The sequence below is a fragment of the Pseudophryne corroboree genome, chromosome 6 (genome assembly GCF_028390025.1).
Source record: "Pseudophryne corroboree isolate aPseCor3 chromosome 6, aPseCor3.hap2, whole genome shotgun sequence".
NCBI lineage: Eukaryota > Metazoa > Chordata > Amphibia > Anura > Myobatrachidae > Pseudophryne > Pseudophryne corroboree.
The window spans coordinates 752,587,897-752,642,158 of record NC_086449.1 but is presented as its reverse complement, the minus strand read 5'-3'; the positions used below and the strand labels follow the sequence as shown (position 1 = coordinate 752,642,158).

General features: G+C 45.2%; 1 protein-coding gene across 1 annotated transcript; it reads left to right on the top strand.

Moving 5' to 3' along the window:
* Window positions 1-15,117: 15,117 nt before the first annotated feature.
* On the top strand, window positions 15,118-47,210 carry LOC134935661 (transmembrane O-methyltransferase homolog). The gene is made up of 4 exons (XM_063930576.1): window positions 15,118-15,320; window positions 16,457-16,722; window positions 44,778-44,974; window positions 45,863-47,210. The coding sequence occupies exons 1-4, from the start codon at window positions 15,211-15,213 to the stop codon at window positions 46,166-46,168; spliced, it is 879 nt and encodes a 292-aa protein (XP_063786646.1). The 5' UTR covers window positions 15,118-15,210; the 3' UTR covers window positions 46,169-47,210.
* The last annotated feature ends 7,052 nt before the right edge of the window (window positions 47,211-54,262 follow it).

The following is a 54,262-nucleotide window of genomic DNA, read 5'->3' as shown; positions in this document are numbered from 1 at the left end:
CAAACAGGTAGTGGACAGGAAGCTGTGGACAGGAAGCTCAGGCCAGCCCCTTTGGATGTCTTCAAGGCTGAACCTGATTAGCATATACAAAGAGACTAGTGACTCATCATGAATGAGTAAGTTCCCTCCCACAGAAACTAGATAATACATTGCTGATCACACAGGAGGTCAGTTCCTGTTCTGTCTCAGACGATGATGGAGTTCCAGCATGATTTTACAGAAAGAGAGAGAGTGATATGGAGAGACTTTTATACGAGAAAGATATGGTGATGTATTTGCTGTAACTGGCCTGTAACTGTATGTATTAACTGCTTACTGTATGAGTTGTAACTATAGGTATACTGTACATTGTAATATATTGAATCCATATCCCTTTTAATAACAAATATATACATCAATGAGCTTTGGAACTCAGATAATGTGTGGGTGTATTGTTTTCTCTTATGGGATGCAGTGTTTTGCGATGTACAGCACACTTTTATCGTATATAGTAATAAGATGCGCCTAGCGTCTGCAATATATATTAGAGCGGGCATTTTAAATATTTGTGAGAAAGTAATTTGGCATTCACAGATGAGGGCTCTTACGGGATAACAGGGTCTTAATGATGCACTGTACATTACAAACGCGGCTGTAATCGACCGGCTCCGATGGACGCATCGCGACGCTGATGAATAACATCCACGTGTATTGTTGTGTTATCAGTAAGCCAATGATATGAAATTTCAAGGGACATTGCGTTTCTCATAATATTTAAGATGCTAAAATGTATTTTTATTGTTGCAAAACAAAGTTCAAATAAGTCATATTGTGTTTGATTCAGATTGGATATATTATCTGTTAAGTAGCTAAAAGTACATTTAAAAGTTGCTGCATAGCCTTGATATAGTTTTTTTTTTTTTTAACTCAGGCCTAAAATAACTTCTGGTGCTTGTATAATGTGTGATTTCTTTGTGACAAAGGAAGCCGCATGGTCTGTCCTCCATTTTGGACTAACCACATGGCCTGTCCACCATTTTGTGTAAACCTCATGGATGTGGTAGGGGGAGGAGCAGTGGCCATTTTAGGAAGGTCATTTTCTAAATAGCTGATTTTCAGTCTGCTCAGAATAATTAGTTTCCTTGGTCACATCAAACACCATTTATGAGTTACCAATGCATTTATTTAACCCATGCCATAGTCAATTACAAATAGTTTCAGTTGGGCCTAGTGAGAGTAAATGGTGAGATAAGTTTTTTTTTTTCCTGTCCTCCTTGTCTTGGGGTAATTACTTTACATCAAGTGAGGAAATTGCACACAGATAGAAAAAGGAAGGAAAGGGTTCAGGGTTTTTTTTTTTTCCTCTCTTTTTCCTTCCAAGACTTGTAGAATCTGCTTACTAGGGAAGATAGCCATTGAAATGCAAATTAACCTGTGTAACTGCTTTTTCTTAGCAGTGGAAAAGCAAATAGCTTTAATATGCAAATAAGAGGTAAGGTGTCTCATAGGAGACCAGTGAATGATACATATATGTAATATTATTGTGGTTATGTGTGTATTTGTATCAGTGTATGTTCTGCAGGATGGATGTCCAGTCTGAATCATATTTAAATTATTGATTATAGATCTGTGTGAAATAGGATACATTTGTTGCTATATAGGTAAATATAGGTAAATTTGAAATAACAGTATTTTAAGGAAGTAAGCGTAAAGACACAAACAAAGGTCTGCATAAAAGTTCATACAGAACAAGTTGTGTCTAGTGGGCAATAGTAATTAGTATTGTTCACATTTATAGAGCTGTGTGATTTGTTTTATTGCGGACGCAGGGTTTTGTACACATGTCTCGGACAGAGTAAAGGACTGCACACGCAGCGTAAGAGACACGCACGGTCGCGTGTTTACGCAAAGTGCGTAAGAGTGCGGGCGCTAAGTACAAATTACACAATAGTGTCATTTAGTTCAAAGGTGGGATAGTAGACCTTTAATACAATAGCACAAAACTACCCGGTTTCCAAAGCAGATTAGTATAAAACTTTTGTTTAAACTGTATTGCCTCTGGGGTAAAGCTGCCTATCTGAATGAATTGAAATTTTCTGTACAGAAAAACCAAAGTGTATTTGAGTGAGCGAACGTAGGAGTGAGTGGATATTGAACCCAGGGGATTCGGGATCCCGTAGTGTGGTACATCAAGTAAGTGGAGGCTTGGTGGCGTGAGGTGGCTGACTCACGTTAGTATAAGGTTTAATACGCAAATCGTGAGTAGATTTGCAGAGGAGCGTAATAGGGAATTGTGCATTGTGTAGTATTAAAGTATAAAGGTTTTTTGTTACGCTTCGAGCTGAGGGTCACAGTTTGTACATTGACCCGTAGTTGTACAGCAGAAAGGTAACAAGTACCTATACGCTGCGCGATTGGACCGCGCATTTGTGGGCGCGATAGATAGCACAACTTGATATCCCTTTTACGAGCTTTTGCGTAAAATCGCGGTATCATTAGCGCTGTATAGAGCATACGCAAGCGTGATTTGTGTATAAAAAGTGTATAGGGAGTTTTCGCTGGTATCTCTCAGGAAAATCACCAGCGGCAGATATTTACTGGAAAAGGTAAGTCACTCCTAACACTTCCAGTAAATAGAAACTAGATAGGGCCTCACTGGGTACGCAGTGTTCACTATTGGAGTGAGTCGTGGTACTCAGTGGAGAAGGAGCGAGTGAAAGCGCTAGGTGTCTTTCACCGTCTATCTGCGGTGTGCATTGGGGATTGTGTTTATTGGCAAAAAGTCCGCCATGGGATCCAATTGCACAAGCAGTGGGCGTTTGGCAGCTAGGGTTCAAGCTGAAGAAGAGTTAGGGCCGAGTGGTCAGACTCGGGACCGAGAAGGTCAGAATTGCGACCGAGAGGGTCAGCAAGGTTTATTATATGTGAAAAGTATGGTTCACACACGGAGGCTTTTTGCAATTAATGGTTAGGTATGACTGACAAAGATAGGGTACCATTCCCTAAGGTGGGAAGCTTTGAACCAGAGGTATTGCATAACTTAAGGATAAGAATATGTCTGATAAAATCCCGAAAACAAAGGGTCAGACATACAAATTGTTTAAACCTGTGGCAGCAAGAGGGGTTGGTGAGTTTGATCCTAAGGTATTGCAGGTGGTATGTCTAACCAAAGTCATATAAGACAAGAATGGAAATATAAGAACTGTTTGAACTTGTAGCAACAATAAACAAGTAGGAAGAAAAAAACAGAATGCAAGTACACCGCCATATGTAGATGTGGAAGCAGTTACAGCCAGCATACAAACTATAGAAAATAAAAAAATATGAAAAATATGACTAACCTATATATGTACTAATGAATGTTGAAGTTTTATTTAGGAGGAGAAGGTGACCTGATCGTTTTCAGCCATTTCTCATGCACCCAGAGGAGTATCCAACCGGTAAAATAAGAGCAGTAGCCTGTGGGGGAAGTGGCTGAGACCAGTGGAACAGGTAAGTATGGTATAATTCGTGTACATATATAGTAAAACCCAAAAATAAAACAAAAAAATCAAGAAAGTAACGTCAGAAATGGAGAAAAACCTGTCCGCACATTAGTATTTGCCAGTAGGAAAGCGGACAGTGACAAGGTAACCCCCGGGTATTTCTTTCAGTTACCATATAAGAAGTATTCATTCCTAGTAATGCCCCTAGTAAAGATGAGCTCGGAAATGTTTGTTGGACCATGTACAGACCCTTAATACGGGATGAGAAGGATTGAATTAATACTTTGCATGACCTAGAAGCTTGTTAAACTTTTTTTGTTGTTGATTTTGTCTCTTGCAGTAATAGAAAACTCTCCATCTGGATAAGATCACTGGTAAACACTAATTCGGCAAATGGGAGGTGGCTGTCTCTGTGCAAATGGACGGGCTCAATAAGGCATTGAGTGTCAGGGTGCAAACTTCTTTGCAAAATTGGAAAGGGGTCACAGTAGCTAATCTTAGATAGTGTGCTATTGAACATCACAAGAATAGTGCTAGAGGAAGAGAACAACAGGTGGAGAGGTTGAGGACGGCAAGTATACTGGCACATACAGGAAAGACCCATCAGTCCAAACCCCAGATCCCAAATGGTCAATTATATGTTACACTTGTAGGAAGGAAGGGCATTTTGCCAGAGATTGTAGGAGTAGTAGGACACATAGTCAATATAGATCCCCTAGACAGAAAACACAAGCCACATTATTAAACACATAGACGGGACCAAGGGACATATAGTAAGGAATCATAAGCCATATAGAAAACACAGATTCGGCTAATGGGAAGAACAAAATAAATGCAACATTACCCTTTGACAAAACTTGCTGGGGTTAAGATGGGGCCTCTAAACTTTTGCTTCTTTTTCCTAGCAGGAATGGCCCCTGATTAACTTAATTTTGTTAGATATGATATACATATACTATGCTACCGCTCAGGAAGTACAAAGTATGTTAGACACCCACGAAGACTAATGTCGCATTCTACTGTTCTAGATGCATGTTCATCACAGGTAGAGGAAATTATCTCACAGATACCGGGTTCCCTATGAACTTAGGATGGACAGGACACTGGATTGATGGCTAGGATAGTCCCAATAGCGATACGACAAACACAGAATTTTTTTGTAAGGGGAGTAGACCAAGTAGAGAATCACTTCCCTGTAGTGCCCAATCCAGTTGTCAAATTTTTATAAAATCTTCACCTCTACAAACTCATCTGTCACCAACCTCTATTCTGTTTCTCTACAGTTTCCTCTTCATCTGTTGCGTTCACACAGGGTGGTACAATACATGGAACCAATTACAGTTCAAACTCCACATGCCTAGGTCCTTCAGAGTTCTGCCCAAACCCAGTATATCTCAACAGCACGATGACACCAGAATTACTGCAGAGTGCCTTGTCATGCACAAAGGGTGGAGAATGGGAATACTGGTGAAGGGAAATTTTGTATAGACACTGATATGCCTGTTGGTGAATGGCAAACCTGACATTTTCTTTTTCATTTTCTTCTTCTTTCTCTCCTCTAGAGATGTTTCAAGGTACTCTACATTGCAAACACACGATAGTAAATTAAAATGAAAAAAATTGTGTTCCCTACAGGAAAAGGCAGTCTGGAGGACAAAGGGGTATCCAGGAGTCCTCAGGACTGTGGACACGGTAAGCCAGTATCCCCCAGAGCATACCTTCCAAGTCTAGCTGAGATGGCACATGGTCTGACTCATCTAGGCAAAGAGGGTAGGTGCAGGCTGATGAGAGCCTACTGGTGTGCGCCAGGATTCTATTCTCATGCAGGTAAGAGAGCAATGACCTGTCTTGCTTGCTTGAGGAAGAATGTTGGTAAAGCAATACCAACAGAGCCATCCCATATCCCTCCTGCAGACGGATCTTTTCAGGAAATACAAATCGACTTCGTACAGTTAACACCCTTTAGGAATTATTGTTATGTATTGGTGTGCACTGATGTTTTCTTAAACTGGGTAGAGGCATTTCCTGCCGCCACGGATGCTGCTGTGTTTACTGCAAAGAAAAATTGCGCAGAAATTTGTGTGTAGATCATGGTATCCCTAGAATTAGGAGCAAAGCTTGAAATTGTACTATTGTGATCATAGATACTGCCACTAGTATTATGTAGCTTCGGAACCACTCCCAAATCTTCACTCAACGAATCACCGTCTTCGAAATTTGTTTTTGTTTTGGTATTTGTGTTTTTTGGGTTGTTTTTGGAAGACAACCTCATGTCATGATTGACCCGCATAATGATCAGAGATGCACCAATGAGGTGACAGTACAGTACCTTATTGAGATGAGCCAGCATTTGAGAACTTGACAAAAGAACTTAAAACTGTAGATTGCTGTTATGCCAAATACTAACTGTCTTGATTGTGAACCAAGAGACTGTGTGATTGTTCTTACGCTCAGGTTGCCTAATAGACAGGTGGGAAGGACCATACCAAGTTTTGTTGACAGCACTATCCCAGTGAAAGTAGCCGAGAGAGAGACTTTGGTCCACGATTCCCATTGCAGGAAAGTCGGTAGTCCGGAAGGAACTCGTAAATGGAGTGAGATCGCAAAAGTATCACCAGAGACTCTGTTCCGTGAAGACTGAGAGGCGGCACTGTTGAACACTACCTGAGCGTACTAAAGGATTGCAGAAAGACCAGTCATTGTAATTGATTTGTTATGAACAAGAGTTGTTTTGTTCTATTTCTCTTTTCTCTCTTTCCCGCTGACAAACATTTTCTTTCAGGATATTCTATTTTTGCAAGGTTTTTTTTTATGAGGAGTCAAGTGTGGGACTGGAACTGGTTCTGGAGGAAGGAGTGATTTCCTTATAGGATACCAGGATTAGCCGATCAGTTTGTTAAAGTCAGAGAAAAATCAAAGGTCTAGTAGTTATGGAGTTCAGAGGTGATTAGGAACAATCAGACAATGGCTATTCACACATTGCAGATAGAGTTCATTAATATATGTGGAAGAAAGGTTTATGAGTGGCTCTCCCCGAACTCCGAAGGTTTATGTTATTTAGGAAGGACACTACTTATAACCCTAGTTCAATGATTAAACAGACCTAGCATACGTTCCAGAAATGGAAACAATGTTCAGAAAATGATAGGAATATGTAGATCATGAAAATTTTATGTCATTATTTGATTGTGTCTTCTTCATCTACCCAGCAGAACCTCAAGCGAACCCAAACATCAGTGTACAAAGACGTAGGTACATGTATGTGTGAAATGTTCGTCGCAAATCAGACATTATAGGCCAAAGCACTGTCCCAGCATACTCTATAGGTTGAATGTTGTCCCACACTCAACCAGTGGTCCCGTGACCGCCGAGTGCATATAGAGGATGTCTCGTCCTCCTCCCTGTCTTCCCCAAATATAGACAAGTGTCTGATTTGCAAAATTAATACATACTTGTGTCTAGGTCACCGATTATTGTATGAAATATTTTTTTTTCTTATGTTAATAATTGATGGCAGTTATTGTTTGCTGCCAAAGGGTGGACTGTCGAAGTCAAAAATATTACATAAAAAGAACATACAAACTACACACATATGAGTCGCTATACTTGTAAATACGCGCAGCGAGCACAGCAATATATGGTAACACACGCATTTACATGGACATGCCACAGAGATGGATTCGACACTTATTTCATACAGTAAGTAACTATAATAATATCAAGCGCCAGACATCATGAGGATTTAAAATTATATCATGAAGTAATGTCATGTATGTGTATTATTTGAACGAAGCAAGATAGACCTGTCATATTTACTATTAAAGCAACCAGATTAATGTGTAGATTCATTTGATACTTGTTATAAAGTTGTAGGACATTGCAACAAATAATTATGATTAAATGTATGTAAGCTAAAATCACTTTTATTAGAACAATAGATATTCCAAACAGGTAGTGGACAGGAAGCTCAGGCCAGCCCCTTTGGATGTCTTCAAGGCTGAACCTGATTAGCATATACAAATAGACTAGTGACTCATCATGAATTAGTAAGTTCCCTCCCCCATAAACTAGATAACACATTGCTGATCACACAGGAGGTCAGTTCCTGTTCTGTCTCAGACGATGATGGAGTTCCAGCATGATTTTACAGAAAGAGAGAGAGTGATATGGAGAGACTTTTATACGACAAAGATATGAAAGACTTTTATACGACAAAGATATGGTGATGTATTTGCTGTAACTGGCCTGTAACTGTATGTAACTGTATGTATTAACTGCTTACTGTATGAGTTGTAACTATAGGTATACTGTACATTGTATTATATTGAATCCATATCCCTTTTAATAACAAATATATACATCAATGAGCTTTGAAACTCAGATAATGTGTGGGTGTATTGTTCTCTCTTATGGGATGCAGTGTTTTGCGATGTACAGCGCACTTTTATCGTATATCGTAATAAGATGCGCCTAGCGTCTGCAATATATATTAGAGCGGGCATTTTAAATATTTGTGAGAAAGCAATTTGGCATTCACAACATCCCGATGTTATTCCCTGTGGAACCCAGTATACCCCGCTGCAGAAAACGAGATTTATGGTAAGATCTTACCGTTGTTAAATCTCTTTCTGCGAGGTACACTGGGTTCCACAGGGCACCCACTCTGATGCACTTAGCTTGTTTGGGTTTGTATGGCATTAGCCGCTGATATACCACATTCTCACGACAGGAGAAGGTATGTGGCTACTAACGGTTGTCGCCTCTTTTACCTGCTACTGCAGGCCTGGCCAACCTGTGGCTCTCCAGCTGTTGTAAAACTACAAGTCCCATCATGCTTTTCCACAGTTTTGCTATTGGGGAATGCTAAAACTGTGTCAGGGCATGCTGGGATGTGTAGTTTCACAACATCTGGAGAGCCACAGGTTGGCCAGGCCTGTGCTACTGCATTGGACTGGTTAACAAAACTGAGCTACTGTGCACGGAGGCGGGGTTATAGAGGAGGCGGCGCTATGTATCCTGGGAACAGTCAAAGCTTTAAGCCTGTTGGTGCCTCGGATCAAGATCCTACTCTACACCCCAATGTTATTCCCTGTGGAACCCAGTGTACCTCGCAGAAAGATTTAACAACGGTAAGTTGTTACCATAGATCTCGTTTTTTTAATATTTGTGAAAATAATCATTTTCCACCCAAACATTGGAACATCGGATCATCACCATCTGGTACATCGCGACATTGATTTTTTCCAGCAGCTGCTCATCTGAGCAGCCCCCAGGTCAGCCTCCAGGTACACAATGGTGGGGGGAGGGTACATTTACACTTCCCAAGCAGCTGCTAATGTCCAACCACCAGTGGGGGGTCCTGCTGTGCTGACCGGTCAGCAATGATCGGCAGATGCTGGGGGAGGGTGCAGGGAAGCAGAGGGACATGAGGGTCCCTCTGAGAGCAGTAGCTGCGGGAATATTCTCTTCCTGCAGCCGCCCACGCTGAGTATATGACTGGTTGTGTCGTGTGCGACCAGATCAGATAATGTAGTGCCTGGGGTGATTGCAAACAATGCGCCTATGCCAGGCAAGTGGTTAAAGAAATTACTGACAGCATTGCTCTAATTACAAATGTATAATAATATGGCATGAGATGAAATTACCATTTACATTGTCCTTTTAGTATAATTACTTGGAAAGGTGATGCGTAAGCTTAATGACAAAATTATTTCTGTTGCTGCATCTCCACATGAATTGCTGTAGTCAGCATATCTGTTGGTACTGTATGCTAATATGAGAGGGGTCTCCACTCCAAGCATGCCAATTAGTGAGATTACATGAACATAATGGGTCTTATTCAGCGTTAGAAGTAAGAGCAGAAGAAGGAGCAATTTGCCTCTGGAATAACGTGTTGCAATTAGAGATGAGCGGGTTTTGGATTTACTCGGTTCTTAACGCCAGAATTATTGCAAGTTCTTTTTTTCTTGATTTTTCTTATTGGCTAACCAAAACATATGACGTCCGTGAGCCAATAAGGAGATTTGGATAAATCCGAGTAAAACTGAACCCGCTCATCTCTAATTGCAATGCAAGTGGTACACATGTATTTCTTTTTTGCATGCAGCCAGCAAGTACTAGGCAGCTTTGTTTTTACACTCAGGGCGCATATACGGCTAAACGACTGGCAATCTTGCCGATGGTCGGGAGGAATTCCCTTTGTACCGCCCAATCCGAGATTGCCGGAGCACACTGTTCAATATAACGAATGACAGAACGATATCTTGTTCCGTCTGTGCACAGCGCCGCATATGGGCCCTCATTCCGAGTTGTTCGCTTGCAAGGCGATTTTAGCAGAGTTACACACGCTAAGCCGCCGCCTACTGGGAGTGAATCTTAGCTTCTTAAAATTGCGAACGATGTATTCGCAATATTGCGATTACAAACTACTTAGCAGTTTCTGAGTAGCTTCAACCTTACTCGGCATCTGCGATCAGTTCAGTGCTTGTCGTTCCTGGTTTGACGTCGCAAACACACCCAGCGTTCGCCCAGACACTCCTCCGTTTCTCCAGCCACTCCCGCGTTTTTTCCGGAAACGGTAGCGTTTTTATCCACACGCCCATAAAACGCCGTGTTTCCACCCAGTAACACCCATTTCCTGTCAATCACACTAGGATCGCCGGAGCGAAGAAAAAGCCGTGAGTAAAAATACTATCTTCATAGCAAAATTACTTGGCGCAGTCGCAGTGCGAACATTGCGCATGCGTACTAAGCAGAAAAACGCTGCGATGCGAAGAAAAATACAGAGCGAACGACTCGGAATGAGGGCCATGATATCTATTGATTGACTGTGCAGCACTGTCAACCATCTCATATGTGACACACACTAAACGATACACATTTAGGGGGGTTCCCAGCCTTAGAATTATGCTAGAATACGCCGCTCTCACTATAAATACATTTCTCTGCACATTCTAAATCTACCCTCCTGCAGTGCAACATGGTTTTACCAAGGTGCAAATTGCTCCTTTTTTTTGTTTTCTGGGGTTTTTTGCTCTTACTCCTAACTCTGAATAAGGTCCTAAGAGCCTGAGTCAGAGTTGTATACAAACAAGATGTTTTTGCAGTTGAGCGATTATCAGCTGATTAAGTCGCACTGCGAATGTACCGCGATGGTCTTATTTATTCTATAAGCGAGTGACAGTTGGGAGCTGTTTGGGGGAGGTTACAGGGAGTGGCAGCAAAAATACATATGGGTCGTGAAAGTGTTTGGGCCTGCGACTGCAATCCCATACGTAGCTATGGTTCCGGCGCTTCACTTCCTGAGGTCACACTGTGCAACCATAATCTACTGTTCTGCAGCCGATGATGTGTCTGTGTATGCAACCGCTGGGATTCCATACCCTCCAACTGTACCTGTTTGGCCAGTACAGTACTGATGTTTTATGGTCTGTACCGGCCAAAAGGGGCCTTGTACCGATTTCCAGCATCTCCCTGTCCTATACATTCCTATGTCAGCGTTGTGTGGCCACGCCCCCTTTACCCATGGCCACACCCCTTTCCGGGCTTGAACCAATTTCTGGTATAAGGATGTTGGAGGGCGGGAGATTCTCAAACCGCTGATGGGAATCGCAAAACAAGTCCTTGCGGCTGTGCCATTAACATTTTCACAGTCTCAGATATGCTGGCAGTTGTGGCGGCTTTCATGCCCATCACTGAATCAGGCCCTAAACATGGCTGAGCAATTTTCATCTATCACCTTTTTTTTTTATCTCAAGGTAAATTTGCAGCCAGTGATAGCGGCACCACCTGTAGAGGCATCACAGACATCTATGGAATGACCGCAGTGGTGTATCTATAATGGGTGCAGTGCACACGGGCCCCTGGGTCCAGAGGGGGCCCACACCGAACACACTGCACCCATTTCTTCTATACTCACCTTTCCCGCGTCCATCGGTGACCATTTGTGTGCCCCTTCCTAGTCCGTAGCCAGCACCGCCACTGCTGGCGCACTGAGCACTAGAGACACGCGTGGTGGCCATTTTTTTGGAGTCCTGCACATGCGCTGTAGACTCTGGCACTGTGCCAGAGTCTCAGTGCTCAGAGCGGTAACAGCAGCACTGCCGGCTGCGAGAGAGGAGGGGGCCCATACATGGAGACAGCACATGGGTCCCCTCCTCTATAGATACGCCTCTGAATGACCGGCACTTATATCTATTACGCGTTTTGTTCAGTTTAGCGGAAAGAGCACCTCTGAAATAAAGGTGCCATATATCCAAATAATAATATTTTAATAAGGAGATTGTATATGCAGGGCCGAAACTAGGATTTTCGGCACCCGGGGCAAGGCAGTCATTTAGCGCCCCCACCTTCCCACCCCCCAAAAAAAAACAAAAAAAAAAAAAACAAAACAAAGAGAAACATTACATTAAAAATTAAGAAATGAAATGAGAGACAATCCAACCTACGGCGCACAGTATTGCATCATTATTCACATTAGATAGTAGTACCCCTCATTAACATTATACAGTATATATATATATATATATATATATATATAGGGGATGCAGTTATGTGACTGGCAGTCGGGAGGCCACCAGTCACTATACCAACGCCGGGACCCCAAACAGTGAACAGCCCGCCCCTCGGCATGCCAACCAACAGGCACTATTCCACAAAACCCATAGAGTGGGAATAGTATCCGGCAAGGAGCTTTTTGTGCTCGCGCTCCGCCAGCCATCTAATAACCGGGTTCTCGGCGTCTGTATGGTGACCGGCGGTCTTCCAACCACCGGTCACATGAACCCAACCCATACAATATATTTCAGCAAACGAGATACGGCACTCACGGGTCCTAATGTAAGCCGTGCGCAGCAGGTTTTCCTGGCTTGTCAACGTTTCATTAATTCAAATAAACAAAATTTATATGAATAAATGAAACATTGACAAGCCAGGAAAACCTGCTGCGCACAGCTAACATTAGAACCCGTGAGTGCCGCATTTCGTTTGCTGGACATTTTACTTGATTGCACCCGGGCACACTTCCACACTTGTGCCGGCTCTCCATGTACAGATATTATATATATATATATATATATATATATATATATATATATATATACAGGTTGAGTATCCCTTATCCAAAATGCTTGGGACCAGAGGTATTTTGGATAACGGATTTTTCCGTATTTTGGAATAATTAGATACCATAATGAGATATCATGGTGATGGGACCTAAATCTAAGCACAGAATGCATTTATGTTTCATATACACCTTATACACACAGCCTGAAGGTAATTTTTGCCAATATTTTTTATAACTTTGTGCATTAAACAAAGTGTGTGTACATACACACAATTCATTTATGTTTCATATACACCTTGTATACACAGCCTGAAGGTCATTTAATACAATATTATTAATAACTTTGTGTATTAAACAAAGTTTGTGTAAACTGAGCCATCAAAAAACAAAGATTTCACTATCTCACTCAAAAAAGTCCGTATTTCGGAATATTCCGTATTTCGGAATATATGGATATGGGATACTCAACCTGTATATATATATAGAATTCCTTAAAGAACGGCACTGGAGACTTTCAGCAAATGACGAAATTTGTATTAAAGGTAGACGTTTCAGAGCTTACACTGCGTCCTCAGTACCAAACACAGCCCGTTCTTTAAGGAATTTTATGTTTGATTATACTCTGGCACGGAGAGGCGCTGCGCTATTTGTAGAGGAGTGCCGGCTGCCATGGACTGTAATATATATATATATAATCTTACACACAGTATAAACTCACAGTATGTATACACATATATATGCACATTATACATAAACACAGTATAATAGTATATATATATATATATATATATATATATATAGAATGGCTGGTGTTTGGCACTCCTAGTTCAAACGTTAAGCTGCAGCCGGTGCCTTCATAAATGGATAAATACACAGGACAAGGATGCGGCACTCTAGGCTTAATGAATCCACAGCAAGATTTGTAGTTTGCAACGTTTCAGTAGACCAACCTACTGTCGTCATTAAAGCCTGACGACAGTAGGTTGGTCTACTGAAACGTTGCAAACTACAAATCTTGCTGTGGATTCATTAAGCCTAGAGTGCCGCATCCTTGTCCTGTATATATATATATATATATATATAAAAACACATATGCTGCATTTACTTAAAATGCTGCTTCTCCTGCCTGTTCTCCCCCTCACATTGCCCACTTGCCTGAAGAATTGCCTGAAGAAGAAGGCGACAAGCCTGCTGTCTTCAAAACCTCCGGATGCCCGCCTTCTGTATGGGAGGCTCTGGCATCCGGGGCTGTTTGTAGGAGGCGCGTATAGGCGGTTGGGCAGAGGGGCGCGCGGACGGTCGGAGCCTTGCAGCAGCAGCGGGAGTCCCGCCGGGACCCTAACATAACACGGCGGCTAAGGTGGGAGGAGATTGCGGCAGCAGGAGATCGCGGCGGGGGGCCAGAGAGTAGTTAGCCGAGGGGATCGCGGCGGGGGGGCGGGAGAGTAGCTAGCCAAGGGAGCCGTCCGGCGTCAGCGTTGTCAGCGCCCTATGAAATCCGGCGCAAGGGGCACGTGACCCCTTAGCCCCCCCTAGTTACGGCCGTGGTATATGTACATTTCATGCAAGACAGATCAGTAAAACATCTACATTTCCATCAGATCTAGTATTCACCTATCAAAGACATCTGACTGACTAATTCAGACCTGATCGCAGCAGCAAATTGTTTTTCTAATGGGCAAAGCCATGTGCACTGCAGGGGGGGCAGGTATAACATGTGCAGAGAGAGTTAGATTTGGGTGTGGTGTGTTCAAGCTGAAATCTAAATTGCACTGTAAAAATAAAGCAGTCAGTATTTACCCTGCACAGAAACAAAATAACCCACCCAAATCTAACTCTCTCTGCAAATGTTATATCTGCCACACCTGCAGTCACATGGGGGGTCATTCCGAGTTGTTCGCTCGGTAAATTTTTTCGCATCGCAGCGATTTTCCGCTTAATGCGCATGCGCAATGTCCGCACTGCGACTGCGCCAAGTAAATTTGCTATGCAGTTAGGTATTTTACTCACGGCATTACGAGGTATTTTCTTCGTTCTGGTGATCGTAATGTGATTGACAGGAAGTGGGTGTTTCAGGGAGGAAACTGGCCGTTTTATGGGTGTGTGCGAAAAAACGCTACCGTTTCTGGGAAAAACGCGGGAGTGGCTGGAGAAACGGAGGAGTGTCTGGGCGAACGCTGGGTGTGTTTGTGACGTCAAACCAGGAACGACAAGCACTGAACTGATCGCAGATGCCGAGTAAGTCTGGAGCTACTCAGAAACTGCTAAGAGGTGTGTAATCGCAATTTTGAGAATCTTTCGTTCGCAATTTTGATAAGCTAAGATTCACTCCCAGTAGGCGGTGGCTTAGCGTGTGCAAAGCTGCTAAAAGCAGCTTGCGAGCGAACAACTCGGAATGAGGGCCATGGTTTTGCCCATTAGAGAACAATTTTGCTGCTGCGATCAGGTCTGAATTAGGTACTTAGTTACACAGGTAAGGAAATATGAGCACAGGTATTTATTTAGCAGTCCTCCCTCACTGTCTCTGTGATACAGAACTTGTGCACCTACACCATATAGAGGGTAATCCTTATCTCCCGGAATGTCCTCTGTAGGCTGCACTCTGTAAATAATAAACAGCAGCTCTCGGATACTTGCTGGGCGTGTGTGACAGTACTGCTGTATATATCACAGGCATGATCTATGTACACTTCCTGGTTATGGGATACTGAGGTTACAGGGAGCATTCTCTGCATGGGAAGGCGGCAGGACAATTACTTTACACTATTGAACAGCTCAGGATTTGAGCAGAGGTTTGTTACCTACAGAATGATCAAGCTTAAACGTTGTATTTGTTTAGTCCTTTTTAAAAGATGAATAGTCTTCATCAGGCTGCAAATCAGACACTGCATCAATCCCACGCCTGTTTTCCCCTAGTAGAGGTGTATTTGTATAGTATATGTGAATATGGGCTTAATTCGGACCTAATCACTGCTGTGTTTTTGCACAGCGGGAGATCGGGTCTGAACTGCGCATGCGTATGCACCGTAATATGAAGGCGCGTTGGTCCGCAGCGACGGGGAGCCCCGGACAGCGAGGGGATGGTGCGAACAAAGTGATCGCATGGGCGATCGAAAGGTGACTGACAGGAAGAGGCCGTTTGTGGGTGGCAACTGACTGTTTTAGAGGAGTGTCCAGAAAACACAGGAGGATCCAGGTGTTTGGAAGGAAGGTTTCTGACGTCAACTCTGGCCCCAATCATCGCAGCGGCTGAGTAAGTCCTGGGCTGTGCAGAGACTGCACTAACTTTTGTTTGTGCAGCTCTCCTGCACATGTGATTGCACACACCCCATACCCTCCCCCTGTAGGCGGCGACTACCTGATCGCAGGGATGCAAAAAACGCACCCTAGCGATCAGGTCTGAATTACCCCCTATGTCACTGCGCTGTCCTGGCCAGGCAGTAGCATTCTTACCTTCACTGAAATGAACACAAATTTGAAATGTATTTATTTTTTATATTTTCTGAGTAGATAAATCAGTTTACTAACTGTACTCTTTCTCTGGGGCAGATGTACTAAGCCTTGGTATGTGATAAAGTGGAGAGAGATAAAGTACCAACCAATCAGCTCCTGTCGTTTTTCAAACTTAGGAGGAGGTGTACTAAGCAGTGAAAAGAGTGCAGGGAGCTAGTGGAGAAGTTGCCTATGGCAACCAATCAGCTGCTCTGTATAATTTTATAATATACAAATTATAAATGTTACTTCAATACTGATTGGTTGCCAATGGGCAGGTTGGCACAGATGTAACTTCTGTCAGTATGTAATATATCTGTCATGTTATATCATGTTATTTTGGGTCATTTTTGTTGTACTATAATTCCTTGTGCTATATATATAATGCTTGGTGCTTTATAAATAAGGGATAATAATGATCTGCAATCAATTCCAGCTCCCTACCGCACATGGCATCAAGTTACTCCGTCCTCGTTACTGGCGCATTGGCTCCGCTGTGTGTGGCAGTGGCATGGGCACTGTACAGATACCGCTCTCAGCCAGAGCTCATATGGAGCGTGGATGTGAAGACCCAGATGGCCCTCCGTCGATATGTTTTATTTGAATCTACCCATGGAAAACCAGACAGCGTTCTGCAGACATTTAAGGAATACGCCAGACGGGACATCTTGGTGAAAGAGTTGCTGTTTACTCTAGAACAGGGTATGTATGGAGCACTCTATCACAGAGGTGCCAGGATACCTACAATCCACAAAAAAAGTGCTGTCACCCATAGCAACAAATCAGATATTTGCTTTCGTTTTATGTACTGCATTTGATAAATGACAAGTAATATGATTGGCTGATAGGACATCAGCATTTTATCATGGTAATGACATTTACTAGTCCACCTTAAACTTATAGCCCTTTTCCACTAGCTTTTAAAACACGGCTAAATGTGCGGGGGCGCGCATTTACCCGTGTTTTTTCCTAGTGGATAAGAGTCCCCCTGCAAATTCCTGGATCAAGTGATCTGGGAATCCTACCCGGGTAGCTTGCCGGGTTGAACACATGTTCAACCCAGTAAGCTGTGTAGTGTGAACGGGAGGCGTGTCGAAGCGATACGGCTCTCGTTCACAGTGTATGAGAGGGCGGCGCTGGGAGATCATGTGTTCTCCCAGCGCCGCCCCTGCAGCGTCACCAACCCGGCAATATGCCGGGTTGGGGAGCGCTGTGTGAAAGGGGGCTGTCGCACGGTTCGCAGCCAAGTCAGGTGACACAGCTGCGACCCATGCTACAGTGGAAAAGGGGTATAACAGAGCTGATGCATAGTAATAGTTACTGAATGTGCCTCATGCCTCGGTGAGGTCAATCCCTTTGTGACTAGTTATTTTATAAATCTAAAATGATTGAGTCTACAAAATGGCTGTCTCCATGGTCAGCAGGTATCTGGTTCACTTCAACTGCTAATTAGTGGTAATTGGTGTTTATTAACTTCTGGATAGATTAAAAGGACACTAAACTATAACACAAGTTTCTATATAAAGGGGGGTACACTCGGAGAGATGTATGCTTAATTTCAAAGCAACCTGACTAAGGGCCTAATTCAGAGTTGACCGCAGCAGCAAATTTGTTAGCAGTTGGGCAAAACCATGTGCACTGCAGGGGGGACAGATATAACATGTGCAGAGAGAGTTAAATTTAGGTGGGGCGTGTTTAAACTAAAATCTAAATTACAGTGTAAAAATAAAGCAGCCAGTATTTACCCTGCACAGAAAAAAATAACCCACCCAAATCTAACTCTCTCTGCACCTGTTATATCTGCCCCACCTGCAGTGCACATGGTTTTGCCCAACTGCTAACAAATATGCTGCTGCGATCAACTCTGAATTACCCCCTAGATTCCTTAGAAATTAAGCACGGATCTCTCCGTGTGTATGCCCCATAGCAATAGCGATGTGCGGCCGCACGCGTCCCTATCGTCGGGACAAGATTGGCCTGTACATCGCTCATTTCAACACTGTGTGAAGTGAGCGTGTGTCCCTCCCCCCGTCCCCTTCCTTCCCGCTCAGCCCACATCGCGCTGTGTGTACCCCCTTAAGGCCTACTTGGAGCTGGAGTCTTCACAAATACATGTAATTGTTATAATAAGTTCTTGCTGCTGACTATTGTTCTCTCTGGGATGCATACATCCAGGATATGGACACTCAGACTGAAGTCATTTTTGTGTCGACATTCTAAATGTTGACTTATACTACACCCCACCAGTAGCGGTACTGGGGTTGGTGACACCAGGTGTCCATAAATAAGAATTTACTTACCGATAATTCTATTTCTCGTAGTCCGTAGTGGATGCTGGGAACTCCGTAAGGACCATGGGGATAAGCGGCTCCGCAGGAGACTGGGCACATCTAAAGAAAGCTTTAGGACTATCTGGTGTGCACTGGCTCCTCCCCCCATGACCCTCCTCCAAGCCTCAGTTAGGATACTGTGCCCGGACGAGCGTACACAATAAGGAAGGATTTTGAATCCCGGGTAAGACTCATACCAGCCACACCAATCACACCGTATAACTTGTGATCTGAACCCAGTTAACAGCATGATAACAGAGGAGCCTCTGAAAAGATGGCTCACAACAACAATAACCCGATTTTTGTAACAATAACTATGTACAAGTATTGCAGACAATCCGCACTTGGGATGGGCGCCCAGCATCCACTACGGACTACGAGAAATAGAATTATCGGTAAGTAAATTCTTATTTTCTCTGACGTCCTAGTGGATGCTGGGAACTCCGTAAGGACCATGGGGATTATACCAAAGCTCCCAAAACGGGCGGGAGAGTGCGGATGACTCTGCACCACCGAATGAGAGAACTCCAGGTCCTCCTCAGCCAGGGTATTAAATTTGTAGAAATTAGCAAACGTGTTTGCCCCTGACCAAGTAGCTGCTCGGCAAAGTTGTAAAGCCGAGACCCCTCGGGCAGCCGCCCAAGATGAGCCCACCTTCCTTGTGGAATGGGCTTTTACAGATTTTGGTTGTGGCAGGCCTGCCACAGAATGTGCAAGCTGAATTGTATTACAAATCCAACGAGCAATAGTCTGCTTAAAAGCAGGAGCACCCAGCTTGTTTGGTGCATACATGATAAACAGCGAGTCAGATTTTCTGACTCCAGCCGTCCTGGAACATATATTTTCAGGGCCCTGACTACGTCCAGCAACTTGGAGTGCTCCAAGTCCCTAGCAGCCGCAGGTACCACAATAGGGTGGTTCACATGAAAACTGCTACCACCTTAGGAAGGAATTGGGAACGAGTCCTCAATTCCGCCTATCCATATAAAATACAGATAAGAGCTTTTGACAAAGCCGCCAATTCTGATACACGCCTGGCCGACGCCCATGCTCACAGCATGAACACTTTCCACGTGAGGTATTATAGCTCCACGGATTTAAGTGGCTCAACTCAATGCGACTTCAGGAAATCCAACACTACGTTGAGATCCCACGGTGCCACTGGAGGCACACACGGGGGCTGACTATGCAGCACTCCCTTAACAAAAATCTGAACTTCAGGCAGTGAAGCCAGTTCTATTTTGGAAGAAAATTGATAGAGCCGAAATCAGGACCTTAATGGAACCCAATTTTAGGCCCATAGTCACCTCTGACTTGTAGGAAGTGCAGAAATTGACCTAGCTGAAATTCCTCCTTTTGGGGCCGTACTGGCCTCACAGCACGCAACATATTTTCGCCATATGCGGTGATAATGGTTTGCGTTCACTTCTGTCCCAGCTTTAAATAGCGTAGGGATAACTTCCTCCGGAATGCCTTTTCCTTCAGGATCCGGCGTTCAACCGCCATGCCGTCAAATGCAGCCTGCGGTAAGTCTTGGAACAGACAGGACCCCTGCTTCAGCAGGTCCTGTCTGAGCTGCAGAGGCCATGGGTCCTCTGAGATCATTTCTTGGAGTTCTGGGTACCAAGCTCTTCTTGGCCCCCCGGAACAATGAGTATAATTCTTGTTCCTCTCCTTCTTATTATTCTCATTACCCTGGGTATGAGAGGCAGAGAAGGGAACACATACACCGACTGGTACACCCACGGTGTTACCAGAGCGTCCACAGCTATCGCCTGAGGGTCCCTTGACCTGGCGCAATATCTTTGTAGCTTTTTGTTGAGGCGGGACGCCCTCCTGTCCACCTGTGGCCTTTCCCCACGGTGTACAATCATTTGGAAAACTTCTGGATGAAGTCCCCACTCTCCCGGGTGGAGGTTATATATGCTGAGAAAGTCTGCTTCTCAGTTGCCCACTCCAGGAATGAACACTGCTGACAGTGCTAACACATGATTTTCCGCCCATCGGCGAATCCTTGTGGCTTCTGTCATCGCCATCCTGCTTCTTGTGCCGCCCTGTCGGTTTACATGAGCGACCGCCGTGATGTTGTCTGACTGGATCAGCACCGGCCGGTGTTGAAGCAGGGGTCTAGCCTGACTTAGGGCATTGTAAATGGCCCATAGTTTCAGAACATTTATGTGTAGGGAAGTCTCCTGACTTTTCCATAGGCCTTGGAAGTTTCTTCCCTGTGTGACTGCCCCTGAGCACTCTGTAGTCACCACCACAGCGACACCCTGGTCCTTGGAGACAGGGTTATCCGCCGATGCATCTGAGGATGCGACCCGGACTACTTGTCCAACAGATCCCTTGCATGGGAATTGACGAATGGAAATTCTTCGTAAGAAGCTACCATCTTTTCCAAGGGTCGCGTGCATTGATGCACCGATACCTGTATTTGTATTAGGAGGTCTCCGTCTAGAGACGCCAACTTCTTGGACTTCTCCTCCAGGAGAAACCCATTTTAATCTGTTCTGTGTCCAGAACCATATCCAGGAACAGTAGACGCGTCGCAGGAACCAGCTGCGACTTTGGAATATTCAGAATCCAGCCGTGCTGTTGTAGCACTTCCCGAGATAGTGCTACTCCGACGAACAACTGCTCCCTGGACCTCGCCTTTATAAGGAGATCGTCCAAGTACTGAATAAGTACTTCGGCCATTACCTTGGTAAATACCCTCAGTGCCGGGGACAGACCAACGGCAACGTCTGGAATTGGTAATGACAATCCTGTACCACAATTTTGAGGTACACCTGGTGAAGAGGGTAAATAGGGACATGCAGGTAAGTATCCTTGATGTCCAGTGATACCCTGAAATTTTCCAGGCTTGCAATAATCGCCCTAAGCGATTCCATTTTGAACTTGAACCTTCGTATATAAGTGTTCAAAGATTTCAATTTTAGAATGGGTCTCACCGAACCGTCTGGTTTCGGTACCACAACATTTTGGAATAGTAACCCCGGCCTTGTTTAAGGAGGGGTACCTTGATTTCACCTGCTGGAAGTACAGCTTGTGAATTCCCGCCAGTACTACCTTTCCGAGGGCAGCAGGCAAGGCTGATGTGAAGGCAACGGCGAGGGGGAGTCGTCTCGAACTCCAGCCTGTATCCCTGTGATACTACTTGCAGAACCTAGGGATCCACCTGTGGGCAAGCCCACTGGTCCCTGCAGTTCCCGAGACGCGCCCCCACCGCACCTGTCTCCACCTGTGGAGCCCCAGCGTCATGCGGTGGACTCAGAGGAAGCGAGGGAAGAGATTTGATCCTGGGAACTGGCTGACTGGTGCAGCTTTTTCCTTCTTCCCTTGTCTCTGTGTCGAAAGGAAGCGCCTTTGACCCGCTTGCTTTTCTGAAGCCGAAAGGACTGTACCTGAAAATACCGTGCTTTCTAAGGCTTTTGTGAGGAAACTTGAGGTAAAAAAATGTTTTTATTCCCAGCTGTTCCTGTGGATACGAGGTCCCAGAGACCATCCCCAAACAATTCCTCACCCTTATAAAGCAGAATCTCATGTGCCTTTTAAATGCAGCATCCCCTGTCCACTGCCAGGTTTCTAATACCTTCCTGGCAGAATGGACATTGCATTAATTCTGGATGCCAGCCGGCAAATATCCCTCTGTGCATCCTTTATATATATGACAACTTCTTAAATATGCTCAATGTTAACAAACATTATCCCTGTCTTAGCTATTATCTGACAGGGTATCAGACCACGCTGCAGCAGCACTATTTATGCTGAGGTAATAGCAGGCTTCAGTGTATAACCTGAGTGTGTAATTACAGACTTCAGGATCGCCTCCTGCTTTTTATCAGCAGGTTCCTTCAAGGTGACCGTATCCTAAGACGGTAGTGTCACCTTTTGACAAACGTGTGAGCGCCTCATCCACCCCAAGGGATATCTCCCCACGTGACCTATCCTCTGGCGGGAAAGGATATAATGCCAATAACATTTTAGCAATTATCAGTTGTTATCGGGGGAAAACCACGCATCATCACACACCTCATTTAATTTCTCAGATTCAGGAAAACTACAGGTAGTTTTTCCTCACCGAACATAATACCCCTTTTTGGTGGTACTCGTATTATCAGAAATGTGTAAAACATTTTTCATTGCCTCAATCATGTAACGTGTGGCCCTACTGGAAGTCACATTTGTCTCTTCACCGTCGACACTGGAGTCAGTATCCGTGTCGGCGTCTATATCTGCCATCTGAGGTAACGGGCGCTTTAGAGCCCCTGACAGCCTATGAGACGTCTGAACAGGCACAAGCTGAGTAGCCGGCTGTCTCATGTCAACCACTGTCTTTTATACAGAGCTGACACTGTCACGTAATTCCTTCCAACAGTTCATCCACTCAGGTGTCGACCCCCTAGGGGGTGACATCACTATTACAGGCAATCTGCTCCGTCTCCACATCATTTTTCTCCTCATACATGTCGACACAAACGTACCGACACACAGCACACACACAGGGAATGCTCTGATAGAGGACAGGACCCCACTAGCCCTTTGGGGAGACAGAGGGAGAGTTTGCCAGCACACACCAGAGCGCTATATATATATACAGGGATAACCTTATATAAGTGTTTTTCCCCTTATAGCTACTGTTTTATTAATACTGCGCCTAATTAGTGCCCCCCTCTCTTTTTTCAACCCTTTCTGTAGTGTAGTGACTGCAGGGGAGAGCCAGGGAGCTTCCCTCCAACGGAGCTGTGAGGGAAAATGGCGCCAGTGTGCTGAGGAGATAGGCTCCGCCCCCTTCTCGGCGGCCTTATCTCCCGTTTTTCTGTGTATTCTGGCAGGGGTTAAATGCATCCATATAGCCCAGGAGCTATATGTGATGCATTTTTTGCCATCCAAGGTGTTTTTATTGCGTCTCAGGGCGCCCCCCCCCAGCGCCCTGCACCCTCAGTGACCGGAGTGTGAAGTGTGCTGAGAGCAATGGCGCACAGCTGCAGTGCTGTGCGCTACCTTGTTGAAGACAGGACGTCTTCTGCCGCCGATTTTCCGGACCTCTTCAGTCTTCTGGCTCTGTAAGGGGGCCGGCGGCGCGGCTCTGGGACCCATCCATGGCTGGGCCTGTGATCGTCCCTCTGGAGCTAATGTCCAGTAGCCTAAGAAGCCCAATCCACTCTGCACGCAGGTGAGTTCGCTTCTTCTCCCCTTAGTCCCTCGATGCAGTGAGCCTGTTGCCAGCAGGTCTCACTGAAAATAAAAAACCTAAAACTAAACTTTTCACTAAGAAGCTCAGGAGAGCCCCTAGTGTGCACCCTTCTCGTTCGGGCACAAAAATCTAACTGAGGCTTGGAGGAGGGTCATGGGGGGAGGAGCCAGTGCACACTAGAGATGAGCGCCGGAAATTTTTCGGGTTTTGGTTTTGGGTTCGGTTCCGCGGCCGTGTTTTGGGTTCGACCGCGTTTTGGCAAAACCTCACCGAATTTTTTTTGTCGGATTCGGGTGTGTTTTGGATTCGGGTGTTTTTTTCAAAAAACCCTAAAAAACAGCTTAAATCATAGAATTTGGGGGTCATTTTGATCCCACAGTATTATTAACCTCAAAAACCATAATTTCCACTCATTTTCAGTCTATTCTGAATACCTCACACCTCACAATATTATTTTTAGTCCTAAAATTTGCACCGAGGTAGCTGTGTGAGTAAGATAAGCGACCCTAGTGGCCGACACAAACACCGGGCCCATCTAGGAGTGGCACTGCAGTGTCACGCAGGATGTCCCTTCCAAAAAACCCTCCCCAAACAGCACATGACGCAAAGAAAAAAAGAGGCGCAATGAGGTAGCTGACTGTGTGAGTAAGATAAGCGACCCTAGTGGCCGACACAAACACCGGGCCCATCTAGGAGTGGCACTGCAGTGTCACGCAGGATGTCCCTTCCAAAAAACCCTCCCCAAACAGCACATGACGCAAAGAAAAAAAGAGGCGCAATGAGGTAGCTGTGTGAGTAAGATAAGCGACCCTAGTGGCCGACACAAACACCGGGCCCATCTAGGAGTGGCACTGCAGTGTCACGCAGGATGGCCCTTCCAAAAAACCCTCCCCAAACAGCACATGACGCAAAGAAAAATAAAAGAAAAAAGAGGTGCAAGATGGAATTGTCCTTGGGCCCTCCCACCCAACCTTATGTTGTATAAACAAAACAGGACATGCACACTTTAACCAACCCATCATTTCAGTGACAGGGTCTGCCACACGACTGTGACTGATATGACGGGTTGGTTTGGACCCCCCCCAAAAAAGAAGCAATTAATCTCTCCTTGCACAAACTGGCTCTACAGAGGCAAGATGTCCACCTCATCATCATCCTCCGATATATCACCGTGTACATCCCCCTCCTCACAGATTATCAATTCGTCCCCACTGGAATCCACCATCTCAGCTCCCTGTGTACTTTGTGGAGGCAATTGCTGCTGGTCAATGTCTCCGCGGAGGAATTGATTATAATTCATTTTAATGAACATCATCTTCTCCACATTTTCTGGATGTAACCTCGTACGCCGATTGCTGACAAGGTGAGCGGCGGCACTAAACACTCTTTCGGAGTACACACTTGTGGGAGGGCAACTTAGGTAGAATAAAGCCAGTTTGTGCAAGGGCCTCCAAATTGCCTCTTTTTCCTGCCAGTATAAGTACGGACTGTGTGACGTGCCTACTTGGATGCGGTCACTCATATAATCCTCCACCATTCTTTCAATGTTGAGAGAATCATATGCAGTGACAGTAGACGACATGTCCGTAATCGTTGTCAGGTCCTTCAGTCCGGACCAGATGTCAGCTTCAGCAGTTGCTCCAGACTGCCCTGCATCACCGCCAGCGGGTGGGCTCGGAATTCTGAGCCTTTTCCTCGCACCCCCAGTTGCGGGAGAATGTGAAGGAGGAGATGTTGACAGGTCGCGTTCCGCTTGACTTGACAATTTTCTCACCAGCAGGTCTTTCAACCCCAGCAGACTTGTGTCTGCCGGAAAGAGAGATCCAAGGTAGGCTTTAAATCTAGGATCGAGCATGGTGGCCAAAATGTAGTGCTCTGATTTCAACAGATTGACCACCCGTGAATCCTTGTTAAGCGAATTAAGGGCTCCATCCACAAGTCCCACATGCCTAGCGGAATCGCTCCGTGTTAGCTCCTCCTTCAATGTCTCCAGCTTCTTCTGCAAAAGCCTGATGAGGGGAATGACCTGACTCAGGCTGGCAGTGTCTGAACTGACTTCACGTGTGGCAAGTTCAAAGGGCATCAGAACCTTGCACAACGTTGAAATCATTCTCCACTGCGCTTGAGACAGGTGCATTCCACCTCCTATATCGTGCTCAATTGTATAGGCTTGAATGGCCTTTTGCTGCTCCTCCAACCTCTGAAGCATATAGAGGGTTGAATTCCACCTCGTTACCACTTCTTGCTTCAGATGATGGCAGGGCAGGTTCAGTAGTTTTTGGTGGTGCTCCAGTCTTCTGTACGTGGTGCCTGTACGCCGAAAGTGTCCCGCAATTCTTCTGGCCACCGACAGCATCTCTTGCACGCCCCTGTCGTTTTTTAAAAAATTCTGCACCACCAAATTCAAGGTATGTGCAAAACATGGGACGTGCTGGAATTTGCCCATATTTAATGCACACACAATATTGCTGGCGTTGTCCGATGCCACAAATCCACAGGAGAGTCCAATTGGGGTAAGCCATTCCGCGATGATCTTCCTCAGTTGCCGTAAGAGGTTTTCAGCTGTGTGCGTATTCTGGAAAGCGGTGATACAAAGCGTAGCCTGCCTAGGAAAGAGTTGGCGTTTGCGAGATGCTGCTACTGGTGCCGCCGCTGCTGTTCTTGCGGCGGGAGTCCATACATCTACCCAGTGGGCTGTCACAGTCATATAGTCCTGACCCTGCCCTGCTCCACTTGTCCACATGTCCGTGGTTAAGTGGACATTGGGTACAGCTGCATTTTTTAGGACACTGGTGACTCTTTTTCTGAGGTCTGTGTACATTTTCGGTATCGCCTGCCTAGAGAAATGGAACCTAGATGGTATTTGGTACCGGGGACACAGTACCTCCAACAAGTCTCTAGTTGGCTCTGCAGTAATGATGGATACCGGAACCACGTTTCTCACCACCCAGGATGCCAAGGCCTCAGTTATCCGCTTTGCAGCAGGATGACTGCTGTGATATTTCATCTTCCTCGCAAAGGACTGTTGGACAGTCAATTGCTTGGTGGAAGTAGTAAAAGTGGTCTTACGACTTCCCCTCTGGGATGACCATCGACTCCCAGCAGCAACAACAGCAGCGCCAGCAGCAGTAGGCGTTACACGCAAGGATGCATCGGAGGAATCCCAGGCAGGAGAGGAATCGTCAGAATTGCCAGTGACATGGCCTGCAGGACTATTGGCATTCCTGGGGAAGGAGGAAATTGACACTGAGGGAGTTGGTGGGGTGGTTTGCGTGAGCTTGGTTACAAGAGGAAGGGATTTACTGGTCAGTGGACTGCTTCCGCTGTCGGCCAAAGTTTTTGAACTTGTCACTGACTTATTATGAATGCGCTGCAGGTGACGTATAAGGGAGGATGTTCCGAGGTGGTTAACGTCCTTACCCCTACTTATTACAGCTTGACAAAGGGAACACACGGCTTGACAAATGTTGTCCGCATTTCTGGTGAAATACTTCCACACCGAAGAGCTGATTTTTTTGGTATTTTCACCAGGCATGTCAACGGCCATATTCCTCCCACGGACAACAGGTGTCTCCCCGGGTGCCTGACTTAAACAAACCACCTCACCATCAGAATCCTCCTGGTCAATTTCCTCCCCAGCGCCAGCAACACCCATATCCTCCTCATCCTGGTGTACTTCAACACTGACATCTTCAATCTGACTATCAGGAACTGGACTGCGGGTGCTCCTTCCAGCACTTGCAGGGGGCGTGCAAATGGTGGAAGGCGCATGCTCTTCACGTCCAGTGTTGGGAAGGTCAGGCATCGCAACCGACACAATTGGACTCTCCTTGTGGATTTGGGATTTCGAAGAACGCACAGTTCTTTGCTGTGCTTTTTCCAGCTTGAGTCTTTTCATTTTTCTAGCGAGAGGCTGAGTGCTTCCATCCTCATGTGAAGCTGAACCACTAGCCATGAACATAGGCCAGGGCCTCAGCCGTTCCTTGCCACTCCGTGTGGTAAATGGCATATTGGCAAGTTTACGCTTCTCCTCCGACAATTTTATTTTAGGTTTTGGAGTCCTTTTTTTACTGATATTTGGTGTTTTGGATTTTACATGCTCTGTACTATGACATTGGGCATCGGCCTTGGCAAACGACGTTGCTGGCATTTCATCGTCTCGGCCATGACTAGTGGCAGCAGCTTCAGCACGAGGTGGAAGTGGATCTTGATCTTTCCCTAATTTTGGAACCTCAACATTTTTGTTCTCCATATTTTAATAGGCACAACTAAAAGGCACCTCAGGTAAACAATGGAGATGGATGGATACTAGTATACAATTATGGATGGACTGCCGAGTGCCGACACAGAGGTAGCTACAGCCGTGGACTACCGTACTGTACTGTGTCTGCTGCTAATATAGACTGGATGATAATGAGATGTAGTATGTATAAAGTAGAAAAAAAAACCACGGGTAGGTGGTATACAATTATGGACGGACTGCCGAGTGCCGACACAGAGGTAGCTACAGCCGTGGACTACCGTACTGTGTCTGCTGCTAATATAGACTGGTTGATAAAGAGATGTAGTATGTATGTATAAAGAAGAAAGAAAAAAAAACCACGGGTAGGTGGTATACAATTATGGATGGACTGCCGAGTGCCGACACAGAGGTAGCTACAGCCGTGGACTACCGTACTGTACTGTGTCTGCTGCTAATATAGACTGGATGATAATGAGATGTAGTATGTATGTATAAAGAAGAAAGAAAAAAAAACCACGGGTAGGTGGTATACAATTATGGACGGACTGCCGAGTGCCGACACAGAGGTAGCTACAGCCGTGGACTACCGTACTGTGTCTGCTGCTAATATAGACTGGTTGATAAAGAGATGTAGTATGTATGTATAAAGAAGAAAGAAAAAAAAACCACGGGTAGGTGGTATACAATTATGGATGGACTGCCGAGTGCCGACACAGAGGTAGCTACAGCCGTGGACTACCGTACTGTACTGTGTCTGCTGCTAATATAGACTGGATGATAATGAGATGTAGTATGTATAAAGAAGAAAAAAAAAACCACGGGTAGGTGGTATACAATTATGGATGGACTGCCGAGTGCCGACACAGAGGTAGCTACAGCCGTGGACTACCGTACTGTACTGTGTCTGCTGCTAATATAGACTGGATGATAATGAGATGCAGTATGTATAAAGAAGAAAGAAAAAAAAAACACGGGTAGGTGGTATACAATTATGGACGGACTGCCGAGTGCCAACACAAAGGTAGCTACAGCCGTGGACTACCGTACTGTACTGTGTCTGCTGCTAATATAGACTGGATGATAATGAGATGTAGTATGTATAAAGAAGAAAGAAAAAAAAACCACGGGTAGGTGGTATACAATTATGGACGGACTGCCGAGTGCCGACACAGAGGTAGCTACAGCCGTGGACTACCGTACTGTACTGTGTCTGCTGCTAATATAGACTGGTTGATAATGAGATGTAGTATGTATAAAGAAGAAAGAAAAAAAAACCACGGGTAGGTGGTATACAATTGTGGATGGACTGCCGAGTGCCGACACAGAGGTAGCTACAGCCGTGGACTACCGTACTTTACTGTGTCTGCTGCTAATATAGACTGGATGATAATGAGATGTAGTATGTATAAAGAAGAAAAAAAAAACACGGGTAGGTGGTATACAATTATGGATGGACTGCCGAGTGCCGACACAGAGGTAGCTACAGCCGTGGACTACCGTACTGTACTGTGTCTGCTGCTAATATAGACTGGATGATAATGAGATGTAGTATGTATAAAGAAGAAAGAAAAAAAAAACCACGGGTAGGTGGTATACAATTATGGATGGACTGCCGAGTGCCGACACAGAGGTAGCTACAGCCGTGAACTACCGTACTGTGTCTGCTGCGACTGGATGATAAATAATGATATAAAAAATATATATATATCACTACTGCAGCCGGACAGGTATATATTATATAATGACGGACCTGCTGGACACTGTCTGTCAGCAGAATGAGTTTTTTATAGAATAAAAAAACACCACACAAGTCACACGACGAGTGTTTAACTTTTTCAGGCAATCACAATATAGTATACTATACTGGTGGTCAGTGTGGTCAGGTCACTGGTCAGTCACACTGGCAGTGGCACTCCTGCAGCAAAAGTGTGCACTGTTTAATTTTAATAATATGTACTCCTGGCTCCTGCTATAACCTATAACTGCTCCCCAGTCTCCCCCACAATTAAGCTGTGTGAGCACAGTCAGATATTATACATAGATGATGCAGCACACTGGGCTGAGCACAGATATGGTATGTGACTGAGTCACTGTGTATCGTTTTTTTTCAGGCAGAGAACGGATTATATTAAATAAAACTGCACTGGTGGTCACTGGTCAGTGGTCAGTCACTAGTAAACTCTGCACTCTCTAGTACTCCTAAGCTCCAGTAAATCAAGTGTCTCTGTCTCAATCTCACTCTCTCTCTTCTAATCTAAATGGAGAGGACGCCAGCCACGTCCTCTCCCTATCAATCTCAATGCACGTGTGAAAATGGCGGCGACGCGCGGCTCCTTATATAGAATCCGAGTCTCGCGATAGAATCCGAGCCTCGCGAGAATCCGACAGCGTCATGATGACGTTCGGGCGCGCTCGGGTTAACCGAGCAAGACGGGAAGATCCGAGTCGCTCGGATCCGTGTAAAAAAAGCTGAAGTTCGGGCGGGTTCGGATTCCGAGGAACCGAACCCGCTCATCTCTAGTGCACACCAGATAGTCCTAAAGCTTTCTTTAGATGTGCCCAGTCTCCTGCGGAGCCGCTTATCCCCATGGTCCTTACGGAGTTCCCAGCATCCACTAGGACGTCAGAGAAAAGGGATGTGGATTTGTGTAAAGGGAAGTCAGTAATGATGTCACTACAGAGGTGTGTGGCATCACGGGAAGCCCCAAATTCTTCACTCTGGGGGTGTGCTCAGCATTCCCGGAGATGCTGGACTGCCCCTGGAGACTTGTGCTTGCACTGCCGGCTCCTAAGTTCTCAGTGACAAGAGCCAGTTTCTGCAGGATGACATCAGCCGGCATTTTGACATCATCCCCTGGAAGGGTGACACCAGGGTGTGGCCCGCACCCCCTTGTGATGCCTGTGTACCCTTTCATACCTACCAACTCTTCCCAGAGGCAAGAGGAGTGTGTACATCAAGGGAAATTCTATGCCCGTGAGCCACGCCCCCATTTTTCATCACTGGGGGGGGTACGCCGAGCGCTCCAAGAGCTGCTGGCCATGACCCCAGTCCCTCTTTCCTGTGAATAGATCTATGCACCGCAGAGCAGTGAGTTACAGGGGGTCTCTGCAACTCCCAACACGGGACATTGCGGCCCACAGGTGGGACAGCCAGACAGTGCCCAAAAAACAGGACTGTCCCACCAAAATCAGGACGGTTGGAAGGTATGTCGCTCTAGGAGATAAAGATGGGGATGGAAAAGGTGGGAAGTGCCCTGGATCAGGGAACTGCATCATCATGTTTCCTGTTGTGCAATGCCACAAATTGCGTCATCAAGCTCCAGAAGCCTGGTCTGCTACATCGGGAGTCCGAGAGAGCAAGAAAATATAGGAACTCTATAGAGAAACTCTGAGCCTCTTATAGATTAGGGATACTGAGCATGTGTGACGGGTAGTAGGGGTAATGGTTCAATAGTGACTCACATTGGCCGCACTCTGATGCCCAGGAAAGTAACCGTCTGCTGCTGTCGCACACAAATATACAGAGTGTATTACACATATATTACAGGTTGAGTCTCCCTTATCCAAAATGCCTGGGACCAGAGGTATTTTGGATATCGGATTTTTCCGTATTTTGGAATAATTGCATACCATAATGAGATATCATGGCGATGGGACCTAAGTCTAAGCACAGAATGCATCTATGTTCAATATACACCCTATACACACAGCCTGAAGGTAATTCTAGCCCATATTTTTTTATAACTTTGTGCAGTAAACAAAGTGTGTGTACATTCACACAATTCATTTATGTTTCATATACACCTTATACACAGCCTGAAGGTCATTTAATACAATATTTTTAATAACTTTGTGTATTAAACAAAGTTTGTGTACATTGAGCCATCAGAAAACAAAGGTTTCACTATTTCACTCTCACTCAAAAAAGTCTGTATTTCGGAATATTCCGTATTTCGGAATATTTGGATATGGGATACTCAACCTGTACCATATATCCAAGAACTGCACAATGCAAATATAGAAAGACCCTGTAATGACCTTGGTGCGGTCTACAGCATGAATCCATCCATCACGGGTTAAATAAACAAAGTAACAGGATTTACTAAGCCCAAAACACTCATTTATTATGTGATGTTGAGTTAGGGCAACTCTGAGCAGCTGGAAACAGGTAATAAATCTCTGTGTATTTGTGTGCAGTAGAAACCCTGAGAGTGCTTTCATTGTTTATGTAACCCAAAGGACTACACAAATGTATGTGAGGGGGATACTGACCTTGTACTGGGACAGGTTAGTGTGTGGAAGTTCTACTGCACAGTTTTATTTTAATCTACTTTTCGCTGACGTCCTAGTGGATGCTGGGAACTCCGTAAGGACCATGGGGAATAGCGGGCTCCGAAGGAGACTGGGCACTCTAAGAAAGAATTAGGACTACCTGGTGTGCACTGGCTCCTCCCTCTATGCCCCTCCTCCAGACCTCAGTTAGAATCTGTGCCCGGCTCGAGCTGGATGCACACTAGGGGCTCTCCTGAGTTTCTAGAAAAGAAAGTATATTTAGGTTTTTTATTTTCAGTGAGATCTGCTGGCAACAGACTCACTGCTACGAGGGACTTAGGGGAGAGAAGCGAACCTACCTGCTTGCAGCTAGCTTGGGCTTCTAGGCTACTGGACACCATTAGCTCCAGAGGGATCGAACACAGGCCCAGCCTCGGTCGTCCGGTCCCGGAGCCGCGCCGCCGTCCCCCTTGCAGAGCCAGAAGCAAGAAGAACGTCCAGGAAATCGGTGGCTGAAGACTCCGGTCTTTCTTAAGGTAGCGCACAGCACTGCAGCTGTGCGCCATTGCTCCCCATGCACACCTCACACTCCGGTCACTGATGGGTGCAGGGCGCTGGGGGGGGGGGGGGGGGGCGGGCGCCCTGGGCTGCAATAAGATTACCTTACATTGGCAAAAAAATACACATAATATAGTCATTAAGACTATATATGTGTAGAATCCCCTGCCATATATCCATAAAAAAAAAAAAGCGGGAGAAATCCGCCGTGAAGGGGGTGGGGCTATCTCCCTCAACACACTGGCGCCATTTCCTCTCACAGCTCCGCTGGAAGGACGCTCCCCAGGCTCTCCCCTGCAGTTTCCAGGCTCAATAGGGTAAAAAAGAGAGGGGGGGGGCACTAAATTTAGGCGCAAATACTATATATATAGCTGCTATAGGGTAAAATCACTCATTATAGTGTACATCCCTGTGATTTATAGCGCTGTGGTGTGTGCTGGCATACTCTCTCTCTGTCTCCCCAAAGGACTTTGTGGGGTCCTGTCCTCAGTCAGAGCATTCCCTGTGTGTGTGCGGAGTGTCGGTACAGCTGTGTCGACATGTTTGATGAGGAGGCTTATGTGGAGGCGGAGCAGGTGCCGATAAATGTGATGTCACCCCCTGCGGGGTCGACACCTGTGTGGATGGATATGTGGAAGGAATTACGTGACAGTGTCAACTCCTTACATAAGAGGTTTAATGACATAGCAGATGTGGGACAGCCGGCTTCTCAGTCCGTGCCTGCCCAGGCGTCTCAAAAGCCATCAGGGGCTCAAAAACGCCCGCTACCTCAGATGGTAGACACAGATGTCGACACGAATACTGACTCCAGTGTCGACGACGATGAGACTAGTGTACATTCCAATAGGGCCATCCGTTACATGTTTACGGCAATGAAAAATGTGTTGCACATTTCTGACATTAACCCTGGTACCACAAAAAAGGGTATTATGTTTGGGGAGAAAAAGCAACCTGTGGTTTTTCCCCCTTCTGAAGAGTTAAATGAAGTGTGTGATGAAGCGTGGGTTTCCCCCGATAAGAAAATGGTAATTTCCAAAAAGTTACTAAGGGCGTACCCTTTCCCGCCAGAGGATAGGATACGTTGGGAGACATCCCCTAGGGTGGATAAAGCGCTCACACGCTTGTCAAAGAAGGTGGCACTACCGTCTCCAGATACGGGCGCCCTAAAGGAGCCTGCGGATAGAAAGCAGGAGGCTATCCTGAAGTCTGTATATACACACTCAGGTATTATACTGAGACCGGCTATTGCTTCAGCATGGATGTGCAGTGCTGCAGCTGCGTGGTCAGATTCCCTGTCTGATAACATTGATACCCTTGACAGGGACACTATATTGCTAACTGTAGAGCATATTAAAGACGTAGTCTTATACATGAGAGATGCACAGAGGGATATTTGCCAACTGGCATCTAGAATAAATGCAATGTCCATTTCTGCCAGGAGAGTATTATGGACTCGGCAGTGGACAGGTGATGCGGATTCTAAAAGGCACATGGAGGTTTTGCCTTACAAGGGTGAGGAATTGTTTGGGGATGGTCTCTCGGACCTCATTTCCACAGCGACGGCTGGGAAGTCGACATTTTTACCCCATGTTCCCTCACAGCCAAAGAAAGCACCGTATTATCAGGTACAGTCCTTTCGGCCCCAGAAAGGCAAGCGGGTTAAAGGCGCGTCCTTTCTGCCCAGAGGCAGAGGTAGGGGGAAAAAGCTGCACCAAACAGCAAGTTCCCAGGAACAAAAGTCCTCTCCCGCTTCCTCTAAGTCCACCGCATGACGCTGGGGCTCCACAGGTGGAGCCAGGTGCGGTGGGGGCCCGTCTCCGGAACTTCAGCGACCAGTGGGTTCGCTCACGGGTGGATCCCTGGATTCTACAAGTGGTATCTCAGGGGTACAAGCTGGAATTCGAGACGTCTCTCCCTCGCCGTTTCCCCAAATCAGCCTTGCCAACTACTCCCCCAGACAGGGAGGCGGTGCTGGAGGCAATTCACAAGCTGTACTCCCAGCAGGTGATAACCAAAGTACCCCTCCTTCAACAGGGACGGGGTTACTATTCCACAATGTTTGTGGTACCGAAACCGGACGGTTCGGTGAGACCCATTTTAAATTTGAAATCCTTGAACACTTATATAAGAAGGTTCAAGTTCAAAATGGAATCGCTCAGGGCGGTTATTGCAAGCCTGGACGAAGGGGATTACATGGTATCACTGGACATCAAGGATGCTTACCTGCATGTCCCCATTTACCCTCCTCACCAGGAGTACCTCAGATTTGTGGTACAGGACTGTCATTACCAATTCCAGACGTTGCCGTTTGGTCTGTCCACGGCACCGAGGGTATTTACCAAGGTAATGGCCGAAATGATGATACTCCTTCGAAAAAAGGGAGTTATAATTATCCCGTACTTGGACGATCTCCTTATAAAGGCGAGGTCCAGGGAACAGTTGTTGATCGGAGTAGCACTAGCTCGGGAAGTGCTACAACAGCACGGCTGGATCCTGAATATTCCAAAGTCGCAGCTGGTTCCTACAACGCGTCTACTGTTCCTGGGGATGGTTCTGGACACAGAACAGAAAAAGGTGTTTCTCCCGGAGGAGAAGGCCAAGGAATTGTCATCTCTAGTCAGAGACCTCCTAAAACCAAAACAGGTGTCGGTGCACCACTGCACGCAAGTCCTGGGAAAGATGGTAGCTTCTTACGAAGCAATTCCATTCGGAAGGTTCCATGCAAGGATCTTTCAGTGGGATCTGTTGGACAAGTGGTCCGGATCGCATCTTCAGATGCATCGGCTGATAACCCTGTTTCCAAGGTCCAGGGTGTCGCTGTTGTGGTGGCTGCAGAGTGCTCATCTTCTAGAGGGCCGCAGATTCGGCATACAGGACTGGGTCCTGGTGACCACGGATGCCAGCCTTCGAGGTTGGGGGGCAGTCACACAGGGAAGAAACTTCCAAGGACTATGGACGAGTCAGGAGACTTCCCTACACATAAATATTCTGGAACTAAGGGCCATTTACAATGCCCTAAGTCAGGCAAGACCCCTGCTTCAACACCAGCCGGTGCTGATCCAGTCAGACAACATCACGGCGGTCGCCCATGTAAACCGTCAGGGCGGCACAAGAAGCAGGATGGCGATTGCAGAAGCCACAAGGATTCTCCGATGGGCGGAAAATCATGTGTTAGCACTGTCAGCAGTGTTCATTCCGGGAGTGGACAACTGGGAAGCAGACTTCCTCAGCAGGCACGACCTCCACCCGGGAGAGTGGGGACTTCATCCAGAAGTCTTCCAAATGATTGTACACCGTTGGGAAAGGCCACAGGTGGACATGATGGCGTCCCGCCACAACAAAAAGCTAAAAAGATATTGCGCCAGGTCAAGGGACCCTCAGGTGATAGCTGTGGACGCTCTAGTGACACCGTGGGTGTACCAGTCGGTTTATGTGTTCCCTCCTCTGCCTCTCATACCCAAGGTACTGAGAATAATAAGAAGGAGAGGAGTAAGAACTATACTTGTGGTTCCGGATTGGCCAAGAAGAGCTTGGTACCCAGAACTTCAAGAAATGATCTCAGAGGACCCATGGCCTCTGCCGCTCAGACAGGACCTGCTGCAGCAGGGGCCCTGTCTGTTCCAAGACTTACCGCGGCTGCATTTGATGGCATGGCGGTTGAACACCGGATCCTAAAAGAAAAGGGCATTCCGGAGGAAGTCATTCCTACGCTGATTAAAGCTAGGAAAGATGTGACCGTAAGACATTATCACCGCATATGGCAAAAATATGTTGCTTGGTGTGAGGCCAGGAGGGCCCCAACGGAGGAATTTCAGCTCGGTCGATTTCTGCACTTCCTACAGTCAGGAGTGACTATGGGCCTAAAATTGGGTTCCATTAAGGTCCAGATCTCGGCTCTGTCGATTTTCTTCCAAAAAGAACTGGCTTCACTTCCTGAAGTTCAGACTTTTGTTAAAGGAGTGCTGCATATTCAGCCCCCTTTTGTGCCTCCAGTGGCACCGTGGGATCTCAACGTGGTGTTGGATTTCCTAAAGTCGCATTGGTTTGAGCCACTTAAAACCGTGGAGCTAAAATACCTCACGTGGAAAGTGGTCATGCTGTTGGCCTTGGCGTCGGCCAGGCGTGTATCAGAATTGGCGGCTTTGTCTTGTAAAAGCCCTTATCTGATTTTTCATATGGATAGGGCGGAATTGAGGACTCGTTCCCAATTCCTTCCTAAGGTGGTTTCAGCTTTTCATGTGAACCAACCTATTGTGGTGCCTGCAGCTACTCGGGACTTGGAGGATTCCAAGTTACTGGACGTAGTCAGGGCCCTGAAAATATATGTTTCCAGGACGGCTGGAGTCAGGAAAACTGACTCGCTATTTATCCTGTATGCACCCAACAAGCTGGGTGCTCCTGCTTCTAAGCAGACTATTGCTCGCTGGATCTGTAGCACGATTCAACTTGCACATTCTGCGGCTGGACTGCCGCATCCTAAATCTGAAAAAGCCCATTCCACGAGGAAAGTGGGCTCTTCTTGGGCGGCTGCCCGAGGGGTCTCGGCTTTACAACTTTGCCGAGCTGCTACTTGGTCGGGTTCAAACACATTTGCAAAATTCTACAAGTTTGATACCCTGGCTGAGGAGGACCTTGAGTTTGCTCATTCGGTGCTGCAGAGTCATCCGCACTCTCCCGCCCGTTTGGGAGCTTTGGTATAATCCCCATGGTCCTTACGGAGTTCCCAGCATCCACTAGGACGTCAGAGAAAATAAGAATTTACTCACCGGTAATTCTATTTCTCGTAGTCCGTAGTGGATGCTGGGCGCCCGTCCCAAGTGCGGATTGTCTGCAATACTTGTATATAGTTATTGCCTAACTAAAGGGTTATTGTTATGAGCCATCTGTTCGTGAGGCTCAGTTGTTGTTCATACTGTTAACTGGATATAGTATCACGAGTTGTACGGTGTGATTGGTGTGGCTGGTATGAGTCTTACCCGGGATTCCAAATCCCTTCCTTATTGTGTCAGCTCTTCCGGGCACAGTTTCCTTAACTGAGGTCTGGAGGAGGGGCATAGAGGGAGGAGCCAGTGCACACCAGGTAGTCCTAATTCTTTCTTAGAGTGCCCAGTCTCCTTCGGAGCCCGCTATTCCCCATGGAGGAGAACCAGATGGTTTCCCTCCATCGATGGAACAGCATAACAAAAAAATGTTATCCCCCAAGGTGCCAGGACAGAGCATAGCTCCACTCCCCAACACCTAAGAAGCCCCTTCATCGATGGAACAGCATACCCAGAAGCCCCTCCATTGATGGAACAGCATAACAAAAAAAAAAGTTTGTCCCAAGGTGCCGGGACAGAGCATAGCTCCGCTCCCCAACACCCAAGAAGCCCCACCCTCAGGTTCTGATTGGCCCATGGGCCAGTCAAAGAAAAGCCATAACCATCAGTTGGTGAAACCATTGATGGTCATTCATTGCATAGTAGACTGCCATATTGCCATCAATGAGTTTGCTCTTGGTGGCTCTGGTTATGTGTACATTGTAGGACCACAAATGAATATGCAGATATTGGTAATGGACCTAGGCCCTCTGTCTTTTGAGAATACGACAGGACCTCTATTTCCCACAGTGTTGCCATAACTTTTGCTTGCAATATGTATAACAGTCCTACATTTTGTGGTAAGAGAGGACAATAGTTTGCACATGGCTTGCTAAAGAGATGATGTACAAAGTGAAACTTCTTACACCGGCCACATATGTACTAATATCAGAAAGTCAGCCCATTATCAGAACAACCTTGAATGATATGCCCATCAGTGACGTGCGGTGGGGTGAGGCAGAGCCTTTCCTGTCATATTAACGTTTGTGCCAGAGTTTTGACTATATAAAGTATATGAAAAATAAAAAAAAATAAGAATTTACTTACCGATAATTCTATTTCTCGTAGTCCGTAGTGGATGCTGGGAACTCCGTAAGGACCATGGGGATAAGCGGCTCTGCAGGAGACTGGGCACATCTAAAGAAAGCTTTAGGACTATCTGGTGTGCACTGGCTCCTCCCCCTATGACCCTCCTCCAAGCCTCAGTTAGGATACTGTGCCCGGACGAGCGTACACAATAAGGAAGGATTTTCAATCCCGGGTAAGACTCATACCAGCCACACCAATCACACCGTATAACTTGTGATCTGAACCCAGTTAACAGCATGATAACAGAGGAGCCTCTGAAAAGATGGCTCACAACAACAATAACCCGATTTTTGTAACAATAACTATGTACAAGTATTGCAGACAATCCGCACTTGGGATGGGCGCCCAGCATCCACTACGGACTACGAGAAATAGAATTATCGGTAAGTAAATTCTTATTTTCTCTGACGTCCTAGTGGATGCTGGGAACTCCGTAAGGACCATGGGGATTATACCAAAGCTCCCAAAACGGGCGGGAGAGTGCGGATGACTCTGCAGCACCGAATGAGAGAACTCCAGGTCCTCCTCAGCCAGGGTATTAAATTTGTAGAAATTAGCAAACGTGTTTGCCCCTGACCAAGTAGCTGCTCGGCAAAGTTGTAAAGCCGAGACCCCTCGGGCAGCCGCCCAAGATGAGCCCACCTTCCTTGTGGAATGGGCTTTTACAGATTTTGGTTGTGGCAGGCCTGCCACAGAATGTGCAAGCTGAATTGTATTACAAATCCAACGAGCAATAGTCTGCTTAAAAGCAGGAGCACCCAGCTTGTTTGGTGCATACATGATAAACAGCGAGTCAGATTTTCTGACTCCAGCCGTCCTGGAACATATATTTTCAGGGCCCTGACTACGTCCAGCAACTTGGAGTGCTCCAAGTCCCTAGCAGCCGCATGTACCACAATAGGGTGGTTCACATGAAAACTGCTACCACCTTAGGAAGGAATTGGGAACGAGTCCTCAATTCCGCCTATCCATATAAAATACAGATAAGAGCTTTTGACAAAGCCGCCAATTCTGATACACGCCTGGCCGACGCCCAGGCTCACAGCATGAACACTTTCCACGTGAGGTATTATAGCTCCACGGATTTAAGTGGCTCAACTCAATGCGACTTCAGGAAATCCAACACTACGTTGAGATCCCACGGTGCCACTGGAGGCACACACGGGGGCTGACTATGCAGCACTCCCTTAACAAAAATCTGAACTTCAGGCAGTGAAGCCAGTTCTATTTTGAAAGAAAATTGATAGAGCCGAAATCAGGACCTTAATGGAACCCAATTTTAGGCCCATAGTCACCTCTGACTTGTAGGAAGTGCAGAAATTGACCTAGCTGAAATTCCTCCTTTTGGGGCCGTACTGGCCTCACAGCACGCAACATATTTTCGCCATATGCGGTGATAATGGTTTGCGTTCACTTCTGTCCCAGCTTTAAATAGCGTAGGGATAACTTCCTCCGGAATGCCTTTTCCTTCAGGATCCGGCGTTCAACCGCCATGCCGTCAAATGCAGCCTGCGGTAAGTCTTGGAACAGACAGGACCCCTGCTTCAGCAAGTCCTGTCTGAGCTGCAGAGGCCATGGGTCCTCTGAGATCATTTCTTGGAGTTCTGGGTACCAAGCTCTTCTTGGCCCCCCCGGAACAATGAGTATAATTCTTGTTCCTCTCCTTCTTATTATTCTCATTACCCTGGGTATGAGAGGCAGAGAAGGGAACACATACACCGACTGGTACACCCACCGTGTTACCAGAGCGTCCACAGCTATCGCCTGAGGGTCCCTTGACCTGGCGCAATATCTTTGTAGCTTTTTGTTGAGGCGGGACGCCCTCCTGTCCACCTGTGGCCTTTCCCCACGGTGTACAATCATTTGGAAAACTTCTGGATGAAGTCCCCACTCTCCCGGGTGGAGGTTATATCTGCTGAGAAAGTCTGCTTCTCAGTTGCCCACTCCAGGAATGAACACTGCTGACAGTGCTAACACATGATTTTCCGCCCATCGGCGAATCCTTGTGGCTTCTGTCATCGCCATCCTGCTTCTTGTGCCGCCCTGTCGGTTTACATGAGCGACCGCCGTGATGTTGTCTGACTGGATCAGCACCGGCCGGTGTTGAAGCAGGGGTCTAGCCTGACTTAGGGCATTGTAAATGGCCCATAGTTTCAGAACATTTATGTGTAGGGAAGTCTCCTGACTTTTCCATAGGCCTTGGAAGTTTCTTCCCTGTGTGACTGCCCCTGAGCACTCTGTAGTCACCACCACAGCGACACCCTGGTCCTTGGAGACAGGGTTATCCGCCGATGCATCTGAGGATGCGACCCGGACTACTTGTCCAACAGATCCCTTGCATGGGAATTGACGAATGGAAATTCTTCGTAAGAAGCTACCATCTTTTCCAAGGCTCGCGTGCATTGATGCACCGATACCTGTATTTGTATTAGGAGGTCTCCGTCTAGAGACGCCAACTCCTTGGACTTCTCCTCCAGGAGAAACCCATTTTAATCTGTTCTGTGTCCAGAACCATATCCAGGAACAGTAGACGCGTCGCAGGAACCAGCTGCGACTTTGGAATATTCAGAATCCAGCCGTGCTGTTGTAGCACTTCCCGAGATAGTGCTACTCCGACGAACAACTGCTCCCTGGACCTCGCCTTTATAAGGAGATCGTCCAAGTACTGAATAAGTACTTTGGCCATTACCTTGGTAAATACCCTCAGTGCCGGGGACAGACCAACGGCAACGTCTGGAATTGGTAATGACAATCCTGTACCACAATTTTGAGGTACACCTGGTGAAGAGGGTAAATAGGGACATGCAGGTAAGTATCCTTGATGTCCAGTGATACCCTGAAATTTTCCAGGCTTGCAATAATCGCCCTGAGCGATTCCATTTTGAACTTGAACCTTCGTATATAAGTGTTCAAAGATTTCAATTTTAGAATGGGTCTCACCGAACCGTCTGGTTTCGGTACCACAACATTTTGGAATAGTAACCCCGGCCTTGTTTAAGGAGGGGTACCTTGATTTCACCTGCTGGAAGTACAGCTTGTGAATTCCCGCCAGTACTACCTTTCCGAGGGCAGCAGGCAAGGCTGATGTGAAGGCAACGGCGAGGGGGAGTCGTCTCGAACTCCAGCCTGTATCCCTGTGATACTACTTGCAGAACCTAGGGATCCACCTGTGGGCAAGCCCACTGGTCCCTGCAGTTCCCGAGACGCGCCCCCACCGCACCTGTCTCCACCTGTGGAGCCCCAGCGTCATGCGGTGGACTCAGAGGAAGCGAGGGAAGAGATTTGATTCTGGGAACTGGCTGACTGGTGCAGCTTTTTCCTTCTTCCCTTGTCTCTGTGTCGAAAGGAAGCGCCTTTGACCCGCTTGCTTTTCTGAAGCCGAAAGGACTGTACCTGAAAATACGGTGCTTTCTTAGGCTTTTGTGAGGAAACTTGAGGTAAAAAAATTTTTTATTCCCAGCTGTTGCTGTGGATACGAGGTCCCAGAGACCATCCCCAAACAATTCCTCACCCTTATAAGGCAGAATCTCATGTGCCTTTTAAATGCAGCATCACCTGTCCACTGCCAGGTTTCTAATACCTTCCTGGCAGAATGGACATTGCATTAATTCTGGATGCCAGCCGGCAAATATCCCTCTGTGCATCCTTTATATATATATGACAACGTCTTAAATATGCTCAATGTTAGCAAACATTATCCCTGTCTTAGCTATTATCTGACAGGGTATCAGACCACGCTGCAGCAGCACTATTTATGCTGAGGTAATAGCAGGCTTCAGTGTATAACCTGAGTGTGTAATTACAGACTTCAGGATCGCCTCCTGCTTTTTATCAGCAGGTTCCTTCAAGGTGACCGTATCCTAAGACGGTAGTGTCACCTTTTGACAAACGTGTGAGCGCCTCATCCACCCCAAGGGATATCTCCCCACGTGACCTATCCTCTGGCGGGAAAGGATATAATGCCAATAACATTTTAGCAATTATCAGTTGTTATCGGGGGAAAACCACGCATCATCACACACCTCATTTAATTTCTCAGATTCAGGAAAACTACAGGTAGTTTTTCCTCACCGAACATAATACCCCTTTTTGGTGGTACTCGTATTATCAGAAATGTGTAAAACATTTTTCATTGCCTCAATCATGTAACGTGTGGCCCTACTGGAAGTCACATTTGTCTCTTCACCGTCGACACTGGAGTCAGTATCCGTGTCGGCGTCTATATCTGCCATCTGAGGTAACGGGCGCTTTAGAGCCCCTGACGGCCTATGAGACGTCTGAACAGGCACAAGCTGAGTAGCCGGCTGTCTCATGTCAACCACTGTCTTTTATACAGAGCTGACACTGTCACGTAATTCCTTCCAACAGTTCATCCACTCAGGTGTCGACCCCCTAGGGGGTGACATCACTATTACAGGCAATCTGCTCCGTCTCCACATCATTTTTCTCCTCATACATGTCGACACAAACGTACCGACACACAGCACACACACAGGGAATGCTCTGATAGAGGACAGGACCCCACTAGCCCTTTGGGGAGACAGAGGGAGAGTTTGCCAGCACACACCAGAGCGCTATATATATACAGGGATAACCTTATATAAGTGTTTTTCCCCTTATAGCTGCTGTTTTATTAATACTGCGCCTAATTAGTGCCCCCCTCTCTTTTTTCAACCCTTTCTGTAGTGTAGTGACTGCAGGGGAGAGCCAGGGAGCTTCCCTCCAACGGAGCTGTGAGGGAAAATGGCGCCAGTGTGCTGAGGAGATAGGCTCCGCCCCCTTCTCGGCGGCCTTATCTCCCGTTTTTCTGTGTATTCTGGCAGGGGTTAAATGCATCCATATAGCCCAGGAGCTATATGTGATGCATTTTTTGCCATCCAAGGTGTTTTTATTGCGTCTCAGGGCGCCCCCCCCCCAGCGCCCTGCACCCTCAGTGACCGGAGTGTGAAGTGTGCTGAGAGCAATGGCGCACAGCTGCAGTGCTGTGCGCTACCTTGTTGAAGACAGGACGTCTTCTGCCGCCGATTTTCCGGACCTCTTCAGTCTTCTGGCTCTGTAAGGGGGCCGGCGGCGCGGCTCTGGGACCCATCCATGGCTGGGCCTGTGATCGTCCCTCTGGAGCTAATGTCCAGTAGCCTAAGAAGCCCAATCCACTCTGCACGCAGGTGAGTTCGCTTCTTCTCCCCTTAGTCCCTCGATGCAGTGAGCCTGTTGCCAGCAGGTCTCACTGAAAATAAAAAACCTAAAACTAAACTTTTCACTAAGAAGCTCAGGAGAGCCCCTAGTGTGCACCCTTCTCGTTCGGGCACAAAAATCTAACTGAGGCTTGGAGGAGGGTCATAGGGGGAGGAGCCAGTGCACACCAGATAGTCCTAAAGCTTTCTTTAGATGTGCCCAGTCTCCTGCGGAGCCGCTTATCCCCATGGTCCTTACGGAGTTCCCAGCATCCACTAGGACGTCAGAGAAATATGTTTGAAACATCTTCTTTGCATTATTCTAATAATTTTTATAGCCAAAACTCTGGAGTAAAAAGTCTATGGCAGGTGAGGCAGTGCCTCACCTGGGTAACTTTTCCGCACATCTCTGATCAAAACTCACCAAATTTTTCCAGGAGATTATAATGCTGCACCTTTGTATAATGCCCAGATGTACATTTTGGCTCATATATTGCATGTAAATCTGGCTCTGGTGCTAGTCAGTGCCTCCTGATCTATTTAGCTCACCGCACGTCCCTGATGAGTACCACTACCAGCCTGGGTGGGTCTAACAGGCATTTCCGATGCCAAACATCTAGATCTGTTCCATTTGCCCACATACATGTATGGATGCTTATTCTGCCAATACTACGGACATGTGGCAGGAACAGCCTATGTGTGAGCAGCATTTTATGAATGTTCTATGTTGCTATTTCATATTTAATAAACTTGGGTTTTAGTCTCTTCTGTGTATTTACTCAGACCACCATTGCGAAGCACCAAATAATTCATACTGTAAAGTAGTGGTGCCCAAACTCGGTCTTCAAGGCACCCTAACAATACAGGTATTTAGGGTATTCATGTTTAGACTAGCTGACTTAATTAGTGCCTCAGTCAGTCAGGCCAGTGAAAACATAAACATTGTTTGTCTTATATATAGTTACTATTTTTTACCATGTGATAAGCCTCTTAATGTTTGGTTAATGTAACTTTAAATTTTTGTCTTTTTTGTAGATATTTTTCTAGCTAATGCGGTGACACAATCTTTACCGCTAACGACGCTCGTATTGGGCACACAATGTGGATATTCTGTCATAAAACTGCTGTCGCTTTTGCCTCAGGAAGGGAAGGTGTATGCAGTGGAGGATGAGGACAACATGGCCGATTCGGCCGAGGAGATGATTCTTGTCGCCGGTTTTAAAAACAACCAGGTAACATAAAGGCTTCCTAAGTGACTAATGACACCCCCAGGATGCCTATGTACCGCTGTATGGGTGCCGCATGGCAAATACAGAATTCCCCTTTCTCTGGATAAAAATAGGGTTATTAATTGTAATCATATCTTTTGAGTCTCTGTGATACGTGTAAATGTTTCCCATTTTTTGTAGCTTCACTGAAACGAATGGTTCATTTAGGAAATGTTTTACATATATCTGAAAAGTATTGCAGTGTAATGGTTTTAGGGCCTAATTCAGAGTTGATCGTAGCAGCAAATTTGTTAGCAGTTGGGCAAAACCATGTGCACTGCAGGGAGGGAGATATAACATGTGCACAGAGAATTAGATTTGGGTGTGGTGTGTTCAATCTGCAATCTAAATTGCAGTGTAAAAATAAAGCAGCCAGTATTTACCCTGCACAGAAACAAAATAACCCACCCAAATCTAACTCTCTCTGCAAATGTTATATCTGCCTCCCCTGCTGTGCACATGGTTTTGCCCAACTGCTAACAAAAATCCTGCTGCGATCAACTCAGAATTACCCCCTTAGTGAGTTTGTCTTGTGTTCCTGAGCCCCAGAAAGGGTGAATAGTCGGCTTGTTGTGGAACCCTGTCTCAGGAATGTCACGCTCTAAGAGGATTATACATAGAGCTGCTATGTAAATAGCATTTATTAAAAGTTTGTTTTCCTAATTATGAGTAGCTTATGTGCTTTATCTTTATTAAATATATTTTAATATGTTTAAAGTTACTTTTCCCCATTTGGATTAACCCATGATATAAAGTACAATTCAATAGCACTTCTTATAAATCAAACCAGTGTGCATATTATGTATTTATAATGTACTGTTTTGTCAACTGTGTTCTGCTTCTTTCTTCCAGTTTAAGCTGTTGTGTCAACATCCGGTAGACGCCATCCATGTACTGAAAAGCCAGTGTGGCCTGAAGGGGGTGGATTTGGTGTTAATGGACTATAAGTGTGACCAGTATATCCATGGCTTGCAGGCTTTACTAGAGGTTGGAGCCCTGCACCCTGGGACTGTAATACTAGCCAACAACACCAACCATCCAACAGCCAAAGACTTCATGAATCACCTTCATGGTGCTGGGAGTTATAGAATTGTAGATTGCTGCAATGGATTATTGAAGGTGGGATATGTGGGACCCAACTCACAGGATGGTCATTAACACGCAGATAGATGACTGTAGGACATAGCAATAGGAGGAAATGATGAAGTACACATACAGTATTATCTTCTATTATTGCACCAAAGCTCTGTGTCATTGTACAATAAACATTGATCTGCTATGTCATGGTATATTTCACAACAATGTAATGGGAATGAATAAATAATTTCCATTAAATCAATGACAACATTACTGCTGGTGCCGATGTTAACGAACAGCTATTTCTCAAACCCAGGTATGGGAGGGCAATCCTGGATTCCTCTGCCCTCTATCCAGCATTTGCCCTGTGTATCACATACCGCACAGGACTTCCCAGAACAGCCTGTGATATAACAAACAGAGCAGCACATTGTGGTATAAGTTGTGAGCTACACATATATTGATCATCCGTTGGGGGAACAGGCACACTCCCTGAGGTTCTAGTACTTCATCTAGTGCCAAGGAATTGAGGAAACAATTAGGTAGTTTTAAATATTTTGAGCCATTTTAAAATTTGATCAAATTTCACTGGTTTGAAGTTCACAATTCGTGTTGCAACATTCAATAGGCACCAATTCAGATTTGCAGGTTCTCAATTTGCAGCTGTAATTCGCAGTTTGTCTTCACTTTTCTGTTCATGGTTTACCATTCTTTTTAGATTTTTAGATTAGGGTTTAGTATAAAAGATCTACAGTAAATAAAAAAGGTTAACAGGTACAAAATGTCGATAATTTTTTTTAAAAGTTTTTTTGGGTGTCATTTTTCAATATTTCATAATGTGACCATAATTATTGCAAATATATACCCTCGCAGGCTGACTTTGGGCAGGTTACTATTACCAGTTGTAGTCCACGTGGATGGTAAATCAAGCAGAAGTTGAAAAATATGTGAAAACCCCCCAAAAAACTTGTGTCAACCATTGCCATGTCAACCTAGTACATTTTTTGAATTTAAACACCACCAATCATTTACAGTTTGGAATGTTTCAGTTTCCTATTCAAAGTTTACCTTTCCTCATTAAAAATAGTTAAGCACCAATATAATTGGATGGGCTCATACACAATCAAACCTTTTAAATTTGTCAAATTTAGTTAATTTTATAATCAATCTAAAATGTTATGAATTTTACGACATTTCAAATATCTGCTCATTTGCATCCTGTTTGGCTATCTCTAAGACCAACATAACCGTGTCATTTATGGTGTGTGACATCTTGTTTTCATGGTATTAAATATATATTCCCAGTTGCAGAATTATTACATATTTATAATAATAAAATAATATGCTTAATATTTATAAAAATGGATTAAAATGAATTAAATTAATGCTCTGATCTGATTAGTAGGTTACATGTTTGTTCAGAACAGGGGATAGATGTATCAAGAAGTGAAAACAGTAAAGAAGTTGCCCTTAGCAACCAATAAGCATTTATTAAGTACATTCTATAAAATAATAGGTAGAACCTTATTAGTTGCTATGGGCAGCTTCTCCACTAGTCCACTCTTTACACCGCTCAATACATTAACCCATAATTTCTATCATGGCAAAAAATCTTAAGATTCATGGTATTTGAGCAGCACGGACATTGTAATGGTTAGCAAAAGCACCTTGAGTCCTATTGGAGAAAGAGCGCTATATAAATAAAATTATTATTATTATTATTATTATTATTACTACTGCCTCACAGCACTGGGGTCATGGGTTCAATTCCCACTATGGCCTTAACGGTGTGGAGTTTGTATATACTCCCCATACTTCGGTTTCCTCCCACACTCCAAAAATACACTGGTAGGGTAATTGGAACCAAACAAAATTAACCCTAGAGTGAATGTGTGTGTACATGTGGTAGGGAATATACAGTGTAAGCTCCACTGTGGCAGGGACTGATGTAAATGGCCAAATATTCTCTGTAAAGTGCTGCGGAATATGTGTGCGCTAATATATAAATAACTGGTAATATTATATGACTTCAGTAGCAACATATTCTGTACATTGTATTCACTTGTAATTTATGCTGCTGCTTGCAGACCCCATTACAGCAAAGCAATAATATTATCCATCAGGTTTCATTTTGTAAAGTAACACGAGTGAAGACACATTTTTCAGTTAATGCTGATAACGGAATTATTACAACAAGTAAATAGATTATACAGGGTTTTTTTTGGCATCTGTAAAGGAGCGTATGTCAGTGTAGATGGCAGCATCAGCTGCAGTATGTTCTCTGTCTGACGTGCCTGATTACACGGTATACATGCTGTGCCAGCAAGGCCTTGCTGATATCAAAGGGAATGTGTAGGAAGTCCCTCCTAACCGTGTCTGTTGTCTGGTCATAGGAAGCGCTGGGTCACTGGGAGTGTACAGCTGTCACACATCAGTCAGTTCTTACAGGACATTAAGCCAAGGTACACGGATTTATGAATGAATGTGAGTCTAGAACACTTCCTGAACAGATAGTAACATGTCAGCAGCTTTATGTTTTATCAGTGATAATAAATGACATGTCACCCCCATTTTTTAATACATACTGGCCCTGAGCGGTAGTAGCGACTTACCTGACCAGATTCATTCTGTAATTATGCTAATTAATGTTCTAAACAAAACATTAAAGGAGCGCTGTTTACGAATAAAAATCATTTATTGGTAAATATGGTGGAAAAACCACCTAAATAATAAAAATAGATTTGAGAAAACACACAATGCAAATATAATCACATGTAAAAAATTGGCAGTAGGTTAACTGTGATCGATCTAGGCGCCAATTATATATAAAAGTCCACAGTAATATATTAGGCTGTTGGCATCCGTACTGATAAAGCGATTTGAAAAAATTGTCTCAGCAGATAAAAAGCTGTTATTGATTTTTGTAGGCAATGAGATATTATTTGTATTTGCTATGTCTCACCCCTCTCGTTCAGGACCGTTCTCATCCGTAGTAATAATGCTGATTCCCGTCTGTAGCATTTAGCGGAGGTGACTCACGGTAGCCGTCGGCGGCTATATCAGGTTTGTCCGGCAGCAGGATCGTAGTTATTGCTTAGCACCTCAGCAGAACGGGGCTTTTCAAGCACAGCAGTGGAGATGTAGTTACGGTAGGTCCGGTTTAGTGAGGGTGGTGAGAAAGTATCTCAATTGCTAGATACCAGCAACGGAAGATCCATAAAGTCTCCAGCAGTGGACAGATTCGTATGCTGACCCTCTACGCGTTTCTCCGCCCACAGCACCGGCGGTTTCTTCAGGAAGTGTGAATACCCATTTTGGCAGGTGTAGGTGTATTTAAATGAACAACAGCCAATCAGCTGTAAAGACTCTTTCTTCACACCTGAGAGTTATAATTGGGTTTCACACTATGCTGGGTCCTTTGCTCGTGTTTCCTTCACTTGTTTGTAATCTTTAATCAGGTGTTTAAATTACATAAGTTACAAATAAATACACATATAAAAATGTAAAGAATAATAAAATATCAAACACATTACATTGCCGCACTCGGCAGAAACAATGCCAGATAGATAGATATAGATAATCTCATAATTTATGATGGTATATATAAGAGTCTATACTGCATAGTGAGATCCAGCTCAAAAATGAGTTTAGATCACCTGTAGTGTAGATTATAACAAATTTAGCATCAAGCATAATATATCTTTCATATTTGGCCACATTCAATATGTCATTATTAAAATTAATTAGAATATTGTTATTTTTATTTTTATTGTTATTTTTATTTTTATTATATATTAATCAGCATTGTTTCGCCATTCTTATAGCAACAGCGGCCATTAGCATAGATATGGGTATGGCATCCCAGAGGATTTGGTATAGACCAACAGCCCGCACTGATTCCCCCAGCTGCAATAGCACAGCGGATAGAGACATGGACCACAACCATAGGGTCCCCGGTTCAAAACCAGAGACGAGGAATCAAATTTACAAGCTGTATATTTTTATATATATATCTCATTAGTTTTATAAATAGATAGATAGAAGAAATATAGTACTCCATGAGGAAATTAAGGTGCAAATATTCCATTATAATTGTACAGAGCCCAAGTTCAACCAAAGTTACTTCTTCTCAAGGGACCATATTATGCTTGATGCTAAATTTGTTATAATCTACACTACAGGTGATCTAAACTCATTTTTGAGCTGGATCTCACTATGCAGTATAGACTCTTATATATACCATCATAAATTATGAGATTATCTATATCTATCTATCTGGCATTGTTTCTGCCGAGTGCGGCAATATAATGTGTTTGATATTTTATTATTCTTTACATTTTTATATGTGTATTTATTTGTAACTTATGTAATTTAAACACCTGATTAAAGATTACAAACAAGTGAAGGAAACACGAGCAAAGGACCCAGCATAGTGTGAAACCCAATTATAACTCTCAGGTGTGAAGAAAGAGTCTTTACAGCTGATTGGCTGTTGTTCATTTAAATACACCTACACCTGCCAAAATGGGTATTCACACTTCCTGAAGAAACCGCCGGTGCTGTGGGCGGAGAAACGCGTAGAGGGTCAGCATACGAATCTGTCCACTGCTGGAGACGTTATGGATCTTCCGTTGCTGGTATCTAGCAATTGAGATACTTTCTCACCACCCTCACTAAACCGGACCTACCGTAACTACATCTCCACTGCTGTGCTTGAAAAGCCCCGTTCTGCTGAGGTGCTAAGCAATAACTACGATCCTGCTGCCGGACAAACCTGATATAGCCGCCGACGGCTACCGTGAGTCACCTCCGCTAAATGCTACAGACGGGAATCAGCATTATTACTACGGATGAGAACGGTCCTGAACGAGAGGGGTGAGACATAGCAAATACAAATAATATCTCATTGCCTACAAAAATCAATAACAGCTTTTTATCTGCTGAGACAATTTTTTCAAATCGCTTTATCAGTACGGATGCCACCAGCCTAATATATTACTGTGGACTTTTATATATAATTGGCGCCTAGATCGATCACAGTTAACCTACTGCCAATTTTTTACATGTGATTATATTTGCATTGTGTGTTTTCTCAAATCTATTTTTATTATTTAGGTGGTTTTTCCACCATATTTACCAATAAATGATTTTTATTTGTAAACAGCGCTCCTTTAATGTTTTGTTTAGAACATTAATTAGTATAATTTCATAACTGGCATCCAGGTGCCCTCTAGGAGCTGCTATTATATCTTACTAATTAATTGCTAATCAGGTGTGTTTTTTAAACCTTGCTAAATTTTAGCGCCCGATATATGGGAATACATATTCCTTTTATATATATATTTTTTCAGATTCATTCTGTGCATGCCAGAGCTGGCTTACTTTTTACCTCTGATAAAGTTCAGAGACGTTGGTGGCAGAAAAGTCTATGTACAGGTCCATCTGCCCTCTTTTAGGGTGTTTATTTTTGTGTTGTTTTTTTTTTAAATTGTGTTTGTTTTTGTCTGTGTGTGTTTGCATTTGTGGACTTTTTGTGTGGTTTTGTATGTGTCTGATTTTGTGTGTGAACGTGTGAAGTCTTGTTTTGTGCATGTGTTTGCCAGTTCTGTGCCATTGTTCTTTATCCTGTACATGTTCTGTTCTTTCTTCATACACTTTTATATCATTTATTAACAATTTCTTATATAGCGTAGCATATTCTGTTGCGCTTTACAATCTTTTAGTAGCCTTCCTCTGATTTGTATCTATTTTTCTAAATGTCTTTTTGGAATTAGGGCCTGTACACATTAGTCAGAAGTCGTGCCATTGGCTGTATAACCTTCTGTTACCTGCTGCTTACAATTGTCTATTGGAAAACCCAAAAGACTCCTGAATTTCTGGGAGCTCTCCCAGGAGAGTAGACAACCCTCAAAAGTGTGCGGGGCAGGGTCATAATGATGAGACTCACTGTATTACCCACCCCAAGGTTCCTTCAGGGAACACACCCTCCAATGGTCTTCCAGAGGGCAGTTCACAAAGTCAGCAATCAGAGCCGTAACTAGACATTTTGTTGCTGTGTGCCAGAAAGAGAATTGCTACCCCCTTTCTCCCATATTTCAAATAGGGACAGTGCGCGCCAAAGGCATTATTTCAGGCAGAGTCCCCTACACCTCATTCCTCCCCCCCACAGGTGAGTGTGTGTGTGTCCGTGTCCCAAAACACATTTGCCTACTATGATAACACTTCATCTGTAGCGCTGCAGCACCAATTTCGAATGCCTCCCTCAGAAGTAAATTCCCACACTCCGCCGACAACAACAGCGCCGGATCATAAGATGCCTCTCTCACGGAGACAGTGGATAGCACGTCATCTCACAGCCAGCCAAACGTGCCGGACCATGCATAAGAGGCCGCTCTATCATCACGGCGCTGCCTGCTGTCACAGAGAGAGGGGATAATACGGCATCTCACAGCCGGCCAACAGTGCTGGATCATGCATAAGAGGCCGCTCTATCATCCTGGCGCTGCCTACTGTCACAGAGAGAGGGGAATAGTACGGCATCTCACAGTCGGCCAACAGTGCTGGACCATGCATAAGAGGCCGCTCTATCATCCTGGTGCTGCCTATTGTCACTGAGACAGCGGACAGTGCGGCATCTCACAGCCGGACCGTCGAGGTATGTGCAGATGGTGTGCCCACATCCAAAGTGTGCAGTGTGCAAGGCACCATCTGCCCTACCCTAGTTACTGCTCGGTACTCCCTTTCCTCTATTATTGCTGTTTAAAGGCCTATGTACTAAGCCTTGGAGAGAGATAAAGTGCCAGCTAATCAGCTCCTAACTGCCGTGTTACAGGATGTATTTGAAAAATGACAGTTACGAGCTGATTAGCTGGTACTTAACCTTTGACTACTTTATCTCCAAGGCTTAGTACATAGACCTTAAGGTGTATACACACTGGGGTGATTTTGAGCTCAGAGAAGCTCACTTTTGGCATTTTGAGCTACTTTGAGCTCAAATTGCCTAGTGGGTATGGCCGGGCGATGAGCGGTGATGTGCGGTCCCGCATCATTGCTGGCCACCGCCATCCGTCGGCCTGTTTTACCAGTCGAGTGAACCACTTTCCACAGTAACCCACTGTGGAAAGTGGTTCACCCCCGTGAACATCGCTGGGCCGGGTGAAAATTGCTCAGTGTGTATGCACTGTGCGATATTCCGCCCAGCAATGTTCACATCATCGCTCTGCACACACACTGGGCAAAAACGTCCAGTGTGTATTCACCTTTAGTCTGTATTTGGATTCCACTTGATTTATTTAGCGTTTTGATGTATTACATGTACGATTCCACACTTTAGACAATTGCTCTAAGTTACTTCTATTAGAATTCTTTGTATCACCTACATTACCATACCCTGTGGATCACAAGTAATATATCTCTAATGTATACTTGAAACAAAACAGGATCCAGGACTGATGTGTGAGGCATGCCACCAATCGCCAGCCCCCCTGAGCTTACACCACCGGCTCCACCACTCTCCACAAGCTCTGATTTCGCATCCCAGATCACTATTCTCTTTCATGAGAAATGCGTGGGGAAAGCCTTGATCACGTCATTAACAATCTATAACAGTGCCGGGATCTTCTTTCATAAAATTAGAGATGAGCGCCTGAAATTTTTCGGGTTTTGTGTTTTGGTTTTGGGTTCGGTTCCGCGGCCGTGTTTTGGGTTCGACCGCGTTTTGGCAAAACCTCACCGAATTTTTTTTGTCGGATTCGGGTGTGTTTTGGATTCGGGTGTTTTTTTCAAAAAACCCTAAAAAACAGCTTAAATCATAGAATTTGGGGGTCATTTTGATCCCAAAGTATTATTAACCTCAAAAACCATAATTTCCACTCATTTTCAGTCTATTCTGAATACCTCACACCTCACAATATTATTTTTAGTCCTAAAATTTGCACCGAGGTCGCTGTGTGAGTAAGATAAGCGACCCTAGTGGCCGACACAAACACCGGGCCCATCTAGGAGTGGCACTGCAGTGTCACGCAGGATGTCCCTTCCAAAAAACCCTCCCCAAACAGCACATGACGCAAAGAAAAAAAGAGGCGCAATGAGGTAGCTGTGTGAGTAAGATTAGCGACCCTAGTGGCCGACACAAACACCGGGCCCATCTAGGAGTGGCACTGCAGTGTCACGCAG

What these genes read in the sequence shown, in the direction of transcription:
- LOC134935661 (XM_063930576.1), top strand. Translation starts at nt 15,211, where the DNA reads ATGTACACTTCCTGGTTATGGGATACTGAGGTTACAGGGAGCATTCTC. An exon ending in AGCTCAGGATTTGAGCAGAG is followed by an intron (nt 15,321 to 16,456) that starts GTTTGTTACCTA and finishes AATCAATTCCAG; the next exon opens with CTCCCTACCGCACATGGCAT. An exon ending in CCGGTTTTAAAAACAACCAG is followed by an intron (nt 44,975 to 45,862) that starts GTAACATAAAGG and finishes TCTTTCTTCCAG; the next exon opens with TTTAAGCTGTTGTGTCAACA.